Consider the following 72,089-nt stretch of genomic DNA (forward strand, 5'->3'; position numbering starts at 1 on the left):
GCAGACACATAGACAACAATATTAATTAGGAGTTCACCCACAACTCTTGGGCTACATCTTCATGAGCTCTTTTCAATTTGACTTGGCTCTTTGGGATTATGGTGTAAGTCTTTTACAAGTCTTTGACTCAACTCTTGTTGTTCTACACATAGATAGTGAGTTCAGACACCTTTTTATCCCTTGGCTCTTGAAGCTCTGGATCTTGGCCCTTGGCTCTTGGCTCTGGCTTCTTTATGCCTTTTGGCTATTTACAGCTCTCTTTGGGTCTTTCACTTGCACTCCAAGTGACTCCCTGGCCTTCCTACTCTGGCTTTGGCTCTTAGGCTCTCACACTGGCTTTTAGGCCCTCGGCTCTTTGTCTCTGGCTGCTCGTCTTTGTCTCAGTCTCTTTCGCTCCACCTCCCGCTTCTCTGTGGGATTGTGGCTCTATGTCCATCTTGGGATTAAGTATTTTTGGCTCTCAGCTCCCTGTCCCTCAATTCTTTTACTCCTCGGGCTCTTTGAGACTCACTACCATTTGTGAGCTCCCTGTCTCAGTGCTGCCCACTTATGCCTCCCAATCGGGCTCTTAGACTCAGCGTTGCCTGCTTGTGCTCCTTAATCATGCCCTCATACTCAGCCAACATCAACAACCACAACAACCTTCTATTCATGGCTTTTTAAGCCAAATCGGTGCTACCAGCCTATCTCCCCTCTCGGGCTCTCTGTCTTCAAGTCGCTGTCCCCTCATTTTCCTCCTATGAACATTAGCAATAATTGATAAATGCTTCCTGGGATGGATGCCTCCTATCTGGTAACGGACAGGGTAATCGACGCTTAAAATTACTCTGAGTAGTCGTTTTATGTTTACACAGAGAGATGCTGCCAAACACGAGAAAATCCACAGAACACTGTTCATGCCGGACTTGAAATATTCATAATTGTGTCCTAAAGTCCCATCGGGTCTGCCTTCTATTAGCCTCCTATACCAATAGGGTTTCATATTTCATGATTGACAGTGGAAGTGCTAAAAATGATCATCTTTGAAGATACAAAGGTTCCATTTTTTGTGGACAAAGCAAAAAGTTAAAAAATGTAAAGAGGGTATGCCTTAAAAGAATAATCAAAAGGTAAGAAAATGAACTGGTCAAAAGAAAAAATAATTGAAATGAACCCCAAAGAAAGACCAGGAAAGTGGCCAATCAAAATGCCACTGCTATCTTGATGTATGGCTCAACAGTTCAAGCTGGGCCATGCCATGTTTTAAATTGCTTGTTTTAGAGTAGGTAATGAGTACTTGTTCAAGCAGTTCAAGTTTGACAGATGACTAGCTGGATAGAGAAAGGAAGGAGCCCACTAGCTTAATCTGAGCCCTTGGAAGATATAAGGGTAGATTTAGATAGGAGGGCAGCAAAAAGAAAAGAGCATATGAGGGTTGCAAGTCTAAGTGCACCCTCTTTGAAGTAACAAAAAATGCTAGGTACTAGGTTGGGTAGGTAGCCAGAAGTTGCAGAATCCTGATCCTATTCAGTTTTGGCCTTGATCAAGAAGGCACATCTTAGTAATTGCAGAGGTATCTATGCAGCATTTTGAAGGCAAAGTATAGAAGCATGTCTAACTCCCCCTATTTTCCCCCAAAGACTCTCTTTCTAACATCCCCTGGAGAACTTTAGGACCTTCCTGAATAGTCCTCCTTGTATTTCTCCTTGGAAAAATTCATGACAGGTTTTCACTTTCTTTTCCAAAAAGAAGCCACATTTCTTGTGTAAAATCATTCCCAATCTACTTCTAAAAATCTAGGTTTACTCACTAAACTTAGTTCTCTATTCCTCACTTTCAATCTTTCATATCCCCAATTCACATTGACTTCTAACACTATTATCTAACTCCCTAAGTGCCCCTTTTCCCCTACTACTATAGCACTATTGTGGAAAAAAGCCCAAAAATATGTAAATAAACCCCCCCCCCCCCCCCCTTGGGCATTATAGCCATATTTTCAAAAGTTTGGAGAATGATACAGAATCCAAGGGTTCTTGTATTTGGGCCACTTTAAAGATTGGGGATTGGATTAACATTTAGTTAGTTCAATAACCCGTTCCTACCCTTATTCGCTTTGCAAACCCACAACATTGCATTATCCACGCCATTGTATAAATATTGTTAAAAAACCCACTTTTCTCCGCTTTTCCAAAGTCTGTGTTTTGGCGCGCCCCACCAAAAAACAAAAAAATATTAAAAAAATCCCCGCGAGGTCCCGCCGTATCGCCTTTGCACCTCCACAGCCCGTCGTCTGTCGGATCCGGGCCCTCCCATCCAATGGCCCACAATGATTTCAGACCACCCTTTACATCCGTCCTTTACCACCCAAAATTTGTCGGAGGGTGACGTAGGGCCGAGGACGCGTGCCCACCTGTTATTGGAGCGGGTGACCTCTAACCATTACCGGGCCCGTACTCTTAACAGTCCGATAAATACCACTAACCGCCTTTGATTACCGCTGTCCCACTCCCGCCCCACGTCATCGCCACATCAGCTCTACCTCACCCCACTCCCCGCCATTCCTCAGACCTGTACGCCACATCGCTCATCCACGTCACTCCCAACCAACAGCTGCCACATCACTCCTCCGTACCTTATCGGACCAATGACGTCATGATGACGTCATCCACAAAAGGCGCCAAATACCAATTTTTTTATATAAGTGCACAAATGTTGTTTTTTCCCCTTTTTTCGCCGAAATACTCACTGTACTCCTGCATGAGTGTTTACGTTGCTTGTCCGCCAACTTTGAAGCTTGTTCCCTCGCTGCTGGCACTGTGAATTCACATGTCTATCAACACCATCTTCATATTGTGCCCAGGTATTTATCAGATTCCCTTTGCATGCCTTGGTCTTTGCATAATTCACTAAAGCAAAATTATCACAGACAATGTTGTCGCTTTCAAGTCCAAAAAAATGATCAATTTATGTCACAAGTATCATATGACCCTAGGTCATTCCACTGCTTACTATCCTCAAGGTAATGGCCTAGCTGAGTCTTCCAATAAAAGCCTCATCAACATCATCAAGAAAGTTTTGGAGGAAAACAAAAAGAATTGGCATAAGAAGTTAGTGAATGCACTATGGGCAGATAGATTGACCTCCAAGAGATCCATTGGTTCAAGTCCATATGAACTAGTTTATGGAATGGAAGGAAGGTTCCCTTCATCTTTAGGTGTTCCTGTAATCAAGTTACTGCAAGAAATAGAAGCTGAGCCAAATGACATTCAAAGAAGGATCAATCAGACAATTCACCTACAGCAAACAAGAGAGGAAGTTTATGAAAGAACCCAAGTACTGCAAGAAAAACTCAAAAGAATATTTGACAAAAGAACCAAGGCTGAAGACTTCTTTATAGGAGACAAAGTGCTGAGATGGGATTCCAGGAGGGAAGACAAAGGAAAACATGGTAAATTTGATTTATTATGGAAGGGACCTTATGTAATTTATGTTGTACAAGGTAATAACACCTATTTTCTAAAGAGTTTGGATGGCTAAAACACTGAGGAAGGCCCAGTCAATGGGAGGATGCTTAAGCATTATTTTTACCCCCTCTGATCCAGCACTACACAATCATATATTGTACATAAATATTTGTATTTCCAGTATTTTCATTTACATCAGATAAATAAAGCACCAAAGGAAGCACATTTTGAGAAAGATCAGGGTACTGCATCATTTTTGGGATATGTTTTGATCCTATCATTGGAAAGCAAGAAGAAACACTTGCAAACTATCTAGGAGATGGAAAGCACTCAGACAAACAGGGTAAGAACAGTGCTGTAATTTCACAGCAGATCAACTTAAGGAGTTATTCATGCAAGTTTCATAGATTCAGATGTACATTCTTTAACAAATGGAAAGGTTAAACTGCAAAAAGGCTGAAAAAGAAGGCAATCTGACCTGCTGATCTTGACTTTTCATCTGGAAAAGTCATCCCCAAGTGGAGCCACTGTTAGCCTCCTATACCAATAGGGTTTCATATTTCATGATTGATAGTGGAAGTGCTAAAAATGATCATCTTTGAAGATACAAAGGTTCCATTTTTTGTGGACAAAGGAAAAAGTTAAAAAATGTAAAGAGGGTATGCCTTAAAAGAATAATCAAAAGGCAAGAAAATGAACTGGTCAAAAGAAAAAATAATTGAAATGAACCCAAAAGAAAGACCAGGAAAGTGGCCAATCAAAATTCCACTGCTATCTTGATGTATGGCTCAACAGTTCAAGCTGGGCCATGCCATGTTTTAAATTGCTTGTTTTAGAGTAGGTAATGAGTACTTGTTCAAGCAGTTCAAGTTTGACAGATGACTAGCTGGATAGAGAAAGGAAGGAGCCCACTAGCTTAATCTGGGCCCTTGGAAGATATAAGGGTAGATTTAGATAGGAGGGCAGCAAAAAGAAAAGAGCATATGAGGGTTGCAAGTCTAAGTGCACCCTCTCTGAAGTAACAAAAAATGCTAGGTACTAGTTTGGGTAGGTAGCCAGAAGTTGCAGAATCCTGATCCTATTCAGTTTTGGCCTTGATCAAGAAGGCACATCTTAGCAATTGCAGAGGTATCTATGCAGCGTTTTGAAGGCAAAGTATAGAAGCATGTCTAACTCCCCTTATTTTCCCCCAAAGACTCTCTTTCTAACATCCCCTGGAGAACTTTAGGACCTTCCTGAATAGTCCTCCTTGTATTTCTCCTTGGAAAAAATCATGACAGGTTTTCACTTTCTTTTCCAAAAAGAAGCCACATTTCTTGTGTAAACTCATTCCCCATCTACTTCTAAAAATCTAGGTTTACTCACTAAACTTAGTTCTCTATTCCTCACTTTCAATCTTTCATATCCCCAATTCACATTGACTTCTAACCCTATTATCTAACTCCCTAAGTGCCCCTTTTCCCCTACTACTATAGCACTATTGTGGAAAAAGGCCCAAAAATATGTAAATACCCCCCCCGCTTGGGCATTATAGCCATATTTTCAAAAGTTTGGAGAATGATACAGAATCCAAGGGTTCTTGTATTTGGGTCACTTTAAAGATTGGGGATTGGATTAACATATGGTTAGTTCAATAACCCGTTCCTACCCTTATCCGCTTTGCAAACCCACAACATTGCATTATCCACGCCATTGTATAAATATTGTTAAAAAACCCACTTTTCTCCGCTTTTCCAAAGTCTGTGTTTTGGCACGCCCAACCAAAAAACAAAAAAATATTAAAAAACTCCCCGCCGGGTCCTGCCGTATCGCCTTTGCACCTCTGCAGCCCATCGTTCGTCGGATCCGGGCCCTCCCATCCGACGGCCCACAATGATTTCGGACCACCCTTTACATCCGTCCTTTATAGCCCGAAATTTGTCAGAGGGTGACGTAGGGCCGAGGACGCGTGCCTGCTTGTTATTGGAGTGGGTGACCTATGACCATTACCGGACCCGTAATCTTAGCGGTCTGATAAATACCACTAACCGCCTTTGATTACCGCTGTCCCGCTCCCGCCCCACGTCATCGCCACATCAGCTGTACCTCACCCCACTCCTCGCCATTCGTCAAACCTGTATGCCACATCGCCCATCCACGTCACTCCCAACCACCAGCCGCCACGTCACTCCTCCATACCTTGTCGGACCAATGACGTCATCCACAAAAAGGCGCCAAATACCAAATTTTTTATATAAGTGCGCAAAAGTCATTTTTTCACCTTTTTTCGCCGAAATACTCACTGTACTCCTGCATGAGCGTTTATGTTGCTTGTCTGCCAACTTTGAAGCTTGTTCCCTCTCTGTTGGCGCTGTGAATTCACCTGTCTATCAACACCATCTTCATACTGTGCCCAGGTATTTATCAGATTCCCTTTGCATGCCTTGGTCTTTGCATAATTCACTAAAGCAAACAAGAAAAGAGGGAAAACACAGGAATTGCTAGGAATCCTCAATAACTGGAGCTTCATTTCCCACTGTAAGCCCAAATTCACCTACAGAGGTCCCCCATTGTGCCAAATTATCACAAATTCACAGCTTATTGCAAATTTTCAAATCTAAACCATTGCCAGACAAATCCAGCGAAAAGGCAATTCTCAGTCCCAACATTTTCCCTTTAAATCTCTCCCAGGAGCAGTTCATCTCAGTTTCACCCAAATTTGCCTTGTTCCCTCTGCAAATTGCCCTGCTCATTAAAAACCACTGCTCTGTATTGTTGTGCCCAGAAAATCAAGTTCAAACACAACTTCAAGTTTCAGTTAACCATGGAGACCCCTGTGGCATTAAACATTGCACCATTGAATGCCCCACATAAGGACTTGGAATGGCTATCCCTTGCAGACAAAGATTATCAGATGAGAGACACTGTAGAGCTGTGTAACAAATACCACATAGAAACAGTTTGTGAGTTAAGGAAGAAACACATAGATAGTACAGACCTCCTGGGAATCTGGAAATCCCATTTGCCAATCTACTATCTCCCTCAGGTCAATGAGTTCCTTGACTTGATCCACCAGTGCTGCACAAACTATGACCCCAATCAAAGGGTTGTTCTGAGTCCTTCAGGCTCTCTCTTATTCCATATCGCTCCTGAAGCCATCAACCAAATGCTACAGTTTCAACCAACCAAACCACTGGTTCCTCTTACTATGCAGCTTTTACTAGAGCAGGGTGCCAAGCTCTCCAAATCACAAATTACAAGAATTGGCCAATTGTTTATGCTTCCAGATTACCAGCCCCGACAGACTCCCCCTTATCTGCATGTCTGGTTCAATGACATAGGGAGACTGCTTGTAGACATGATATCCTCCATCCTGGGGTTCAAAACCAGTGAGTTTGTGGATGAGACAACATTGGTAGTGATATCCATTTTTTCCCCAGGACAGCCCCCTGCTGTCCAGTATGACTATGCTACATTTATAGCCAACAAAATTCATGAACAATTCATGAACTTGGAGAGAGAGAGGGTATTCAAATACACCTCCTATATATATCATCTGCTATTGTACAATCGGCCTGATAACTTTCCTCTTTTTCTCAAGAAACTAGATGCAAAGGGAAACAAAAGATTTGTAATGTTCTGGACATCAGTCTACCATCATATTCATTACTCACCATACAATTACTGTGAGTTTATTGACCTCTTCATTCATCCAGCCTTGTCACTGCTGCAGAGTTCCCCTCCTCCTAGACTCACTGATGATATGTAGAAAATCCTCCAGCTCTCTAAGAACTATAGCATTGGAGATTGGTACTTTTACCAAGACCACACAGTGATCAGAATATATGGCTGTGAGTTAGCACCATACAGGCTACCAAAGTATGTTCCCATGAGACTCTTTGCACTAGAATACTTCAGGCAGTTCGGCAATGTAGATATGATTCACTTCCATAGCAGAAACAAGAAGGCACAGTTGAAAATTAAGCATCAATTGGGTCCATTTATCTTTAATAAGAGGGAAGAAGCTTGGGAAGAGGCAGACAAAATGCTAAAGGGCCTCCTCCTCAAGACAAGCTTCTATTGGGCACCCTATGACCCTAACCATTTCATAAGCCTAAGAAGAATTAAGTATATGATTGCCACCTATGATCATTTTAGCATTCCAGAAATTGCAAAACATGCTAACCAACTAGAATGGAGGGAAGGCACCTTAGTGGAGGATTATTTTGAAGAAGAATTAGCAGAAAGAGCCATTAAAACTTTAGAAAAGGCAGTTGACTTGGAGTATTTTGGACAGGTTTGGTCTTCAGGCCCTCAGCATCTTGGAGAAGCTGCCTCTTCGTCCACCGTTCCCCAGCAGCCTGCCAAAACAACTTATCAAGTAGCAGACATGGCTAAAGGAAAAACAGTGCAGCAAGAAGAGTCACCTCCAAATGTGGAACATCAAGTAGAGCAGCAGGAAGAGCAGACATGGCTAAAGGCAAAACAGTGCAGCAAGAAGAGTCACCTCCAAATGTGGAACATCAAGTAGAGCAGCAGGAAGGTACAGCCAAGGAACCTGCCTCCACAGAACAACAAACACAAGAGCAAATCCCTCCGAGGCAGGAGGTAACAGTTGAATCCTCAATATTACAAACACCTGCTAATGAGGAAAGAACAAAGAAAAGGGATAGGCAAGAGGACACTCCTCTTACTACTTCAACGGACCAGCAAGGCGAAAAAAGACAGAGGCTAAATCCTTTTTCAGAGGAGGAATTACCAGAGAGACCAATTGATAATATGCCCCCTCCTAGCATTGAAACATCGGCCAACTCCTTACAGCAAGGGCAGGACATGCCACCTGGGGCAGAGATGAGCTCTTCAAGGTAGTGATCTAAGGTGGACTCTAACATCAAGCAGCAGTTCGTAGATATCAAGAAAAGGAATGAGCCCCTCAAACACCAAATCTACAACCAACTCTTGAAAATGGCACCAACTAATCAATAGAGATTAATGTCTGCTTATGACATTCAAGAACAAAAAATGACTCTTAGTCATTTCAGGCCTACTATGCAGCAACCTCAAACAGCTGCCGATTATATCAGAACTAATCTGGAAATTTTTTCCAAAGACATCCACCCCTTGGATCAGATTGAGCTACACAGGAAAACTGGGGAGATGCTCTATTCCACTTTAGCTGATAAGACCCTACTGGCACACCAATTACAAAATTCTTTACACAATACTGTTGCCCAGCTTGAATTAGAAAAAGCATCATCTCAAGCCAAGGACAAGAGAATCAAGTCCTTGGAAGAGATCATTATAGAGTTGGGTCATGATCCAAAGGACCCCAGGGGTGTGCAGGAACTGTTAAAGAAAACAGATGAAGACATAGCAGCTATGAGAAAGCATATCAAGCTGCTAGCTACCCTTCACCCTCAAACTGGAGAAGTGGCAGAGCAAAAGAAGGATCAGGATGTGGTGGCTTTACTCCTAAGTTTATACAAAAGATTGATGGAAACAGAGAGTGCATTGGAGGTAGCACTGAAAACAAGACAAGCTAAATTACCAATGCAGCCAGCACAGACATCTGCAGCAGGTCCTCCCACCGGACAAACATTAGAGGCAGGCCCTTCAACATCAACACCAGCTACAGGAATATCAGCGCCAGCAACAACACCAGAACAGGGACCCAGCCTAAGCATGCAGAACATGATGAAGTAGCTTGAGGCTTTAGAAGCACAGATGGCTGAACTACAAGAGACCAAGGATAAATTGGCTGCCCTTGAAGAAAAGTATGATAAATCAAAGCAGAGTGTAGCTGAAAAAACAAGAGAGGTAAGGGCTCTTGAGAAGAGAATAAAGGAACTGGAGAAAGAGCTCTCTCTTGATAAGGTTGTAGTTGAAATCAAGAAAATCCTGTGGGCCAACATTGGTCAATCTATTACAGACTAGTGGCAATATATTGAAACTATCCATGAACATATGGATCTCATAGGCAGAGCCCAAAAAGAAAGTCAAAGAGTAAGAGCATCTCTAGGAAATATGCCTGAAATAGCCAATAGGATGATCAATGTCCTTAACAATCGCACTGGACCCTAGCTGGCAGCAATGGGTATTACTAACAAAACTGATACCATATTACTAGTAAAGAGAGTGCTTACCTTGAGAAATCATGTACAGACATTGGATAGAAGGTGTCAAGAAATGCAGACAGAGGTGAACAAATTCATTGATAAAATTACAGCATTACATAACAGAGGTCTTCCCAGCTTGGTAACCAGTGCAGGAAGGTTACTGTCTCATGAAAACTATGCTAAAAGAGTCAATACATATGCCACAAACCAGATCACTGCATCAGCAAGTGCCCCAGAGGAAACAGGGCCTCCATCTGGGCAGAGTCTCTATGACAAACTAGAGAATTTATTTTTTATTATGAATGAGATTAGACATCTTTTTGAAGTGCCTCCAAACTATTACAAATATACTGAGGCAGATGAGACTTTTGGCATAATCCTAAGACACCAATTGCGTACAGAGGAATGGTGGACGGGCATGATACAAACACTGCTGTGAAGAAATAGGACTTTCACCAAATTTTTGTATATCGATCAACAGTCAGCATTTTCAGAAAATTAATATATTTGCTATGACTGGGAAAGGAGTAGAAAAGGCCAACTCAGCAATCAAGTTTGACCACCAAAGCAGGACCGACAGATGCAGATAACGGGGCTGAGATAGTTGCACCACGACAAAGCAGTAAAGGGCATATTACTCAGAATCAATATGAAGCACCCGACCGACCCAGTTGCCCCCAAAAGTCAAAAGATTTCTGACAGAAGTGAAGAGTCATTCATTGTTCATTTAAAGTAGCAATAACTGTTGCATCTACTATTTTTGAAAGTTGGTAAAGACAGTTATTGAGCAAATGACTCATCGTTAAGATATTTTGTAAGACGATTGTATATATATCCCCATGCATAAACTTATTGGGGTTGTTGATTTTTCTTCTGAAGGGCTATACTGTAATTTCAGACTTTTAATACAAGAAGCTAATGGAATTTCTGAAGTTCTGAGTTGTTTGGAGTGTTGTGATGGGCTTGCTTGCTGCTACAGGATTCCTGCGATATTTCATGTCACAATAAGTTTTCTGAACCATGTTATTTTGTATTCCGCTCTTTCATAATCCACTTATGCTGTATGTTTCATAGGCTTAGCATTAGAGAAAAAGAATAGTCCAGGATTTGTTCATTGAACACCCTTGACTCAATCTCTGCTGTTATGAATGTCTTCTTCAGAATTAGTTATGAATGTGAAATTCTTAATTGCTCACATTTACACTAAATCTTTCATAGTAAATACTGTTCAGGAATTCTGATCTGCTCCTGAGTAATATTTCATTTCTCCATATCACCAGCGTAGTGAAAGATTCTTAGTTGCCTCTCACTGGCTGGAAATAGTCCATACTCCACAATTTGAAGATTGTTTCATGAGTACCCATATGGCCCTATAGTTTCATCACTCTCACTCAACACCTCAAAAAACACATAATCACAGACTCCATTGCCCAATGGACTGAAACTCCTGAAGATTACATTTTAGCTGTTAGAAGACATCATTCAACCAAAACTTTAAACAAAATTCAGTGCATCATAACTAGCCTAAAAACATTACTAAAACAAAGCTAAATTCCAAAGAGAGAGCCCTCTCTGATTGCAGGTAGGCTAGGACCTGTGATCCAAAGATTGGTCTGTGGTTACCTCAGCCGTATTCCCTTAGGAGTCAAAGCGAACAACCTGAGTGATAACATTACTGGCGACTCCACTGGGGACAGAACGAATGTTTCAACTGCTATCTGCTTTAGATAGTGGTTCCAAAATTTAAGCAATCCCTTGATCATTCTAAAAATATTCTCACAAATACCAAAAACAAGTTTAGAAGCTGCATGGAAAATTTTAGGGGCTAATGTTCGCCCAGTGGGCTAATTTTCCATGATTTGTCCACAAAAAAGATTCGCCAATTTCCAATTTTATAAAAGACGATTCGCCCAAATTTTAGAATATAAAATTATTTTACCTTAAAAATCGCCAACATTATATAGAGACTATATATAAAATAATTATAAATTTGATTAATTTTACAAATATATCAATAAACATTTATAATTTGCATATTAGGGATTAGTGAGATTCGCCAATGTTTTAAAGTTCAAGAAAATTTTCCATCCTTAAAATTTTCCTTGAGAAGCTGGCTCCTAAAAAGAGAACTAGGCATACCAGGTCAAATCCTGACCCAAATCCTCCACCTGTTTTCGATAATCCTAATTTGATTCCCAGGACTCTCAGGAACCAGAAGAATCTGCTGAGTCTAGCCCTGAGGCAGTTCAGCAAAGTTTTATCCCAACCCCTGCCAAACCATCAGTTCATCTTCATATAACCCATTCTTCCCCCTCTTCCTCATCCACTTCCCAAAACACACTATCCACACCCCCACCCAATATACAAACTGCTATTGTTATCCCCATTGTTCCAGCTGTTCCTTTTCTTCCTGTTGTCCCATTTATCCTTGCAAATATGGCTAATCGTTATGCTCCTCTTCAGCTACCTGGTAATCCTGGGGCTATGCCTCAGGACTACCAAAGTAAGATTACTTATTTTGATGGAACCAATACATACACTGCCTTGCAGCATACCAAGAAAATGCAAGATTACTTTGAAAATTATGAGATAGATGATGATGATGTGAGAATGAAAATTTTTGTACAAAGTTTAACAGGTGAAGTAAGAACTTGGTTCAGAGCACTTGCTCCAAATTCTATACCTAAGTCAGGCACTCTTTATCAGTCCTTCCTGAACATATGGGAAAAGAAAAAGGATCCTCTACACATTTTATCTGAATATGACACCATAAGGAGAGGCCCACAAGAAACTGTCTTGGACTATTGCACTAGATTCAACACCGTCTATAATGCCATTCCTCAAAATCTTAGACCTCCACCTGATCTAGCTTTAATCAAATTTCCAGATGGGTTTGATGTTGATATGGCATATCAATTAATGGAAAGAGCCCCTGCAACCCTGGCAGTCATGCAAAACATAGCTGTAAGTGTAGAGGCAAATCTAATTGCTAAAAGAAACCGGGCAAGAGCTGAAAGAAGAACCACTTTTAAGGAAGAACCCTCATCATTCGAGCAAAAGCTAGATGCAATCATCAAAGGTATGGACAGACTTGGGGACAGGGTGGAAACCATAGAAAGAAAATCATCATGGGAAGGTCAACAAGGCAATGTTAGAAACCCAAATTTTAGAAAGAATCAAAATCCTAATGTTGGAAGAACTGATCCAGACCAGCATATCATACCTCCTTTCCAAGAAAATTATGCTGAGGCTTCAACATCTAATGAACCAACTGAGGAACCTCACATCAATCTAATGGGTTTGGACAGTGAGCATCAGGTCTTTTTAACACAAGAAGATCAAGAGGTTTATAATGACAATCAATTTCACACTAAGTCAGGAGAATCATTTGATTTTAGAGAAGGTTATGATGCAGTAGTCTATGAGGTACATAAACAGTATAAACTAAGGACTAGAACTACAGATGTACCTAAATCTCTTAAACCAAGGGACAGTAAGCAGCCAAAAAAGACCAATGACAAGACTGCTCTTCCACAATCAGCTGGCAATTCAAACCCACACACCACAGAAGTCACTGTGGAGGATGTTTCGGAACAACAGACCCATGAAAATCAAACAGCCCCACTCCATCCCGCAAATACAAGGGCAGATACCACCCTGGGAAACAAACATGGTACCAGTTTCATTCAGAATCATGCCAACTATGAACAAAAGATCACTGACCACTTAGCTGAAAAAGAAAAACCTGTTGCACTTAATGCCAAGATTCAAATAGAAAAGCCTTTTAACTTGGAAATAGAAATAAGTAAGCTGAAAATATCAGTCCCTCTTTCCGAATTAGCCAAGCACCAAGTATACAGACATCAGATTAACAAGTCACTCCAAGTATCAGACAATAAAGATGCTGTGAATGTCCTAGATGATCAACCAGAGTTACTATTTGGCCCTAAGGTTAATGGAAAGACAGAAAATGGAGGGGTTCCACCCTTCTATGTCAGTTTAAACATTCATGATAAGGTTCTACACAATGCAATGTTTGATTCTGGGGCCTCACACAACTTAATGCCCAAATCTGTATTGGAAAAACTCGACTTAGTCATCACAAGACCTTATAAAGATCTATTCTCATTTGATTTAAGCCAAGTCAGGTGCTTAGGATTGATTAAAGACTTATGTGTCTCTCTGGTCCAATACCCAACCAAGACAAGATCCTGGGGGGCCAAACTCCAAGGATCCTTGCAGTTAGACATGTCCTATGCTACCATTTCAATCTTTGGGCAGCCAAAGAGATTATACCGCGAAACATTGATGAAATATGTGGTAAGCAGTCAAGAGAAGCCCCAAAACTTCCCAATCTACTCAATACACTCTGACATGGATTCATTTATTCTCTATAATGCTGACATCTGCATCAAAGTTTATTCTGAACTAGTAATGGCAGCAGAGACAGAGGAATTAAATGAACAATCTGCCCCCCAACACCAAAACACTTTAGGCATAACTGATATAAAGAAGGAGTATGATGTATCAAGCAACTTGCAAGAAAACAATCTGCCCATGATACAATTTTCTAAAGACCTTAATCCAAATCTTGATCATGAAACCTTATGGTACTTAGAATTTGATGGTTCTGTAAACAAGTTAGGAGCTGGAGCAGGAGTCTGGATCCATAATATGCACAATGACCAGGCTGAGGGTCATGCATATAGGTTAAACTTTCGATGCACAAACAATATGGCTGAGTATGAGGCCCTGTTGTTAGGTCTGAAACTCATAAAAAAAATTGGTGCAACCAAAGTCTCAATCTTAGGAGATTCAGATCTGATCATACAACAAATGAAAGGAAACTTTACCACAAATGATCTAAGGTTGAGAGCATATAAGGGAGCAGCTATTCAGGTACTTGATACCTTTTCACAATCACAATTGACTAAAATTTCTAGAGAACTCAATCTACATGCTCACAGCTTGGCAACCTTTGCCAGCACTTGTAAGCTGCCCTTCAAACCCAATCATACTTTTACTGCTAAAATCAAACATAGACCTGCAGTTCCAGACAACATCAAAAACTGGCAAGTCTTTGAGAGTGACACTCAGATAAATAACTTCCTCACTCTAAAAGAGGAATTCTCTGGCATTAACATTGACTCAATCACTGGAGATGATCAACAACAGACACACACTATTACACAGAAAATATCAGCTGAAACAGCTAATCTAGTTTTGCATCCTACCACCTTTAACAGCGAAACCATACAAAAGTTGAAGCAGATAGATGGAGATGAATTGGCTGAAACAAAAGCAGAGGTAATTGAGCTAAAAGATAATTTTCTACCCACAGGTTTAACCCCTTTGGAGGATCTGTTTGATTCAAATGATATCTCAAGAAAACCAAAAATGCAACCACTGAATGCTGAAATTGAAGATTGTAACATTGGGACTACAGAGAATCCCAAAATGATAAAATTAGCTAAAACATTACCACCTGAGCAGAAATTGAAATACATTGAGTTGTTTAAAGAGTTCCAAGATGTCTTTGCCTGGAGCTATGAGGACCTCAAATCTTATGATACCTCAGTCATCCAGCACACTATACCTTTAAAAGAAAACCAAAAGCCTTTCAAACAAAAAATTAGAAGAGTGAACCCGGTGCTCCTTCCCCTCATTGAAAAAGAGGTGGAACGTATGTATCAAGCAGGAAGCATTGCTCCAATCAGGTTCTCAGAATGGATTTCAAACCTAGTGCCTACTAGGAAAAAGACAGGAGAAATCAGATTGTGTGTTGACCTAAGAAATTTGAACAAAGTCTCTCTCAAAGACCATTACCCCTTACCAAAAATGGATCATATCCTGCAAAGGGTAGTGGGAGCCTCTAGGATCTCATTATTAGATGGTTTCTCAAGATTCAATCAGATTCTAGTACACCCAGATGATCAAGACAAAACTGCCTTCACAACACCCTGGGGAACTTTCAAATATGTCAAAATTCCTTTTGGGCTTAAGAATGCAAGGGCCACCTTCCAAAGAGCAATGGATATAGCATTTTCTAAGGAAATTCATGATTTTCTAGTGGTCTACCTGGATGATCTTACTGCCTTCTCAAAATCAGACCAAGAACACTTAGAACACTTTGGGCAGGTTTTCACAATTTGTAGAAGATATGGCATATCTTTAAACCCAAAGAAATCACTGTTTGGGCTAGAAGAAGGTAAACTCCTAGGGCATATAATCTCAAAAGATGGTATTAGGATCGATCCAGATAGAATTCAAGCTATCCTACAAGTACCACATCCAAGAAACATCAAAGAACTACAAAGCTTTCTAGGAAAAATCTACTTCTTGAGAAGGTTCATTCCCAATTTGGCTGAGCTCACAAGACTGTTAAACAACATGCTGAAAAAATACTCCAAGGTCAAATGGACCATGGAAGCTAGACAAGCCTTTGAGGATATTAAAAGAGCATTGACAAACACACCAGTCCTAACAAGCCCTAGATTTGATAAAGATTTCATCATTTTTTCTTTTGCATCTGAGCATACAATTGTTGTTGTTCTGTTACAAAAAGATGACCAAGGTTGTGAAAAACCTATTGCATTCTTTAGCAGAGCTCTTAGAGATGCCCCTTTGAAATATCAGATTATGGAAAAACAAGCCTATGCATTGGTAAAAGCAATCAAAGACTTTAGAATCTATATCCTGTACTCCCACATCATTTCCTATGTCCCAAATGCAGTGGTGAAGGATATTTTGACCCAAGAAGGAATTGAAGGTAGGAGGGGCAAATGGATTTCCAAAATATTAGAATATGACATGGAAATCAAACCAACCAAACTGATAAAAGGACAAGGTCTAGCCAAGCTGATGGCTGAAACCAATTTCCAATCCCTTGCCATTAATGAACTAGACAATGAACAGGAGATGGCGACTCCACAGATCAACCAGGCCTTTATGCAATCCCCTTGGTATACTGATATATGTTTTGTATTGTTAAACCTGCAAGCTCCTCCAGGGTTGTCCAAAACTAAGAAAAGGTTCTTGAAAATGAAAGCATCAAAATTTTGTATTATTGACAGTGTTTTGTTTTGGAGAAATCATGAAGGAATCTTACTTAATTGCTTAACATTAGATGAAACTGACAATGTCCTCAAAGAATTTCATGCAGGTGACTGTGGAGGACACTTATACTGGAAATCCACAGCTGATAAAATCCTAAGGGCTGGATTTTATTGGCCTTCCTTGTTTACTGATGTAAAGAAATTTGTAATGTCTTGTCACAAATGTCAAATTTTTGAAGGTAAGAGAAAGCTTCTGCCTTTACCACTCAAACCTGTTTCAACTGAGAGACCATTCCAGCAATGGGGTTTAGACTTTATTGGTGAAATTCACCCTCCATCCTCTGGCCAGCATAGGTGGATTCTGACTGCTACAAACTATTTCACCAAATGGATAGAGGCTGTCCCTTGTAGGTAGGCCAATGACTCCATTATCATACAATTTCTAGAAACCAACATCATGTCCAGGTTTGGCTGTCCAGATAAAATTATCACAGACAATGCTGCCGCTTTCAAGTCAAAAAAAATGATCAATTTCTGTCACAAGTATCATATGACCCTAGGTCATTCCACTGCTTACTATCCTCAAGGTAATGGCCTAGCTGAGTCTTCCAAAAAAAGCCTCATCAACATCATCAAGAAAGTTTTGGAGGAAAACAAAAATAATTGGCATAAGAAGTTAGTGAATGCACTGTGGGCAGATAGATTGACCACCAAGAGATTCATTGGTTCAAGTCCATATGAACTAGTTTGTGGAATGGAAGCAAGGTTCCCTTCATCTTTAGGTGTTCCTGTAATCAAGTTACTGCAAGAAATATAAGCTGAGCCAAATGACATTCAAAGAAGGATCAATCATACAATTCACCTACAGCAAACAAGAGAGGAAGTTTATGAAATAACCCAAGTACTGCAAGAAAAACTCAAAAGAATATTTGACAAAAGAACCAAGGCTGAAGACTTCTTTATAGGAGACAAAGTGCTGAGATGGGATTCCAGGAGGGAAGACAAAGGAAAACATGGTAAATTTGATTTCTTATGGAAGGGACCTTATGTAATTTATGTTGTACAAGGTAATAACACCTATTTTCTAAAGATCTTGGATGGCTCAAACATTGAGGAAGGCCCAGTAAATGGGAGGATGCTTAAGCATTATTTTGACCGCCTCTGATCCAGCACTGCACAGTCATATATTGTACATAAATATTTGTATTTCCAGTATTTTCATTTACAGCAGATAAATAAAGCACCAAAGGAAGCAAATTTTGAGAAAGATCAGGGTACTGCATCATTTTTGGGATATGTTTTGATCCTATCATTGGAAAGCAAGAAGAAACACTTGCAAACTATCTAGGAGATGGAAAGCACTCAGACAAACAGGGTAAGAACAATGTTGTAATTTCACAGCAGATCAACTTAAGGAGTTCTTCATGCAAGTTTCATAGATTCAGATGTACATTCTTTAACAAATGGAAAGGTTAAAATGCAAAAAGGCTGAAAAAGAAGGCAATCTGACCTGTTGATCTTGACTTTTCATCTGGAAAATTCATCCCCAAGTGGAGCCACTGTTAGCCTCCTATACCAATAGGGTTTCATATTTCATGATTGACAGTGGAAGTGCTAAAAATGATCATCTTTGAAGATACAAAGGTTCCATTTTTTGTGGACAAAGCAAAAAGTTAAAAAATGTAAAGAGGGTATGCCTTAAAAGAATAATTAAAAGGCAAGAAAATGAACTGGTCAAAAGAAAAAATAATTGAAATGAACCCCAAAGAAAGACCAGGAAAGTGGCCAATCAAAATGCCACTGCTATCTTGATGTATGGCTCAACAGTTCAAGCTGGGCCATGCCATGTTTTAAATTTCTTGTTTTAGAGTAGGTAATGAGTACCTGTTCAAACAGTTCAAGTTTGACAAATGACTAGCTGGATAGAGAAAGGAAGGAGCCCACTAGCTTAATCTGGGCCCTTGGAAGATATAAGGGTAGATTTAGATAGGAGGGCAGCAAAAAGAAAAGAGAATATGCGGGTTGCAAGTCTAAGTGCACCCTCTCTGAAGTAACAAAAAATGCTAGGTACTAGGTTGGGTAGGTAGCCAGAAGTTGCAGAATCCTGATCCTATTCAGTTTTGGCCTTGATCAAGAAGGCACATCTTAGCAATTGCAGAGGTATCTATGCAGCATTTTGAAGGCAAAGTATAGAAGCATGTCTAACTCCCCCTGTTTTCCCCCAAAGACTCTCTTTCTAACATCCCCTGGAGAACTTTAGGATCTTCCTGAATAGTCCTCCTTGTATTTCTCCTTGGAAAAATTCATGACAGGTTTTCACTTTCTTTTCCAAAAAGAAGCCACATTTCTTGTATAAAATCATTCCCCGTCTACTTCTAAAAATCTAGGTTTACTCACTAAACTTAGTTCTCTATTCCTCACTTTCAATCTTTCATATCCCCAATTCACATTGACTTCTAACCCTATTATCTAACTCCCTAAGTGCCCCTTTTCCCCTACTACTATAGCACTATTGTGAAAAAAGGCCCAAAAATATGTAAATACCCCCCCCTTGGGCATTATAGCCATATTTTCAAAAGTTTGGAGAATGATACAGAATCCAAGGGTTCTTGTATTTAGGTCACTTTAAAGATTGGGGATTGGATTAACATTTGGTTAGTTCAATAACCCATTCCTACCCTTATCTGCTTTGCAAACCCACAACATTGCATTATCCACGCCAGTGTATAAATATTGTTAAAAAACCCACTTTTCTCCGCTTTTCCAAGGTCTGTGTTTTGGTGCGCCCCACCAAAAAACAAAAAAATATTAAAAAAATCCCTGCCGGGTCCCGCCGTATCGCCTTTGCACCTCCGCAGCCCGTCGTCTGTCGGATCTGGGCCCTCCCATCCGACGACCCACAATGATTTCGGACCACCCTTTAGATCCGTCCTTTACCGCCCGAAATTTGTGAAAGGGTGATGTAGGGCCGAGGACGCGTGCCCGCCTGTTATTGGAGCGGGTGACCTCTGACCATTACCGGGCCCGTACTCTTAGCGGTCCGATAAATACCACTAACCGCCTTTGATTACCGCTGTCCCGCTCCCGCCCCACGTCATCGCCACATCAGCTCTACCTCACCCCACTCCCCGCCATTCCTCAGACCTGTACGCCACATCGCCCATCCACGTCACTCCCAACTACCAGCCACCACGTCACTCCTCCGTACCTTGTCGGACCAATGACGTCATGATGACGTCATCCACAAAAAGGCGCCAAATACCAAAATTTTTATATAAGTGCGCAAAAGTCATTTTTTCCCCTTTTTTCGCCGAAATACTCACTGTACTCCTGCATGAGCGTTTACATTGCTTGTCCACCAACTTTGAAGCTTGTTCCCTCGCTACTGGCATCATGAATTCACGTATCTATCAACACCATCTTCATACTGTGCCCAGGTATTTATCAGATTCCCTTTGCATGCCTTGGTCTTTGCATAATTCACTAAAGCAAACAAGAAAAGAGGGAAAACACAGGAATTGTTAGGAATCCTCAATAACTGGAGCTTCATTTCCCATTGTAAGCCCAAATTCACCTACAGAGGTCCCCCATTGTGCAATATTATCACAAATTCATAGCTTATTGTGCATTTTCAAATCTAAACCATTGCCAGACAAATCCAGCGAAAAGGCAATTCTCAGTCCCAGCATTTTCCCTTTAAATCTCTCCCAGGAGCAGTTCATCTCAGTTTCACCCCAATTTGCCTTGTTCCCTCTGCAAATTGCCCTACTCATTGAAAACCACTGCTCTGTATTGCTGTGCCCAGAAAATCAAGTTCAAACACAACTTCAAGTTTCAGTTAACCATGGAGACCCCTGTGGCATTAAACATTGCACCATTGAATGCCCCACATAAGGACCTGGAATGGCTAGCCCTTGCAGATAGAGATTATCAGATGAGAGACACTGTAGAGCTGTGCAACAAATACCACATAGAAACAGTTTGTGAGTTAAGGAAGAAACACAGAGATGGTACAGACCTCCTGGGAATCTGGAAATCCCATTTGCCAATCTACTATCTCCCTCAGGTCAATGAGCTCCCTGACTTGATCCACCAGTGCTGCACAAACTATGACCCCACTCAAATGGTTGTTCTGAGTCCTTCAGGCTATTTCTTATTCCATATCACTCCTGAAGCCATCAACCAAATGCTACAGCTTCAACCAACCAAGCCACTGGTTCCTCTTACTATGCAGCTTTTACTAGCGCAAGGTGCCAAGCTCTCCAACTCATAAATTACAAGAATTGGCCAATTGTTTATGCTTTCAGATTACCAGCCCCGACAACCTCCCCCTTATCTGCATGTCTGGTTCAATGACATAGGGAGACTGCTTGTAGACATGATATCCTCCATCCTGGGGTTCAAAACCAGTGAGTTTGTGGATGAGACAACATTGGTAGTGCAATCCATTTTTTCCCCAAGACAGCCCCCTGCTGTCCAGTATCACTATGCTACATTTATAGCCAACAAAATTCATGAACAATTCATGAACTTGGAGAGAGAGAGGGTATTCAAATACACCTCCTATATATATCATCTGCTATTGTACAATCAACCTGATAGCTTTCCTCTTTTTCTCAAGAAACTAGATGCAAAGGGAAACAGAAGATCTGTAATGTTCTGGACATCAGTCTGCCATCATATTCATTACTCACCATACAATTACTGTGAGTTTATTGACCTCTTCATTCATCCAGCCTTGTCACTGCTACAGAGTTCCCCTCCTCCTAGACTCACTGATGATATGCAGAAAATCCTCCAGCTTTCTAAGAACTATAGCATTGGAGATTGGTACTTTTACCAAGATCACACAGTGATCAGAATATATGGATGTGCGTTAGCACCATACAGGCTACCAAAGTATGTTCCCATGAGACTCTTTGCACTAGAATACTTCAGGCAGTTCGGCAATGCAGATATGATTCACTTCCATAGCAGAAACAAGAAGGCACAGTTGAAAATTAAGCATCAATTGGGTCCATTTATCTTTAATAAGAGGGAAGAAGCTTGGGAAGAGGCAGAAAAAATGCTAAAGGGCCTCCTCCTCAAGGCAAGCTTCTATTGGGAACCCTATGACCCTAACCATTTCATAAGCCTCAGAAGTGTTATCATTGAAAATTCTGTTTCCAAAAATTTGCTCAGATTAGCTTAAAGACCAAGTGTTTTCGCAGCGCATGAATCCTTTAGCAGTTTCGCAGCGCAGCCTGTTTTAGTGATTTCGTAGCGTGCTACGAAATGGGGAATTTGTCTGAATCCACAGCCAATCTTACACAGCTGTCATATTCATCAAAATTCATTATCAGTGACTGGCTTATATTTGAGAGAGATGTTGCAAGTTTCCAGGTGTGTTACATTGGTGAAGAATGAGAACATGTTGCAAGATTATGTGCGGAAGCAGGGGATATTTAATGTGTGTTCAAATGGCTACAATCCACTTAAACCTTGTATGCCGGTGGAGTCCTGGTGAGTTTGAGATTTACAGAGATTCATGGTGTGGCAAATCCTTCAGATGGTTCGTAGTGCATGCATTAAGCATCAAATTCTTTTACAAGTTCTTTTGGTTCACGGTATTATTTTAATGAAATACCTCAAGTTACTTACCATGTTATCATGATTCAACCTGAGGAGATGTTTACTGTGAGCAACAGTTCTTTGTCAGAATTTGGTGTTCTGGGTTTTGAATTGGGTTATTCAATGGAGAATCCCAATTCATTAGTCCTGTGGGAAGTTCAGTTTGGTAATTTTGCAAATGGCACCCAAGTCATTTTTGATCAGCTCATAAGCAGTGGGGAATCAAAATGGCTTCGCCAATCTGGACTTTTTGTTTTTCTTCCTCATGGATATGATGGCCAGGGTCCAGAGCATTCTAGTGCAAGATTAGAGCGGTTTCTCCAGATGAGTGATGACAATCCTTTTGTGGTTTCTGAGATGGATCCTACATTACGCACCCAAATTCAGCAGTGTAACTGGCAAATTGTAAAGGTGACAACTCCTGCCAACTATTTTCATGCTCTTTGTTGCCAGATAAATCGGAATTTCCGTAAACCTTTGATTGTCATGTCTCCAAAGAATCTTCTTCGGCACAAGGACTGCAAATCAAATCTGTCTGAATTTGATGACATGCAAGGTCATCCCGAATTCGACAAGCAGGGAACCCGATTTATATGTCTCATTAAGGATCAGAATGATCACTCTGGAAAGATTTATTACGAGCTGGATGAGGAAAGACAGAGACTTCAAAGGGAAGATGTCGCTATTTGTCGGGTTGAGCAACTATGCCCATTCCCATATGATCTGGTCCAACGGGAGTTGAATCGATATTCAAATGCGGAGATTGTTTGGTGCCAGGAAGAGCCTATGAACATTTTGGCACAATCGTAAAATTCTGGGGCAAGTAAATCCACGAAATCAAGGAGATAGCATCCGGGCAGTTGGCGGTGTTGCTGCAATTCTTGCACTTGCGCATCCAGCAAAATAAAAGGCTCATTCTCCGCATCTTTTCTGTCGGTGTTGTGGGTGAAATGGACAAACTCCAAGAAAAAGTTTTTAGAAAGCAGAGAGACACGTAGCCCAAACAGAGAAGGATTTGACACCTAGCTGTATCATTGGACCGCCTGGAGGCTCGAGCATGTGTTTTCGAGATTTGCAAGATGTGATCAATAGATGAATCAGCTTAGATCTTTTCGACTCCATCTTCATTCAACATAAGCTCGAGCTCATCATGTCGGCCCGCAGAAGAACTCTGTTAAAGGTTGTCATCCTTGGCAATAGCAGGGTTGGTAAAAACTCGCTGATGAATCAATATGTAAATAAGAGTTTCAGTATGAGGATAGATTGTTCACGTTGCAGATATGGGATACCGCTGGCCAGGAAGGTTTTCAGAGCTTTGGTGCTGCCTTCTACCGTGGTGCCGATTGCTAAATTCTTGGTTTACGATGCTAATGTGCTAAAATCATTTGATAACCAACCATTTGCAGTTGTCAAGGAGCTGGTGCGAGAAATAGAAATTTCACATTGGGGAAATGTTCAGATAACTGAAAATTATCATCTTTTTCATGGTGGTGCTCGAATCAAAGGTGGCTTTTCAAGGATTGAATACCAAGCAAGACCCAATGCTAGAGGTGCATCATCTTTTAAGAGTCTAGTGGCAAGACTGCCACCTCGAGCACATTCGGTTTATTACCGAGATGAAATTGGGAATATTTCTACCTCACATTTGAACGCCGACTTTAGAAAAACAGAACTGGAAATTGAACCTCGATATCCTATGTTTGGAGGCTGGCAAGCCACTTTTACAATAGGCTACAACTTACCTCTACAAGATTTTCTCTTCCAAGCAGCTGATGGCAGGCGTTATCTTAATATTGCTTTTGCATCTTCATTCAGTGATGTGGTCATTGATAAACTTATTGTGAAGGTTGCACTGCCAGAAGGATCTAAAGATTCTTATGCTTCTGTTCCCTTTTCTGCAGACCAACATCCGGAGATAAAGTACTCCTATCTTGACACTATTGGAAGGAATGTTGTGGTACTATCAAAGAAGAATGTGATGCCTGAACATAATGTGTTCTTTCAGGTTTATTATAAATTTAGTACCATTTCAATGCTAGCAGAGCCACTGATGTTGGTCACCGGTTTCTTGATGCTACATTGAAAGATACTGCGAAGGAGCTGAAGTCTATACTTGATATCTTGCAGTCTTCCTCCCAAGCGTTGCATATTTTGCCCAAGGTAGAAGAGTTAATTCATAAAGAGAAAGAAAAGCAGGACAAGTTAATTCAGAAACATACTGTAGTAGTTGATAGCTACGATAAGAAGCTACCAAGTAAGGAGATTGACAGTCGCATATCTTCTCATGAGCAGAAGCTTATTGTTTTGAAACAAGAGGTAGATGAGTTGTTGCAGGCAGTTGATGAGATATAACTGATGTCCAGTTAGTCTGATAGGTATAAAGTTCACTGAGAGGAAGGTTTTCTTTTTTGTTATAATTGAGAATGAGCAGCTGTGCCGTTCTGAAAGTTTTTATTATGAGAGGATGACTTTTCTTCCTAGCTTTTAATGTTGCAGAATTTAAATAGTTCGTATGTGAGGAGTTTAGAGGAAGACTGTGTTTTTTTTAAATCACACAGCAGTTTCGTAGCGCGCTACGAAACTGCTGTAGGTGGCGTTTTCAAAGCAGACAAACAGTTTGGTGAGATGATCGGGAAATTTGAAAGGGAAACACCTGTCCATCAATACATCCTACAGCACATCCAAGATGTGGCAGTCCGCTCTATTTTGGTTAATTAAAGGTTAAAAGCATACTCCTTTGGATTCGAATATGTTGAGGCAAACCAAGGACCGACAAGCAGGAACAGTTTCCTATATTTCAGGGTGTTGGAAAACATGTTATATTAAAGGCCAGCAAGCAACTGCAGACACCTGTCACAGCCAAACTAAAAGAAGCCATTTGTCAGAGGATGAGCCTATTCTTTCCTTTTTCTCGTAGGAGCACCATCTTGGTTGTAATAAATGCCATTTCCAGCATGATGTAGAATTAGAGTTTTAATTGTTTTAGGACTCTTTGTTACAGCTCAATACTTTATGTATTTAATGAGTTTGTTTAAAAATAGATAAGAGTAGTTAATGATAGGTCATCGAGCTCCCCTCATGATTGAGGAGGAGACTCGAAGTAGTTAAGTATGTTTTCCTATATATAGTGAAAGCTCTGATGTAATTGGGGTTGGAGATTTATGAAAAAAACAGAGTTTTTATATCAGCTTATGTAAAAGACTTTTGACAGTAATACAAAGATTACTTTTTCTTCCCAAGATTCATCTTGTGTTCAATGCTCAGAATATATGTGGTTTTGTCTTTATCCTTTATGTTTTACAGCTCACTAAATACGCAATCACTCTGAATTCACCTAGTGCTCAGACTTCCTGTGTATATTTATGAGTTGAGGTTCCTTTTGAGAAATGTTCTGAGTGTTTAAACATTATATGCCTTGGCTTCCATGATTGAGTAGTTAATAGTTTACTGCAGAGGTGTTTGACTCCATGAGCCCAATGGAAGAGGTGTTATTTTGTTGTTCCAACCAGCTTATTTTCATGTACTGTTTGAAGAGTTAGCCATCTTTTCTTGTTAATGATTCATATCAAAAATCTGTGAGAGAGCCCTCTCTGACTAAGGAGGCTAAGCCTTAGTCTAAATCCTGGTTTGAAATAGTTGCATGAGATCTTACTAAGTAGCATCCCTTAGTACACGATTTTGTGATAACAAGAAGAATCAAGTATAGGCTTGCCACCTATGATCATTTTAGCATTCCAGAAATTGAAAAACATGCTAACCAACTAGAATGGAGGGAAGGCACCTTAGTGGAGGATTATTCTGAAGAAGAATTAGCAGAAAGAGCCATTAAAACTTTAGAAAAGGCAGTTGACTTGGAATATTTTGGACAGGTTTGGTCTTCAGGCCCTCAGCATCTTGGAGAAGCTGCCTCTTCATCCACCGTTCCCCAGCAGCCTGCCAAAACAACTGATCAAGCAGCAGACATGGCTAAAGGCAAAACAGTGCAGCAAGAAGAGTCACCTCCAAATGTGGAACAACAAGTAGAGCAGCAGGAATGTACAACCAAGGAACCTGCCTCCACAGAACAGCAAACACAAGAGAAAATCCCTCCAAGGCAGGAGGTAATAGTTGAATCCTCAATATTACAAACACCTGCTAATGAGGAAAGAACAAGGAAAAGGGATAGGCAAGAGGACACTCCTCTTACTACTTCAACGGACCAGCAAGGCGAAAAAAGACAGAGGCTAAATCCTTTTTTAGAGGAGGAATTACCAGAGAGACCAATTGATAATATGCCCCCTCCTAGCATTGAAACATCGGCCAGCTCCTTACAGCAAGGACAGGACATGCCACCTGGGGCAGAGGTGAGCTCTTCAAGGCAGCGATCTAAGGCAGACTCTAGCATCAAGCAGCAGTTCATAGATATCAAGAAAAGGAATGAGCCCCTCAAACACCAAATCTACAACCAACTCTTGAAAATGGCACCAACTAATCAGCAGAGATTAATGTCTGCTTATGACCTTCAAGAATAAAAAATGACTCTTAGTCATTTTAGGCCTACTATGCAGCAACCTCAAACAGCTGCCGATTATATCAGAACTAATCTGGAAATTTTTGCCAAAGACATCCACCCCTTGGATCAGATTGAGCTACACAGGAAAACCGGGGAGATGCTCTATTCCACTTTAGCTGATAAGACCCTACTGGCACACCAATTACAAAATTCTTTACACAATACTGCTGCCCAGCTTGAATTAGAAAAAGCATCATCTCAAGCCAAGGACAACAGAATCAAGTCCTTGGAAGAGATCATTATAGAGTTGGGTCATGATCCAAAGGACCCCAGGGGTGTGCAGGCACTGTTAAAGAAAAGAGATGAAGACATAGCAGCTATGAGAAAGCATATCAAGCTGCCAGCTACCCTTCACCCTCAAACTAGAGAAGTGGCAGAGCAAAAGAAGGATCAGGATGCGGTGGCTTTACTCCTAAGTTTATACAAAAGATTGATGGAAACAGAGAGTGCATTGGAGGTATCATTGAAAACAAGACAAGCTGAATTACCAATGCAGCCAGCATAGACATCTGCAGCAGGTCCTCCCACCGGACAAACATCAGAGGCAGGCCCTTCAACATCAACACCATCTATAGGAATATCAATGCCAGCAACAACACCAGAACAGGGACCCAGCCTAAGCATGCAGAACATGATGAAGGAGCTTGAGGCTTTAGAAGCACAGATGGCTGAACTACAAGAGACCCAGGATAAATTGGCTGCCATTGAAGAAAAGTATGATAAATCAAAGCAGAGTGTAGCTGAAAAAACAAGAGAGGTAAGGGCTCTTGAGAAGAGAATAAAGGAACTGGAGAAAGAGCTCTCTCTTGATAAGGTTGTAGTTGAAATCAAGAAAATCCTGTGGGCCAACATTGGTCAATCTATTACAGACCAGTGGCAATATATTGAAACTATCCATGAACATATGGATCTCATAGGCAGAGCCCAAAAAGAAAGTCAAAGAGCAAGAGCATCTCTAGGCAATATGCCTGAAATAGCCAATAGGATGATCAATGTCCTTAACAATCGCACTGGACCCCAGCTGGCAGCAATGGGTATCACTAACAGAACTGATACCATATTACTAGTAAAGAGATTGCTTACCTTGAGAAATCATGTACAGACATTGGATAGAAGGTGTCAAGAAATGCAGACAGAGGTGAACAAATTCATTGATAAAATTACAGCATTACATAACAGAGGTCTTCCCAGCTTGGTAACCAGTGCAGGAAGGTTACTGTCTCATGAAAACTATGCTAAAAGAGTCAATACATATGCCACAAACCAGATCACTGCATCAGCAAGTGCCCCAGAGGAAACAGGGCCTCCATCTGGGCAGAGTCTCTATGACAAACTAGAGAATTTGTTTTTTATTATGAATGAGATTAGACATCTTTTTGAAGTGCCTCCAAACTATTACAAATATACTGAGGCAGATGAGACTTTTGGCATAATCCTAAGACACCAATTGCCTACACAGGAATGGTGGACGGGCATGATACAAACACTGCTGTGAAGAAACAGGTTTTTCACCAAATTTTTGTATATCGATCACAAGTCAGCATTTTCAGAAAATTAATATATTTGCTCTGACTGGGAAAGGAGTAGAAAAGGCCAACTCAGCAATCAAGTTTGACCACCAAAGCAGGACCGACAGATGCAGATAACGGGGCTGAGATAGCCGCACCACGACAAAGCAGTAAAGGGCATATTACTCAGAATCAATACGAAGCACCCGACCGACCCAGTTGCCCCCAAAAGTCAAAAGATTTCTGACAGAAGTGAACAGTCATTCATTGTTCATTTAAAGTAGCAATAACTGTTGCATCTGCTATTTTTGAAAGTTGGTAAAGACAGTTATTGAGCAAATGACTCATCGTTAAGATATTTTGTAAAACGATTGTATATATATCCCCATGCATAAACTTATTGGGGTTGTTGATTTTTCTTCTGAAGGGCTATACTGTAATTTCAGACTTTTAATACAAGAAGCTAATGGAATTTCTGAAGTTCTGAGTTGTTTGGAGTGTTGTGATGGGCTTGCTTACTGCTACAGGATTCCTACGATATTTCATGTCACAATAAGTTTTCTGAACCATGTTATTTTGTATTCCGCTCTTTCATAATCCACTTATGCTGTATGTTTCATAGGGCTAGCATTAGAGAAAAATAATAGTCCAGGATTTGTTCATTGAACACCCTTGACTCAATCTCTACTGTTATGAATGTCTTCTTCAGAATTAGTTATGAATGTGAAATTCTTAATTGCTCACATTTACACTGAATCTTTCATAGTAAATACTGTTCAGGAATTCTGATATGCTCCTGAGGAATATTTCATTTCTCCATATCACCAGCGTAGTGAAAGATTCTTAGTTACCTCTCACTGGCTGGAAATAGTCCATACTCCACAATTTGAAGATTGTTTCATGAGTACCCATATGGCCCTGTAGTTTCATCACTCTCACTCAACACCTCAAACAACACATAATCACAGACTCCATTGCCCAATGGACTGAAACTCCTGAAGATTACATTTTAGCTGTTAGAAGACATCATTCAACCAAAACATTAAACAAAATTCAGTGCATCATAACTAGCCTAAAAACATTACTAAAACAAAGCTAAATTCCAAAGAGAGAGCCCTCTCTGATTGCAAGTAGGCTAGGACCTGTGATCCAAAGATTGGTCTGTGGTTACCTCGGCCGTATTCCCTTAGGAGTCAAAGGGAACAACCTGAGTGATAACACCTTCCATTGCATATCGCAATGGCCCTTGCATTGGGGGTTCGCTGATCGCCAATCGCTGATCGGCGATATCGACGTATCGCTGTCGTCCCCTGTTCATCAGTGCTATCGCTGATCACATATCGCAAGGACTTCATCCTTCACATTTCATTTAATAAATGAAATTGTGAAAATACATTGAAAATCCCGTGAAATTGGCTTTGGGCGGATTTCAAATATTATGTATTTTCATTCCAGAACTCTATCGGGTCCGGCCATATCACATCACTAGTCATAACGGCCCTTTGGCTTCCCCTTTGGTATTTCCAACGTCGGTCCGCCGATATCAGCGATCGCAGTCGGGCTATCGCGCATATATGTATATATATATATATATACATATATATATATATATATATATATATATATATATATATATATATATATATATATATATAGATATATATATATATATATATATATATATATATATATATATATATATAAATTGGCTTTGGGCGGATTTCAAATATTATGTATTTTCATTCCAGAACTCTATCGGGTCCAGCCATATCACATCACTAGTCATAACGGCCCTTTGGCTTCCCCTTTGGTATTTCCAACGTCGGTCCGCCGATATCAGCGATCGCAGTCGGGCTATCGCGCATATATATATATATATATATATATATATATATATATATATATATATATATATATATATATATATATATATATATATATATATATATATATATATATATATATATATATATATATATATATATGTATATAGCCGCTCCATTGTTTGCTGATGGCGATCTGCCGATTTCGGAAATCGCTCCATCGCGCCATGCCTCCACTCTGACCCGCTGATCACCGCCGATGCAATATTCTGATTGGATCTGGACCATTGATCGGCCAGATCCGACGGTCCCTGTGTCTTCATTGTTAAAGCCTTCGTTAGCTTGATTTTTCATGGTTTTCTTCATGTTTTTAAAGCTCGATAGTGTAATCCGCCAATGCGATATTTCCTCTTTGATCAATTAAACAAGGCCACGTGGCCCAATCCTGGCTTGCCATGTGTCAGCTGTGGATTGGCACGTGAGCCTACACTAAAATCAAAATTTTCAATATAGTTCAAAATTTAATGCAATTGCCTCCTTTTCTAAGGACATTGGGCAATTTTCATGTTACAATAACTCCTTCATTCGGGGTCCGTTTTCTCCCATTCAAGTTGCAATGGATTCAGAATGAGGAGATATCTGCAATGAGACTATTTCGAGGAGCAACCTACGATTTTCATTTTCCTTTGATTTACAAAGGATTTGTGCCATTTGGCATCTTTTACCTCTTATATGAAGTCTTTTAAACTTAGAGGTTTATCCTAGATCCATTTTCGGATCATTTAGTTTTTTCAAGGCATCTTAACAAAATTGAATCATAATTTCTTCTAAATAACACGTCATCAATGATTTCGAAGCATTTTTCTTTTAATCTTAAAGCACATTTGTTTTTGTAACTGAAATCAGGGAGAGCATATCCATTTTTCAAGTAAAAGATTAGATCAACATACTGAGATTCAGAATTTATGATACTTATCTCGTTCACTTGAAGAGTATTATCTGAATCTTCATGTTCTAGAATATTAGAACCTCCTGCTAATAACCTGCAAAAACCTTGCCCTCTCACAATTTTCGTTGGTTTAATATCAATATCATACTCTTGTAAGGTTGTTACCCAGTTATCTCTTTTCTCTCCTACTTCCATTTGAACTAGCAATTGCTTCACTGCAGAGAATGGGACTATTATTTTTGTGTGTGTTTTCAAGAGAAATGGTCTAAAGTGTTTGATAGATTCAAACACAGCAACAACTTGTTTTTCTACTTCCAAATAGTTGAGTTCAACACCCTACAAATTGGAGCTAAAGAAGGATATAGGTGCTTCTACTTGCTGATCATTGATTTGTGTTAAAATAGCAACATAAGATGTTTCAGTGGCCAAAGTATACAAAATAAACTGATTAGAAAAATTGGGAGTATTCAATGCAGGAGCATTAATGATTGCCTATTTGATTGAGTCAAAGGCTTCTTTTTTGTTATGTCCCAATTTGAAAACTGAATTTTTCTTAATCATAGTTGTAAAGGTAAGACTATAGGAGAAAAATTAGGAACAAATCTTTTTACAAAATTTATTGTTGGTCACTTTAATTGTTAATGATAAAACAGTCGAGTGCCACATTAATTATCAACCTAGGAAAGGCTAATTATTCCAAAGTTGACTACGTACTGTATGTACTCAATCTTAATGGTATTAAAAGCTGTAGTATAAACAATCTACTATCTTATGAAATCCATACTCTGTGGTACAACAGTTACAGTAGTTACAGTCTATTGCAGAAAATGAAGTAAGAACAAATAACTTAAAAGAAACAAGTCTGCAAAAGGAAGTGATGGCTGTCCTGCAACAAAGGATCAGGACCCTATCCTCAGAGTAAGGACTTTTAGCACCTACCTCTGTTGTCCAGTTCACACATACACTCTGTGAATCCTAATCACCGGTGAGGTACTCATATGCAACATCAATCAACTAAAAGGAAAACAAAGTTTCAGCAAAAGTAAATATCATTAGAAGCAGTAACTGTAATATAAATAGAAATCACACACACACACCACACAATAGAAAGAAGATGGGTGAATCTTGTGATGAAGGTGGGCCCTGTCCTTCTCACAAGATTCCCCAAAACACAGGAATTAAAATAAAATACTCAGAACAGAATTGTATTCATCTGCCAATAAACCATATTACAGAAAGAGATTCAGTCTCATCACTTCACTACAAGTTCTATGTTACAAGTTGTTACCCCCCTCTCTAATGTAGATGGCTCCTCTATATGAGGATCATGATCATTACGACCAATATAGTAATCGGTCAGACTCTTTTGCCGATGCATATTTGTTACGCAAATCCCAACTATTCCTCAAAGTGTGCATGCTGTTCGTGGTGTTTCAACATCGAGGTTCATGCTGTTCTTGCTGTTTCAACTTCACAGTTTGCGCTGTTTCAGCAACGGCAAAATGTGATCCTGCCAGTTAGGCAATTTCAGCAATTAGTCAACACTTTAATCAACTTCAAGGAATAATTATAAATATAGCATGATTACGTGTTAAATAATTAAACATGTAGTAATGAGGAAAGTTATTCTGTACCTTTTGGAGTGATTAAGCCAAAACACTTAGCAAAGGCTTTCACTTAAGGGTTGAAGAGGGTAATACAATGGCAAAATATACAGTCAAAAATAGACAAAATGGGAACCTAACATCCCCCCCAACTGAAAATGTTGCATGTCCACATGCAACGCCTAATCTAAATCGGAATCAGAATACTGGGCTGAATAATGTAGATTGCTTATACAGTAAGTGTAGAAAGTGCTGTCAGCCATGTCTCTAAACCCTTGAGCATTCTGAATGCTTTTCCATGCTGCCAATTCTTCCTTTTTAGTCAATGAAAATTGAGCCTTGTATTGTTCTCCAGGCAGCCATAAGAGAGAGAAATGAAAACAGTACCCAATCCATCGTTCAACACATTGTCTCATGCATTTTACATAAGCAGGTATCCTTGAGATTGCTGCCTGCAGATTGAGGGGATTGTAGGGATGGTATTCCCTTCTTTCTTTGGGACACTGTTCCCAGAAAAATTCATTTGCTTTTATGGCCAAAGGTCCTTTAGCTTTGACATAATGTTGGCAGTCTTCCAAGATCGCTGCTTGCAGATTCCTAATGTGATCGGTCATGCTTGTCTCTCGTAGATTCCGTTGATGTTCCATGAGGAAGATGGCTGCATTCTGTGGTTCCGGGCGAATCCAGAGAAGACAGTTCTCCTCATTGTGTTGTGCAGACATGAAAGCATTCTACCAAGTGAATTGGTTGGCCAAAAAGGAAATAAAAGCTCTTATTTGAATATCACCACAAATAGGAAGTAAATTAATCTTTCTATCTTCAGGCATAGCCTCGTTATGAAGATAGAGTTCACACAGCAAATTCTAATCATTGTTTGGTGCTTCTGCAAAAGTTTCAATGAATTTATGTGGTGTAGAGACCTAGTGTGGTCTGCCATCCTTTATTTCTTTCAATTGGAGGAACGCCAAGCGTTCTCTCAAGAATACAGAGTAATTAAAAGAAGGCTTTCTTGAAGCCAGTAAGCGCTGGACCAAATCAAGGATAAGGGACAGTCTGGCTTTTAATTGCTTATTTTCTTTGTGCTGTGCATGAGACTGTTCCATTGCTTCCCAATTCCTATAGGCATAGTTAAACCATAATGATTTCTGCTGTTGAAATTCCTTTCCTTGGGAAAGCTCATATTCTGCTTTCCATGTGTAGCTTAATTCTTGAAAAGTAGAAGTCTGTGCATGAGCATCACTAACACAGGGAGGTTCAGTTTGTATATGCACAGTTGTAAAAGATTTTGATTCTGGTTCCTGCTCATCAAAAACTTGGGTAGGCCGGAGTGGTTCTGCGTCCTCTTCAGATTTCTACTCACCAATAATTTGGGTAGGCCGGAGTGGTTCTGTTTCTTCTTCAGATTTCTGCTCATCACTAACTTGGGTAGGCCAGAGTGGTTCTGCTTCCTCTTCAGATTTCTGCTCATCAATAATTTGGGTAGGCCGGAGTGGTTCTGCTTCCTCTTCAGATTTCTTCTCATCAATAATTTGGGTAGGCCAGAGTGGTTCTGCTTCCTCTTCAGATTTCTGCTCATCAATAATTTGGGTAGGCCGGAGTGGTTCTGCTTCTTCCTCTGAAATCCTTGAAGACCCTGCTGGTTCTTGTGGAACAGCAGGGTGTTCCTTTTTAAATATAACAGGGCTGGCTCCAGTCAATGGGACTGCAATTATTTTATATCCTGCCTGAGTATAGATATCCCCACATTCACTGCACATGTATTCACTGTATTGTTCTTTCTCTACACTCTTTTCAGCTTGAGATGCTACTTGAGCTAACATGTACAGGTTGAGTTCTTCTTTATAGGCTTCCCTAGCCATTGCTAATTCTTTCTGATAGGCCTTAATTTCTGATTTTAAGAACTCATTTTCTTCTTGTAGGGAGGCTAGAGTGACTGGGGCTTCTACAGTTACAGATTCCAAAGGAAAAGAAAATTGTTGTTCAGCATTATCTTCCTCATGTGCGTCCCCAACAGGTGGTTCTTGTGTTTCACCTATTGGGTCTGTTTGTGTATCAGTTTCACCTAGGGCATCTTCTTCTTGCTCCCCAACAGGTGGTTCTTGTGTTTCACCTATTGGGTCTGTGGCTGGTTCTTGTGTAACAGCCACATGCAGGTCATCTTCTTTTTGCTCCCCAATAGGTGGTTCTTGTGTTTCACCTATTGGGTCTGTGGCTAGTTCTTGTGTAACAGCCACATGCAAGTCGTCTTCTTTTTGCTCCCCGATAAGTGGTTCTTGTGTTTCACCTATTGGGTCTGTGGCTGGTTCTTGTGTAACAGCCACATGTCCTATATCAGCTTGGATGTCTCGTTTGAATTTGTCGGCAGCTGGTTCTTGTGGAGCAGCTTCCTCTGTTGAGAAAAATGATGTTACAAAATCATGAACACTTTGAATTTTGGCATCTGAGGGTGAAGGAGGTGAAGGTTCAGGGCTATGGGAAATACGGGGTTTTAAAATAATAAGAGGAACGGCCTCGGTTGCTGCAAACAACCTTATTCGTTGCCAAGGTAGGGAGCCAGGAGAGACAGTAGTTTTTCTCTTGCGAGGACTTTTACTCAGGGAATCATCAGGAATAGTGGCTGCCTTTACTGAGGCCCTGGTTCTTCTTTTTAACGGGGTTGCAGTTTTCTGTTTCTTTTTCCTTTTTAGGAAAGTGATGAGGGTATCCTCATCTGAATCATCGGTAGGGATGTGAACTATGGGAGTGGACGGTTCGGCTTCATCATGGGGTGAGGAGTGCAACAGATTTTCAGTGCTTAATTGGGGTGTTCCTGCTGCTGGTTGCTGAGTTTCAGCTTCTTGCTGGGAATTTTCTTCATTTTGCTGAGGATTTTCCTCAGCTTGCTGGGGAGGGTTAATGGGGGGAGGCGGGTTATGCAGAGTGAAGCCTCTATTTATCAGGAGTTGGACCAAACGATGGTGTGTGAGATAGAGGAGTTGATGCCTAGCGTTCGCAGTGTAATGTGCCATATTTTTCAGACATCCAAGGAGATAATAAGGCATATTTACTAGACGACCATGCCGCAAATGATTTAATAAGACAAAGTCATGTTGGTAGACTACCTGGTAGCGGCCCTCACAAGTGAAGTAGTGCTTGAAGAATTCTGCAACTTTTGGCCAAGGCGGTGGTAATGACCGAAGCGCAACACCCCTGCCTTTTGCTTCCACTTGCTCCCCAAGTAGCAGGAAATCTTGCTGCGCATTGAGGATAAGATGCTTCCTGCTGAACCAGCGAATGCCGTTGGTTGGAAGCCCCGAAACTTGTGCTATGTCTTCTTCTGTTACTGGGATTCTGACCCCTTGGACAGTAGAATACCCCTCCCTCAAGTTGCATGCAAATTCGAGAACTTGCTGCAAATCAAATTCTGGAAGTCTTCTAAAATAGTCCACCCATCCTGCCTGAAGGAAGATTTGGTATGTGTCTGGGTAAAGTTCCAGTAATGCCGTCGAGCCCAGTTCATGTCTAACAACATCTCCACCCATGGTTACTGTTTTATGCAAAATACAGAGTGCAGAGCCGAGTTGCCGAAATCGAAACAGAGCAGAACATTGCGAAATGAAATTATGACATGGTTAGGCATAAGCGAGGTGGATTAGACACAACTGGGAGGAATAGGGATGGCGATGATAGGCATGTCCTATAATGATTACAATATTTCGGTAATCCCCCCCAACTGCGGCTGAATGATATGGTTGGCAGTACGACACTTTTAGCGGTCATGTCAACTATCTCCTCATTATCTACAATTTAATATTCACACATAACATGCATACCTTTACAATTACCTTTGGTTGCTGCACCGAAAAGTGTTACCTCGTCCTTAATAGGTTAATGATCAAAAGGATTTGTAAGGTGTGAGGGTTTTTATCCACGAGGTTTTTATTATTCACGAGAAGCAGTAGTGAAGGGGTATTATTAACAGGATAAATGACTGATTCCTTTGAATAAAGAATGAGATATTTCTTTTTGAAATAATAGTTCATTCTCGGGAGTAAGAATGGGGATATTTAGGAAAAATAGAAAAGATTGGTTTTTAAGCAGTGGGATTTGGTGTATCAACAACGGAAAATGATGTATCAGTAACAGGAAAATGGTGTATCAGCAACGGGAAATGGTGTATCAGCAACAGGAAATGGTATATCAGCAACGGGAAATGGTATATCAGAAATGGGAAATGATGTATCAGTAACAAGAAAATGGTGTATCAGCAACGGGAAATGGATTATGATCTAGAATGACAATGCTTTTCCAATCTGCATATCAATTCCTCCTATACTGGAATATCTCTTTTTCAGCCACCATCCAAAGCTAAGATCTGCAAAATAATTTATTGTAACATGGCAACCCTTGACAGGGATTATTAATTAAGAAATCTAATCTAAAAATAAATACATAATCAGGAAATTAAGTGCATTGAGGGATAGCAGATTCCCCCAAAAAGGTATATTGTATGTCTGTCATGCAAGTAGCTTTGAAATCCTCTTTAGAAATAGGCCATTGATACAAACGGAGTCGATACCCATTCACTGATAATGGTGTTCTGCTGTCATCAATCGTTAGGAGTCTGACTGTTCCATTTGGAAAAACAACATCTACTTCATAAGGTCCTAGCCACCTTGTTCTTAATTTCCCCTGAAATTTTTCAAAAAGGGAGTCATACAGTAAGGCCCAATTACCTTTTTGGAACTGTTTGTGCTTAATAGTTTTGTCATGCCACCTGGTTCTTTGTTGTTGTATCATGGTTGTTTGATGGATGGCATCCAACCTTTTTTCATCCAATTCCTGAATCTGCTGCAACCTAGCTGTCTGTGCATCAGTCAAATCAAGGTTAACAGCTAAAGCAGTCCTTAAGGTTTTGATCTCAAATTCCATAGGAAAAATAGCATTTTTACCATAGACTAATTCATAAGGTGAAAAACCCGTAGTGTTCCTCCAAGTAGTTCTGTAAGCCCATAATGCTTCAGGCAACCTTTGAAACCAGTCCCTTCTATTCTCCTTGACTGTCTTTGTTAAAATGGCTTCTATGACTTTATTTGTACTTTCCACTTGCCCATTTTCTTGGAGGTGATAAGGTGTAGTCATCTTATGCTTAATGTGATATTTCTGGAGTATACCTTTGAAGCCATGAGAATTAAAAGGAGGTCCTCCATCTGTGACTAGTTCTCTAGGCAAACCAAACCTAACAAAGATTTCTTCAAATAGAAAAGTTAACACTAATTCTTCATTAGCTTTGATGAATGTCTTAGCTTCTACCCACTTAGTCATATAATCTGTGCAAATCAGTATATAAACTCTTTGATTGGATGGAGGATTGATGGGACCTATAAAATCTAGTGCCCATCTTTCAAAAGGTTCAAGTATTACCTGGGGGTTAAGTGCAGGGAAAATTTTAAGAACCCCCCCTAAATTTACATGTATAATAAATGGGCGAATCTCCATGGTATATAGGAAAAATGGAAGGCGATTTTATCAATAATATGATATGTATATATAATTTTTTGGCGAATCTCTCACCAGGCATGGCGAATATTTTACTCAATTATAAAATCTTGTGTTTATTGAATACACAAATGAAATCATTGCATTTCTTTAAAATATCTTTTGAAATCAAAATTACCGAAATTACATATCGATAACCTAGTGGGTGTAGGATAAAATTCACCCGTGCCATTCACATAAAGCATGAGAAAAAACCTAATACTATATATAAAACCAAGAAAAAATCAAATTCATCACTTCTAGGGACCTCGTAACCACCTTGCCAATACACAAGTATGTCCCTGTTTGCAATTAGAAAAATTACCCAAATTACAATCTGTTTACTGCACTTCTAGGGACCTCGTAACCACCCTGCCAATATGCAAGGTATGTCCCCGTTTGCAATTAGAAAACTTACACAAATTACAATATGTTTACTCCAGCATATGTTGGAAAGTTATAGAAGGATGACTAGTGCAATCAATCCATTCCTTTTAGCCCTGGATTTGTTTCAGTTTAAAACAGAAGTATACAAATATACTTGTCCAATGTCTATGCTTTAACCATTCACCTTAAGATGTTTTTACAATATAATTTCCTAAGTCTATTTAATATCTTCATTATCATAAAAACCAACCTATATCCATCTTAATTCCACATCTACCACTCTTAGGGGGATGAAATCTATTTATCCCTCTGAGCATTTGGTAGACCCAGAATTAAGATGGATCTAAGATACAATTTCCCCTTTAAATAGTCCATGCTCACATGAATACCATGGGTCAATACCATGGGTTATCATAAACCTAGAGCTTAAAAATTACTATTAGTAATTTATAAAAATTAATAAAATTAATAGTTTATTTTTATTTTAACCAAGCTAAAATGTTTAACATACATTAAATTACAACATCCATTTTTACTCTTGATCGGATCAAATGTTTTTTCACTCTATGCTAGTTTGCATATCACGATATTTGATACCTCTCGGGGGTTAGTAGATCCAGAGTAAAAATGGATCTATGCTGGTTTAATTCCCCCATTTAAATAGGCTACATTCCAATTGAATACCATGGGTCAATACCATGTGCCATTTTGGTGAATACCATAGGTCAATACCATGTGCAATTTTTATTTTTATTAATACTAATATTAGTGTTAATAATGTTTTTTTGCATGGTATTAATAACAATCTAGTCCATGGTATTTGTCCCATAGTATAAATATAAGGTGACTTATGGAGTAAATATAAAAAAAAAAAATTATTTGTTTACCATACCTCTCATTTATTTATATTTTTATTAATTTACCATACCATTCATAAATACAAGGTGACTTATGGAGTAAATATAAAAAATGTTTTATTTGTTTACCATGCCTCTAGCTTATTTATATTTTTATTAATTTACCATACCTCTTTTACAAATATGGTATTTGGCCCATAGGATTCACTTAAATAAAACCTCTTTCTTGAGCCTTCATAAATAGAACGAGGGTTATGGACTAAATATAAAAAGAGGCTTTATTTATTTACCATGCGTCTAGTTTATTTATATTTTTATTTATTTACCATACCTCCGCTTTACTTATATTTTTATTTGTTTACACCCTTGCATGTATATAAGGTGACTTATGGAGTAAATATAAAAAATGCTTTATTTATTTACCATACCTCTCATTTATTTATATTTTTATTAATTTACCATACCTCTTTTATAAATATGGTATTTGGGCCTTTGGCCCATAGGATTCACTTAAATAAAACCTATTCTTGAAAATGGGTGAATGGAAGGTTGTAACTCCTAATTTCAAGGGCTAAATTTACCTTTTTTACCCTCTCCCTTAAAATAAGGTGGGCTATTTGAGGTGATTTGTAAAAATGTACTATGATACAAAATATTCGCCCACTAAAAATTTAAAACCCCTTAATTTCACCAAAGGGCAAACATTCGCCCCTAAAATCACCCCTAGTTAAGTGGCATTTCATCCCTGTGATTAGGCTGGCCCATTCTCTGACAGCTATCACAGGCCCTAACATATTTCTTTGCATCCTTAAAAAGTGAGGGCCAATAGTAACCCATTCTGAGAACTTTGTGTGCTATTCTTTTATCTGCAAAATGCCCTCCACAAGGGCCATCGTGGCAAGCCTTCAACATATCATAAACTTCATCTTCTTTGATGCATCTTCCAATTCCTAATCAAGTCCTGTGTGAAAGAGACAACCACTTATCTAGTTGTACCTAGCACTTTGCTGAACGATCTTTCTTTTCTCTCTGTGCGATAGGTGTGATGGTAGTTTCCCTGCAAATAAGTAATTGGCAATGTTTGCATACCAAGGTGAGTGAGCCGATATTGCAAATAAATATTCATCAGGAAAAGAATCATCTACTGGAATATTTTCATCAGTCTTTAACCGAGAAAGAAAATCAGCAACTACATTTTCTTTACCTGGTCGATCTACAATTGTGATATCAAATTCTTATAATAATAATAACCATCTGGTAGCTCGAGCATTTGTAACTGATTTGTTCATTAAATATTTAATGGCCGAGTGATCAATATGCACAAAAGTAGTGTAACCAGTAATATAATGTCGAAACTTGTTAATAGCATAAATAACTGCTAAGAATTCTTTCTCGGTGACTGTATAATTAAGTTCAGTAGGGGTCATATTTTTACTAATAAAATAGATAGCATAGGGAAGATTGTTTTCTTCTTGATCCAAGGCAGCTCCTATTGCAGTGTCTGAAGCATCAGAGGATATATGAAAGGGGAGTGCCCAATCAGGTCCTCTTAAAATGGGAGTTGTAGACAATTGATGTTTAAGTTCATTAAATGCTTTTTGACAACCATCAGTCCGCTTAAATTTAGCATTTTTCATAAGTAACACAAACAAAGGAGAAGCTATTTTAGAAAAATCCTTGATAAATCTTTATAATATCTAGCATGTCCTAAAAAACTTCTTACATCAGTTTGTGTTTTCGGGATAGGCAGAGTCTGAATTACTTGTACCTTAGTTGGATCAACTTGAATTCCTAGGAATGAAATGAAGTGTCCCAAAACAATACCTTGATTCATCATCATATGAAATTTTTCAGTACTTAAGGCAAGATGTGCTTCTATACACCGTTTAAGTACTTTTTCAAGATTTTGTAAAGCATCTTCAAAAGTCACACCATAAGGAGTAAAGTCATCCATAAATATTTCTAAGGAATCACTAAGCATATCAGAAAAAATTCCTATCACCGCCCTTTGAAATGTTGCTGGCGCATTACATAGTCCAAATGGAAGCACTTTATAGGCAAAAGTCCCCCATGGACTAGTAAAAGTGGTCTTGTCTTGATCTTGGGGTGCAATCTTGATCTGATTATAACCACTAAATCCATCCAAAAAGGAAAAGAATTTCTTACCTGCCAAATTATCTAGCACTTGATCAATAAATGGTAAGGGAAAATGATCTTTCTGAGTAGCCTTATTCAGAGCTCTATAATCCACACACACTCTCCATTTTCCATTTTTCTTAGGTACTATTACTAATGGTGAAACCCATTCACTATCAGATATAGGATATATGAATCCTGAATTCAACATTTTTTGAAGTTCTTCTTTCACAATTTCCCTTAAATTGGGATTCATTCATCGTTGGGGTTGGCAGACTGGGCGAGATCCTTCTTTAATATAAATTCGGTGAGTACATAATTCAGAAGAAATTCCCTTCATATCTGTGTAATCCCATGCGAATGCTTGTTTATTCTCGTGGAGTAACTTCATTAACTGTTGTGTTTCAGCATCTGTTAAGTTAGGGTTTATATTTAATGTTTTTCCAGGCTCGATTTCGACTGCTATACTTTTGGAGGGGGTGTCAGCTGATGTCTGAGATAAGTCTTCAGTTTTAAGATTCTGCTGTGATTCAGATTCCAAGATTGAAGTCAAGTGATCATGTATTTCAGAGTTAACCGAAGAAGGTTCAGAAATAAAGCTACTAATTAATTCATCTTCGGTTGAATCTTTAAAAGTTAGGGCTTGTCCGACAGTCAAAATGGGTTGAGTCTCATCATCCTCATAATCTAACCACACTGAATTATCATTGTTAATCATAGGTGTGGCATGAGGGTACAGAGTAAGCTGTTTGGTTTCACATCCATTAGAAATTGTCATTGAACCTGACCTACAGCTAATGAAGGCATCTGCTGTAGCCAGCCAAGGTCTCCCTAAAATCAATGGATGACCCCCCAACTTATTTTTGGTCTGTAACACCACAAAATCAGCTGGGTAGTTCCAAGATTCGACTGAAATTATCAGGTCTTCAATGACTCCTTCAGGTTTGATTTTGGAGTGGTCAGCCAGCTCTAGAATGGTTGGGGTTTCCCTAATAAAATTTTTTAACTGCAGTAACTGTGCTGTTTCAAGTGTCATGATGTTTATTGTAGCACCCAGATCTACCAGAACTCTAGGAACAAAGGTTTTACCAACCTGAACTGTGACTGTAGGGTGACCAGGGTCACCATATTTCACAGGGGGAATTTTTTTTCTGACATTAGAGCAGCTAGATCTTCCATCACATGAACTGTGAGGGGGTCTTTAGCTTTTCTCCCAGGTTTCTTAATAAAAATATCTCTAACAGTTCTAGCATAAATCGGTACATCTCTTAGTGCTTGTAAGAGTGGAATTTTAACATATAAATTCTGCAGCTCTCCTAACAGATTACAAGCAGGTGGCTCAAGTGTTTTGGTAAGAGCCAAACGTTCAGGGAATGGTGGCTCTGCTGCTTCAGCAGTCTTTTTAGAGGATGTTTCAACTATTTCAGCATTGTTATTAGAAGATGATCCAACTGTTTCAACATTAGATGACTTTTTTTTTTCCGATTTCTTCTTTATCAGAATCGAAAGTGATGTCATCAATAATGGGTTCAAGTATTCTTCCAGAGCGTAAATGAATGTCATTGCATTGCATAGGCGAAACTAGTTAGTTTTGAACATCAATTACTTGCAGAGCTTTATTATTATTTGGGTTGGGGTTAGGTTGTACAGGTAGCTGAGGTCTTATTGTCTGATTATTAGGTGGGGCATTTGATGGTAAGGAGAGAGATTACTGATACTGATGTAATTGGTTTGGAAATGGGATCTGTGGAGCTGTCCAATTCGGGTTCCATTGATTAAAATAGGTTTGATGTAAAGCCCAGGGATTCCACATCGTAGGATCAACAAAAGGAGGGCTTGGTTGCTGCATGGGTGGAAAATTCATTTGATTAAGGTGTGGGTACTGCATTTGGTTGAAGGGTGGGAAATTTGTTTGAAAAGGAGGATGATTATTCCAACGATTAAACGACATGTTAGAATTCGTACCTGGTCCTCATGGTTGCCATTGTCTTCTCTGTGTGAGGAGGTACACTGCTTCAGCTTCTTCTTCAGTTGGCTTCAGTGCTGCCTTTATTCCTGGCAAAGAAGGGAATTGTTGAGTCTCATGGTCCTTTTCACGGATAGTGCAGATTGATACCTTGTCCACGGGGCATTCCCTTAGTGGGTGTTTTTCCTTGCATTCAGAGCAGAAAATAGCCAAAGCAGCTTCTGCTTCTGCCTGCTTCTTTTTAACCTGCAAGGTATCAATTTGTGAAGCAAAAGAGCATAACATTTTAGTTTTAAATTCTTCAAGTAAGTTACCTATTTCGGCCCATGTTGCTCCTCCACTTGCTGATTTCTGGACTCTTGAGTATGTACTGTCTTTGCTCTTTGGTCTGCTTACTTCTCCTCTCGAACATCTTTTACAGAGATTGATAATCTCATCATAGGATTCCTTAGATATGTCTCCTTTTCCAAGCATATTCAACATATCTAAACAATCATCCCATACCCCTCTTAGCAGTATTGACTTGAGAATATCCTTACTCATATCAGGATGATCAGATTGCTGTAAGTTATATTGTAGCCTTTCCACGAAGTCTTCCAGACTTTCGTCCTCCTTCTAAGTCATCTTGAATAATTCCTCCTTCCTTTATCTTGTTCGACAATAATCTTGGTATTTAACCGAAAATTTCTCCTTCATCTAGTCCCATGTTGTAACCACATGAGCTCCCAAGCTCATGAACCATATTAATGCGTTCCCTTTTAATGTGGCTGGAAACAATTTTAATTTCTGAGAAGAATTAACATAGTCATATCTTCTACACAGTATATCAAATTCAAAAAGAAATTCATCAGGATCTTCTGTGGATAACCCATGGAAATTGGGTAATGCCGAAAGTGGGATATTCTTCATAGGAGTTGCTCCTCTGGGGAGATCTCCAATGGGGAATTCCAGGGTGGAGAGAGAATTTTCTCCCCTTCCCTCTATTCTGTGACCTCCACCGAAAAGTCCTTCATTGTTATCCTCCATTGGTTTTTTTCCTGATGCGCTTGCCCGGTCTTCAGAATTTTCTGTTGGAATTTCAATGTCCTGCATTGGTTCCTCCACCTTAACTTCCTCTATTGGTTCTTCCACTGATCGTTCGTCTTCTTCCACCGGTTCCTCAGTATATCTTGATGATTCTATAACCCTCTCTGGCCCCACTACTTCCTCTGTCTGAAAATATGTCGGGGAAGAGTGTTGGGTCTGTGGCCTCTGAGAGATTAACCTCTGGGATGTCTCAGCTTTTGAAATAATATCGTCAATAAAAGTTTTTCTTCCTCCTCCCTTGCCTTTGCCACCTGAATGGTTAACCTTATTGCGTCCTCTCATGCATCCTGCATTTCTAAAGAAAAATGTTAATACCCTTAAAATCTTCAGTTGCCTTCCCCGGCAACGGTGCCAAAATGTTGGTCACTTTAATTGTTAATGATAAAATAGTCGAGTGCCACATTAATTATCACCCTGGGAAAGTCTGATTATTCCAAAGGTGACTACGTACTGTATGTACTCAATCTTAATGGTATTAAAAGCTGTAGTATAAACAGTCTACTATCTTATGAAATCCCTACTCTGTGTTACAGCAGTTACAGTAGTTACAGTCTATTGCAGAAAATGAAGTAAGAACAAATAACTTAAAAGAAACAAGTCTGCAAAAGGAAGTGATGGCTGTCCTGCAACAAAGGATCAGGACCCTATCCTTAGAGTAAGGACTTTTAGCACCTGCCTCTGTTGCCCAGTTCACACATACACTCTGTAAATCCTAATCACCGGTGAGTTACTCATATGCAACATCAATCAGCTAAAAGGAAAACAGAGTTTCAGCAAAAGTAAATATCATTAGAAGCAGTAACTGTAATATAAATAGAAATCACACACACATCACACAACATAAAGAAGATGGGTGAATCTTGTGATGAAGGTGGACCCTGTCCTTCTCACAAGATTCCCTAGAACACAGGAATTAAAATAAAATACTTAGAACAGAATTGTATTCATCTGCCAATAAACCATATTACAGAAAGAGATTTAGTCTCATCACTTCACTACAAGTTCTGTGTTACAAGTTGTTACCCCCCCTCTCTAATATAGATGTCTCCTCTTTATAGAGGAGACATCTATTACAATAGATTTTCATACATTCGGTTTCAACCCTTTTGTACCAAAAATAAGAAAGTCAGTTCTTGATAACAAAATATTGTTACAGCCATGAGGATCATGATCATTACGACCAATATAGTAATTGGTCAGACTCTTTTGCCGATGCAGAATTTTTACGCAAATCCCAACTGTTCCTCAAAGTGCGCATGCTATTCGTGGTGTTTCAGCATCGAGGTTCATGCTGTTCTTGCTGTTTCAGCTTCACAGTTTGTGCTGTTTCCGCTATTTCAGCAACGAAAAAATGCGATCCTGCCAGTTAGGCAGTTTCAGCAATTAGTCAACACTTTAATCAACTTCAGGGAATAATTATAAAGATAGCATGATTACGTGTTAAATAATTAAACATGTAGTAATGAGGAAAGTTATTCTGTACCTTTTGGAGTGATTAAGCCTAAACTCTTAGCAAAGGCTTTCACTTAAGGGTTGAAGAGGGTAATACAATGGCAAAATATACAATAAAAAATAGACAAAATGGGAACCTAACATTTATCTGTCCCAAAAATGATTGCATTGATTTCTTGTTATGTTGCAAAGGAATATCAGAAATCTCTTTTATCCTGTCAGGATCAATATATATGCCTTCTTTGGATACAATAAACCCTAAGATTTTTCCTTCATTAAGAGCAAAGAATGATTTCTTGGGATTTAGAGAAATCCCATACCTTCTACATCGTTCAAAGATTTGTTTTAAATCATGTAGATGATTGGCCCTTTTCTTGGAAAACATAGTTATGTCATCTAAGTAAACAACCACTGACCTATTAATCAAACCTTTGAAGGCAATATCCATGGCTCGTTGGAAAGTAGCTCCAACATTTATCAAACCAAAAGGCATTTTTTGATAAGCATATGTTCCCCATTTAGTTCTGAATGTAGTTTTTAGTCTATCATCTGGATGCACCAGTATTTGATTGTATCCTAAAAAACCATCAAGAAAGGAAAATAACTCTAAACCAGCTACTGATTGAAGTATTTGTTCCATTGTTGGTAATGGGAAATTATATTTTTGACATGCTTTATTGAGATTTCTAAAATCTATGCAAATCCTAATATCACCATTCTTTTTTCTTACAAGTACCAAGTTTGAAACCCATTTAGAATGTCTGATTGGGAAAATTATTTTGGCTTTTAGAAGTTTATTCAACTCTTCTTTGATTTGACTTTCAATATTTGGGTGAATTTTCCTTAACTTTTGTTGTATAGGTTTCTCATCAGAAATCATTCGAATTGTGTGTTGAATGATAGAAGTATCATAAGTTCTCAGATCTTCGTAATTCCAAGAAAAAACATTTTTGTATTTGTTTAATAATATGATGAAAGCAAATCTTTCTTCTGATGTGAGTTCAAGTCCTAGATTGACATTTTGTGGTTTGGCCTTAGTGCCAAAATTTACTAATTCAAACCTTAAAGTAGAACTTTGAAGTTTTACATTAGTGACCTTTTTGAATCTATCTTTGATATCATAGAGATCTTCTATCTTGACCACAGATTTAGGAATAGAATTCTCATTTAGTCTTTGTTTTAGTTGAAGATCATGATCGCTTTCATCGATAATCTAATCATCATAAGATTTTTCAGAAGTCAAGAAATTTAAGATGTCTTCATCATGATTAAATACCCGCCAATTGGTGACATTGTCTGGGACATATGGCCGAAAAATTAATTCAATTGAAAACCTATCTGGACTATAATCCTCGGATGGAACGAGCTTAGAAGAAACATTATCCAATAAATCAGATGCAACATTCTAAGATCTAGGAATAGGAGAAATGTTGAATGCTATAAAATGAGTTATGAGATCTTGAACAAGGGATTGATAATGTTTGAGATGTCCTGAAAGACAATGGATAGTGTTCCTTACTTGTTTGATGATAATTTCAGAATCACCAAAAACTTTCAGATATTGAATATTCAGGCCTATTACTTTATAGAGCCCTTGAATCAATGCCTCATATTCCACAGTGTTATTGGTACACTCAAATTCTAGTCTACATGATAGCATAGTTTTTTCCCCTTCTGGACTAACTAAAATACACCCTGCTCCTGCATCGTCATTGGATTTTGATCCATCAAAATATAAAGACCAAAATAAAGGCTTATCTACAGATTTATTTACAAGTTCATTAGCAATACTAACACATCTTGAGGTATCATTATGACAGAAATTTTCAATTTGTGATGCGATATTATTAACAGGAAAAGGTGATTATTGAGCATTAAAATTTCCAAAGAATGACTCAGCTGAGTAATTTTCGAGAATGTTGTTATTGAAAGCTATAGGTTGGTTTTCTTGTTCAAACTCCATTACTGTATGAGTCATGTGTTTTTCCCAATCTATTTTGATTTGATTTGGTTTCCCTTTATAGGGAAGCCACATGTGAGACCAATAAGTGGAAATGTAACCATGGAGTTTCTTAGACCAATCCTTGCTTAGAATTAAACCATAAAACTCAGGGATGTCAACAATCAATATATCAATTCTTTGAACTACTTTGGGATCAACCAAGAACCTAATAGTAATTGAATTAATGTCTGGGGCTCAATGTTTAATTTGGAGAAAACTGAGGCTGGCATTATGTTTGACGAAGCCCTTGAATCTATCAGGCAGTTATGCAGATTTCTATTATAGATCGCATAAGTCAAGAGAAAAGGAGGAGTATGAAAATTAGACCTATCTCCGATCAAAATAGCATTAGTAGCATCTACCTTATCCGATGGTGGTTTACCTGATCCTTTAGCCGCCTTGGATAATACATCGGTTGGAAGAGAGAAGAAGGTAATGAATTTAACTCTTTAAGTAACAACTTTTTTTTATGTTTGAGCTTTCTAAGTTCATGTAAAGAAATATTTTCTCAAGTATTCTTCATGTCTTCCATGATGTTATAATCCATAGAGTCGGAAACTACCAACATTTTAGATGATGATGGAGGATTAGAGGATGATGGTTGATTTTGGGTAGGCACAACTGGAGTTTTCTTCATGGTAGCTTTGTTTTTAGTAATAGGGCCTAAATGTTTCTTCTTTGGATTTGATTGAATAGGCTCTGCTACATTTTTACTTCTAGTATTTACTAGGAGAGCTTCTTGTTCACTTTCATTATCAGAGTTGGGCAAAATAAAGTCCCACATTCCATGACATTCAACTGTTTCATCTTCTTCCATTTCCTTCGATGATAAAACTATGTCTTCATCTTCATCGTCATCTAGATCTGATTCCACATTAGATATAGCATTAGGTGGTTTAGAGTCAGTTGACTGATTTCTTCTAAAGTTTCTAAATGGTTTTTTAGTAGAAGTTTCAACTACCTTCTTTTTCATTTCCACCATTTCATTGGACATAGTTTTCAAAATCTTTTGTAAACCTTCCATGTCATATGGGTATTTAACTACTTTATTTTTTGAATCATCTTTGAAAGTAACCTTTTTGGATTTTCTTTCTTCAAGAGCGTTTTTATTTTACAAAGCAATGATACGTTTTTCAATAGTGATCGCTTCCTTCATATTTTCTACTAATGTGGGTTTGGCAACCCTATCAATGAAGATGGCTATGTTTGAAGGCAAGGCAAAAATATACCATTCGCTTCAGACTTCTTCACTAGGCTTGGATGTTGTTGGAATTTTATTCAACAGTTTATTAAATTGGGAGTTGAAGTCTTTGATGGGTTCCTTTGATTCATATTTCAGATTGGAGAGATCATTAATCAAAGTCGTTGTGGACCTATCGTCTCCAAACTTGGTTAAAAATTGCTCCTGAAAAGCATCCCAGCTATTGATGGATCCTGGTGGTAATGAAAAATACCATGATCCAGCTACTCCTTGTAAAGTGTATGGAAATATCCTAACAACAGTGTCTTATTTTGTTACCCCATTCAAGTTTATTGATAACATAAAATTATTTATATGTTCTTCTGCTAGTATGCCAATGTCCGGATTAAACTTTGGTAACCATTTTTTAGGATGAGTTGGTAATTGACTCAAGGGTGCAGGCATTACGACAGCTCCTGGATTGGTCCATGGCCTTGGTTGAGGTTGTGCCATTGTTGCGATAACGATAGAAGAAGGTGAGGAGGCAGTTTAAAGTGATTGGGTAGAGGATGTTGGAGTACCTGTACCCTTTTGGACTATGATTTGGAGTTTTGAAACAAATGGATGAAGTTGCAATTGTTTAGAAGGAATGGATGATGATGAGGAAAGAGTCTCATTTTTAGACTCTAAAGGTATCTTCCTAGCTCTTTTTCGACTTGGCAAAGGAAATTCAATTGGTGGAATACCAAGTTTTTCACTCTATGCTCTAGTAAGCGGCTGGGATGGAATATATTGCGAAGTCACACTGCCTTTGGATAACTTAGACTGTTCTTAGGATATCAAAAACCCTTGTAGTTTATGAATCAAGGACTATACCTCAGGGGGTTCAAGAGAGGAATTGTCAGGCGTGTTTAAGGTTTTAGCAGTGAGTGTTGTATTTTCCTTTTCAACTTCTCGCTTAAAAATAGGAGATTCAGAATGCGAAGGAGAAGTTAGAGGAGATGGTGAGGGAGTTTTACTCTTAGAATGGCCTATGGATTTGGATTCGCTCTCCATTCGCAGTTCATGACCTCCTTCTAGTGAAAAAAATGTTGATTCCTCTAAAATACTAGCACCAACATTGGGGATAACCACCCAGTTTGTACCTTAGTACAACTCCTTTTCCATTTGGTATGGTGGCTCCGAATGGATATTATGGGATTAGTTTCCCATATAATGAATGGTTTGATGGATGATTGTTTTATAGTGTATAATAAAGATGATAAGTGCTTTAACCTATAACTCAAAAATATACAAATATACTTATTTAACCTGGGTGATGTATTAACAATGTGATTTTTGATTATTCCTAACAGATAAATAATGATATAGTTGGCTTACTTATCAATAGAAAGATGCATTCATATATAATGATTACTTTGTTTAAGAAGTTAAAAAAAGTAATTATAAAAACATATCACATTCATAACAATGTATATCGCTGACATATATATTTGAAGTATAACAATTCTAAATCTTTATAAATGACACGATAAATAATTGTTTGAAGAGCATACATATATCAATAATAGCAACTTTTAAAAGGAATGCTTCATCACATAAGGAAATAAGACAAGAGAACAATGATAGAAATATTTCATGAATTTGATTCTTTCCAATGTAAATAACACTCCGATTCCACTTTCTTATTTGAGAAAACTTCCAGGAGATACAAAAGTGCAGGTCTTGAAAACGTTTCTTCACAAAAATGTAGAACCTTGATCCACTACTGATAAAAATATATTCAGAAGTACAAAAGTGTAACTTCTCAAGTCAAGCTTTATACTGAGGACCCTTTCTTAAAATACATGAAAAGTTTTAAATAAAAATAAAAACTAACTGTCAATAAAAATCACTATGAGTTGTTGAAACTGTAAACATGAAAATATGGGATTTGATTTATGAAAATAACAGTGCGATAGCCTTTGAACTGATTCATTGTATCTACTTCTTCTCTTGCACTTGCAGCTGACAAATTGAGAGCATTTCCTAAATTTTTGAAGGATGACTCAGCCTGGAATGTAGTTGACCTGTGTATGTGGCATTTGAAAGCTCAGGAACCATGCGATTGACAACGTCGGCAAGGAATTTGGTGGCCATCTGCTGGTTGTGCGGCTTGACTAGGAAGAACAAAAATGCATCCCAAGTCAAGTTTTTCACTTTGCCGATTTGTTCTTCTCTGCTGGCCAGATCTTGTCTCCATTGATTTTCTAGTGTTTTTGCCTTCGGGATATTTCTTGGGGAGAAATCAGAGATCAATTCAGCTCCATATAAGCTGTCATTTACCAACTTGATCACATTGTTCATTGTAGCCTTGGCTCTAGAAGTAGCTCTTTTGACCTTTATTAACTGTGATTCCCACTCTAAAAACAAGACTTCTTTGTGTGATTCTTGGATTTTCGGTAGATTAGCAGCCATGCCTTCTTCTGTACTTTGCCAAGAGAGAAATATTGTGACCTTATCATCTGCGTTTTCAAATTCTAACCTGGTGTCAACTACCTATTCAATGAGTGATGCAGTGATGATGCACAATGGGTCAACCAATGATATTTTATGGCAAAGGATATTCAGTTGCCGAGATAAGGCTTTAGTCACTTCTAGGGCTTCTTTCTTGAATTCATCAATCTTCAGATAACCTTTGAATTTCTCTACCTATAATTGCAGCTGTGCGATTTGTTCTTCTTTGGCCTTCTTTTCCTGCTGAAGTGCCACTTGAAGCTTGCTGAGTTCTTGAGACAACTTTTGTTGTTTCTGGAGAGCCTGTTGATCGATCTTTTGTTTCTCCAGATTTAACTGTTCTTTTAATTGCTCATTCTGTTGTTTTTGCTCTGCTAGCAGTTGCTTAAGCTGACTAATCTTCTGCTATTCCACTGTCATTTGCTCTTTAAGTTGGGTGATCCTTAGATCCTTTTGTTTGATTAGTTGGTTAACTTCAGAGGCCTTGTCCATTGTAGTGGCTGTATAGGCACCTGCATATTGATATAACTTAGTTAAATCCTCAAAAGGATTGACTTCTGAGTCTTTTCATACCACATTCATAAGTTTAGCTTGAGGAGTTGAGAATGGTCACTGGTCAATTTTCCTCTTTTTCCTTTGTCTTTTGACCACATCCATATGCTTTGGACTGTAAAATACATCTAGGGGTGGTATTTACTCAACCTTCAATACAATCTCTTCAGAAGGATTCTCTAGAATTATTTCAATATCATGTTGAGTGTTAACTGTGTCGACTGCCCCTTCAATTGTAATACTAGTAACAATAGGCTCCTGTGTTGTGGGCGATTCTGGTATAATGATGTTTTGGGAGTGATTCTGGTTCTTGATTTGCTGATCAAATTGCTCCCATTCCTTGATTAAGTTGGAATCAATATGCAGATCAGTATCTAGGAGCTCGCTGGTCTTTTCATTTTCTGTTCCTTTTCGGGAATCTTCTCAGTAGTGTGTTATTCAATGTGGCCTTCTTGCTGCACCATAGGGGTAGTGCTCAATAAATCCAGAGGTAGTGTTTGTAACCTTTGTGTCCTGAACTGCATAAACTTATCTATCTCCCTTGCTCCCAATTTGATCCTTACTAGATGTTTTACCTATGAAAATGACTCAGCCAAAGCGAACAAGTCATCATAGTCATCTTTCTCATGTTCAAATTTGGAAATTTTCACCTGAGTGGTAAAGTTGTAAGCCACTTCATTTCGTTCATATTGTCTCTTAGGGATGACTGCTAACTTTAGAATTTTTATCTTCTTTGCTTCTTTCTCGGCATGTTTGAAATCATGCAGTGAGTAAGTACCATAGCGGAGGGGAAATGTAGGCCACATTTGTTTCTTGGACTCTTTGAGGTTCTTGGACATTCCTTTCTCCATTATCTGGTAAGCTATTTCTTTGGCCAATAACTTATCAGGAATGTACAATGGGAGAACATGTGGATCTGTGATGCTGCCAAAAAGTTTGACATAGGTGAACTTTTCTTCACCGAACCAACTGCCGATTGATGTTAGGTCAATGTTGGCCTCATCGGATAACCAAGGAGTAGGTCTGTTGAATATGGCCTGATGGACAGATAAAACAAAACCATGGAAAATTCTATATATATGATCTTTATAATGGGCCTTCCACAAATACTTATGATAAATGTGAATAGGAGTTGGGTCTTGAGGAGTCCATTTCCAACCTAGAATGGGGAAGTCGGAATTGAAATAGATGGTATCCATAATGTAGGTGCTCATATAGAATGGGGGTATTATTCGGGTAGTTACATACCTATTTCTTCTATAATCAAGGATTTTGTTGGCCATTTTATTTGATAAAATGGTTGCCCAATCCATGATAAAAGAGTTAATTGTTGCTTCCATTAAAGACACCATTTCTATGGAAAATCTAGTTGAATCAGAGGCTCCAAAGAGTCTACATATCATAGCACCAGCATAGCAATAGGGAGATGCTAAGGAGTCCATAGAGTACATACTAGAGGATTCATGCTTATTCTTGTTTGGGAAATGTCTCCATTGCTTGATAGGATCCGACACTACCTCGTTCTCCTTAGCGAAAGCTTATAAAAATGCCTTGTTGTAATGTTTCTAAGGGTTCGAAAAATGATACATCTTCTTGACATATTCTACCTTGAATGTCCTGAACATCCTTCCATCGGCTGTAAAGAATGCTCTATAGGTTATGTTGATACTCTCTATTACCCATCTCACCAGGTCATTGTATGGTAACGCTTTTGCACGGGATGCTATTTTGTGGAGGAAGGACTTGGCTAAATCCTTAAGAGTATTTTCTGATTTATCACTTGAATCAACCGCTCCTCCTTCTTCTTCAATTTCGGTTGGATCCTCGGCTTTGAGTAGATTATATATGCCCTCCCATGAAGTCTTGCCAAGGCCTAGATAAGTAGTATCAGCTATTAGCACCAACTTTCCTAGTTCATCTTTCGCTATGATGGGGACCTTTACTTTCCAAGATTTCTTAGACATTTTTTTGTTGGACTAATGATTTCAGATCAGCTCTGCAAAATGAAACAAAAGGACGTAATAGTAGAAAGAACTTGTTAAATGCTAATACATAGTGCATAAGACTAACAACAATTAAGCGTAATAGATGCTATGGATCTATGATATATTAAGTCACCATGGATGAAATCCTTTATGGATTCAACCATAACTGCTTCTTAATGATTTCCTCATAACTTCGAACATGAAACTTTAATGCCGTGATGGTATGTCACATCGCAAATTTATAATGGTCATGTTTAGAATAGGTATCGTGACTTCCCGATTGGCGATTAGCGATAATCACATATCGCAGATTGGGAGTTACAAGTGCCATGCTTAAATGGTTCCTCTACATGGTTGCAATAGCGATTAGTGGTGAGCTAGCATGGGGAGGTGGCATGCTATTAATTTTTTTTTATAATGGACTTATAACTTTAAACCGCACATGTTCACAATACTTCATGTTTTACCTTTATCGAAAGCGTGATATACGATAATGAAATCGCATTGGAAGATTTCAAAGGAGCTTTTGGGATGTGTCTTATGATTTTAGCGATGTGTGATTGCGATCGGCTTATCCCATCAGAGGTTTTCCATGGAACACTTGGGACATTTTCTTAACAAGTAGCGATATGCAATTTCTGATAGAGTTATCGCATCGGCGGATCTCAATGGAACACTTTAAGTCCACCATTGAGATAAAGGATGTGCGCGATGCGACAATTCGCTTTTATAATTATTTCCTTTGATAAATCTTTTTATGATAAGGTTTTATTATGACTCAAATTGGATCAAATTTTCTTAAAAGGACTTCCATGGGTTCAAAAGTTTTGCAAATTGCGATTGCGATCTAACCTACCCTAAAATAAATTTTTTATATGACCTATTATAAAAATTTATTTTCAAACGTTTTATTGATTTTATTTATATTCTAAAGGGGAACCATTTCTTATTAAAGTCTTATATGAAAAATTTTGAAATGGGGAGGGTTGTTGTATAGCACAACATGTCCATGTGTAGTTCATGCCAGGGGACTATTGTTGTGCGTAGATTGCATCCAGTAAGTACGCGGATAGATAGAACCTTGCTTGCTCATCATTTGTTAGATTCTGAGATTGTGCTACATGGGACATCAATTTTTGAGCTAACAAATCCGACCAGTTGAATGGCCTCTCATCACTCACCAACTAGTCCAATAAGATTGCCCACCCTTCAAGAAAGGTTTCAATGCTCTCTTGACCTTATATTATGTAGGCAAAGATAATCAAGAGTTGGTAAGCCTTTCTAAGGGACTTTGTCTTGTACACATGGGTGGGTTTTAGTGAAAACTTTGATGGCTCTTTCATAAAGAACTTGAAAATTTCTCTTGTGTTCACATAGATGTGGGTGGCATAAAAGAGTGAGTCCACGCACTTCACTGGATCGGAAAAGTGATACATCTTCTGAAATTTTTCTGCCCTGAAGGTGGCAAGCTTCTACCCATTAGCATTGGTCAATGTCAAAGTTTGTTCATTTGTATGTGAGACAATACAACCGATGATGTTTGCACATGGGAAGGTGGGATACCTACGTACAACCTTGTATAACCATGAATGTCAAATTATAATATAAACCTGTTGGTCCTCTAAATATATCTGAAAGTCCTTTGCAAAAGCGTCTTTGATCTGTTGCCATGTCAGTGTTTTTCCTCCCTCTATAAATAGTTGAGTATCAACATACACTGATAAATCAACTCATGCCTGCTCAAATGGTTCCCTGATACTTCTCTTGGTGGTTTATTTTGATGAAAATATCCTAGGCTCCATGGTAATTGTGACTACTCGAGAGATGCTCAACAACTGTTATACATGTGGGATAGAGAGGACACTCATGGCAAGAAAATGTTAGTTTAAAGCAAAACAACTTACAAGGCAAGTTCACGAAGCAAACCAAGCACTAGAAGCGAAGGATTGTGAAATTTCTCTTGATAGGTGGGACTGTATGACTATGAGAATTGTGCACTATGGATTCCCAACAACCAAGGTGGAAGTTTAATGATCGAAACTATGCAATACACAGTTCAGCCTGGGCAAAGTCCTGGGAGAGGCTGCAGATTGTGTAGTCTCAGTGGCCAAGATGAGAGGCTAGATCCTAGAACTACGTAGTGCGGAGTTGGAGCCAGCTTAGACTGCACACTGTGCCAAGCTTGTGGCTTGAGCCTCCAGATTTTGTAGTGCCAGCTGTACAAAGTGAGATTCAGCCAAGGGAAACCCATATCTGCCCAAGGGAAGTGTGAAAAAAAGAAGATATGAGAGATAGTGTCAAGTTGAGTGTATATCTAACTAAGTGTAGATGAATGAATGTGAGTCAAGTGCAGCAACTGATTAAACAAAAGGAAAAAGAAGTATGTGAGGAGAGTCACCGCAATGGTGAACGTTGGTGCAAAAATAGGAAAACTTATGTGACACTTGGGAAAGGCAATCTATAACTTGAAACAACGCTTCTACAAGTTAAAAAAAGCTAAAACTCCAGCAAGCATGCATATAAACAAGTGAAACAACACTCTGTTTTGGAGAATTTGGTATCTACGGATAAATACTAATTCCCTAGATAAGTAGCCATATCTAGAACAACAGTTTAAAGCACTTTAGCCTTTTCTTATAAACAATAGATAAGACAACGAAGATGAGAAGACGTACTTGTAGTTCCGCTTTCCTCTTGTCTCCTTTGTATCAATCTTTTTGCTCCTTCCCGTACTTAACATGCTTGATAAATCCCTGTAAACATCAAACAGAAGACAAAGAACTGCTCAAAGAAAAATGTCTATTGAATACAAGTAAATGGAATCAGATACATTGACACATATAAGCATCATATAACAAGATAATCATATGGGAAAAAGATTCAAATACTTTATTGAATAGAAGAAGGAATTACAACCATCAAGTTTAATTCAAAGTCACTCCTCAAGCTTTGGTTCCATCCACATCACATCATAAGCATGAAATTCTGGTAGCATATTAACACTTACAATAGTATCAATTCTCAAACTAACATTATATCCTTACAATTCATCAAATTCCAGCCCCTGATAACTTAGATGAGTGGTCAATTTATAGGGAGATGAAGGAGGTTTTGTCATAAATGGTGGTATTGAATGGCCTTCCATACTTAGAATTAGTTCCATGGAGGAAGGGATGAGAGGATAGGATGCATCTTAACTCATTCCACATCCATTTTCGAGCTCATAGGAGTTGATATGTGGGGGAACCTTCTAGATGACTCCAAAAGATAAGAATATTCCCCAAACCCTATGTGAATTTTGCTCAAACTCACCTAGCATAGGTGAAAGGAGGCCTAAGTGTTCTGTAGAGCACCCTGGCATGGACTCAACTACTCTATAGTGCAACCTTACATGGGCCTACCTACGTTGGTCCCTCTAGAGGTCATTTCAAGATATCTTAATGTCATGAAACTGTCTAGGAAGGAGGCATTCAAAAGGCTGACTTGTTTAGGGCATGTAGCAACTGAAATTAGGGTTTGATGAGCCCTAAAACATTGATCTGGATTATGGGGGTGATGTGCCCAAATGGATCTGTAACACACTCACACAAACCAAACAATAAAAAGTGACAGAAAAAAAGTGACAAAAGATGACAAAAGAAAAACTCGCTCGGAAAAGTGACGACGATCACACCGAAGGTTCCTTAATCTCTTCAGGAATTCTAGAGCTCCAAGATTGAATGTCAAAATGTGCTCTAGAAGTGTCAATTAAATATATTTATACAAATTAGGGTTTATGACATGCATGCCTAAAATCAAGGAAAAATCCACACAACGAAAGTTTCTAAAAATAGCATAAGTGCCTCCTTCGGGATACTAAAAATAGATCCCTATTTTTTAGGGATACTTTTTTTCTTTTTTCTTTTTCTTTCTTTTTCCAGGGAAACTTTCCATGCACATTGTTGTGAAAGACAACACAGTTTTGGGAACTAGGCATCTTTCCGACTCAAATTACTACACAGTTCCTTAGCTCAGTGAGGGTTGCGCAATTTATGGGCTCATGTTGGGTTGCCTCCTCATGATTTCACATTTTCTAAGCTCAAGGATCATTGGAAGTCAGGACTACATAATTGCCATCATCAAGGTTGGTTTCCCTCAAGGATTACATTATTTCTGGGGGCAAAACGAGAACTGCTGTGGGACCAAGTTAGGAGATCATCTTATGAGTTAGAAAATTAACTAATTAAGAAAACACAAGCCAAAATGAAAAAGATAATTCTTAGTCGAAGAAAAAATACCTATATCGGTGTGAGATGAGTTGTTGTGGTTAAGAAGGAAGGCTTCAAAATCAAAGAATAGGAAAAAGTTTGGAGGGTGATTGTAATCGCTACAATAGAATTAAAAAAAAAGATAATTATCTTGTCCTTGCTATGGAGTAGATCCTTCAGTCTGTTGTCGGCTAAAATTCTCTCTCTATTTGATACTTTCTTAGGATATAATCAAATCTTAGTGTCTCACCACGGTCAACTCAAAACCACTTTTAGAATGAAGTGGGGAACATATGCATACAAAAATATTCCTTTTGGCCTTATTAATATAAGGGCCACTTTGCAAAGAGAAATGGATATAGAATTCATAGGGCTTATCAACCAAAAAGTAGTCTTATATCTTGACAATGTGACAGTCTATTCTAAAAAAAGGGATGATCATTTACAGAACCTAAGGAAAAAATTTGATAAATGAAAGAAATATGAGATTTCTTTGAACCTTAAAAAATTGATTTTCATGGTCATTGAAGGTTGACTCTTAAAATTTATCATTTCTAAGTTAGGAGTAGTGATTGAGACTAAGAGGATTGAAGAAATCACCAAGTTATATATCCTTTGTAATCAGAAGGAAATGCAATCTTTTATGTGAAAAATCATTTATGTTCAAAGATTCATCTCTAACTTTGCTGAAATAGTAAATCCCTTGCAATAAATGATCAAGAAGAATGTGAATTTAAGGGGAAATCCTAAACAAAAAGAATTATTTTCAAAAATAAAGAAGGAAATTGTTGAGGCACTAGTCCTCCTAAGCCCGGACTATACCCAATATGTTATTTTCTATACTTTTGCTTTAGAAGATTCATATTTTGTGGTTTTTAATCAAAGGGATTAAGAACACAATGAATTCACAATCTCTTTTATGAGTTCAAGACTTCAAGGAGCATAAATTTGGTATCATAAATAGATAAACAAGCCTTTGCAATCTTTAAATCTGTAAATCATTTCAGATCTTATCTCCTCAAATCAACAACCAAAGTAATTGTTCCCCGCCATATAGTGAGGAACTTGTTTACTCAAAAGGATCTACAAGAGAAAAGGGCACATTGGATGACTTTGTTACAGGAATATGGTTTAGAGATAAACATTCCAAGATTGTTAGAGGACAAGTTTTATGCAAGTTGTTGGTAGAAAATAACAATAAACAAACTAATGATGAAGGATGGGGTAATGAAGCATCGTTAATTGAAAAATATTATCGTTATGCTCCTACTTTAAACAATTTTGGGTATAATGAACTCAAGCATTACTCGAATCTCAGTTTAAATTCAAATTATGTCATGCTTACACAATTAAGTATCCTTAGGATTAAATTGACCTCGTACCAATTAATCAACGAAATTCTTTTTTCTTTAAAATTATGATGGTTTATTATTCACATGCTCAGAGAAATCCAATGCAGAAAATGTCTTCAAGGGTTTATGTGAAGGCCTTAATGGGGGACACATTTGTGGATATATTGTAGCCTATAAAGTCCATTGAGCTAGTTACTACTATTCATCCTTATTGAAGGACCACATGGATACGCTCATAAATTCAAACCACACAAAAAACTACAGGGTCAGAGAGGAAAGCCACACTCACTCTCCAACTGATAGAAGTAGAAAGACCCTTCTAGCAATGGGGAATATACATAATTGGGGAGATAATGCCTAATTATTCACGAAAACATAAATAAATTTTTATTGCTACCGATTATTTTACAAGATGGACTCACGCCATGCCTCTAAGAAAAATAGCCAAAAATTAGGTGATATATTTTCTTACTCAAAACGTTATCACTAGGTTTGGGTTTCCATACACATTAGTATTTGACAATGCTTCTTAGTCTCTTGAGCTTACTAAATTCGCACTAGAAAATGGAATAAGAATTAAATACTCGGCCAGCTACTACCCTCAAGAGAATTTTCTAGCTGAGTCATCAAACAAGAATATGGTGAATATCCTTAAGAAAAATGTCACAAGATCATAAAAATTTTCACAACATGCTCCCATATGCCCTCTGGGAATATAGAGTCACCCGCAAAATCTCCATTGGTAATTCCTTTTTCTTCCTTATTTATGGTCAAGAAGTCATCCTTCCTTCAAACATTTTCCCTCCATCCCTACAATTGGGCCAATATTCTTAGGAAGTCCCATCCCTTTCTGTTTTCGGGAAAAGTGTCTATTCAGAACGACCCTATCCCATAGGGTTGTGACAGTGACCTCATAAACAAACAAGGAAAACTACTCTTTGTTATAGACATTTTTGTGCCTAACAGCATGGAGCATGAAATGTCAATAATCTGAGGGATCCAAAGTCCCTAAACATGTTGTTCTTACCCTTAGAGGAACAAGGTCTGCAAACCACAGCACTGAAAATCAGTTCTCCACCTGAAAACACTCAGAAACAGGTTATTTCTGGATCATGTCAGCTGCTCCACTGAGCATCTACGCTGAATGTCAACTGCTCCTCTCTGTACCTGCGCTGAAGGTCAAAATCAATGAAGGCTACCTGCGCTGGGCGAGATTGGCCAAGTGGCACAGTCATTCTGCAATGTGTCAACTGCCCAGGAAGCTTCCAAACTGACACTTGGGTCAAGGAATTCGCCTAGTGATGAGTAAGAGGGTCTTGATCTCCAAGTGGAAGCAAGAATCTTCAAGTGGACTCAAGAACTGAAGATTAACTAAAGTGGGAGAGGACACTAGTCAGCTTTATGCCAGTCTCAAGATGACTCATCCTTTCTCCAAAACCCTATATATAGATCTCTCTCATGAGGTCTAGGGAGGCTGGAATTTTGTGCAAGTAAGGAAGTGTTGTTGGTTTGAGTATAGAGCTATTGGGTGTTTTGCTTGAAGGAGGTGAAGAGTAGATTTCTTTCAGCTGGGAGGTGTTGCTGGATTGGGCCTACTGTGGTTGTAACTCTCTCAGAACTTTACTTCTATTATCAATAAAGTATTTGAGGTTCTTCTATATGCATGTATCTTGATGATGAATTGATGCTTGTATATTTGGTTTACGCTAATCCTTAGATCGATTATGGATGCATGCTTCTTGTAGTTTCCTTTTCTTGTGCTTTTACAAGATCTGTGTGTAGCGGGGCCGGTGAAAGAGCAAGGAGCTAGGAGCAAGCAGCAAGGAGTGAAGACTGGATCGACTATTAGCGCAAGATAACGGTTAGTAGATCATCCTTTTCTTCCCTCTCTCATCTCATAAAGAAGAATTCTTGAATAGCTTTGCATTCAGTTGTTGCTGAGGTACTATCACCCTTAGAGTGGGATAGAGGCATTCTACATTAGATACTTTTCCCCCCAACAAATTGGCGACTCCGCTGGGGACGTATCTTGTTGGTTGTTTGTGGTTTTTTGCTATTCATTTCATAAACAAAGGGAGTACCGAATCGAACTGTGTTTGAATCCATCAAATACAAAGTAGAGGGCAGCTACTCTAGCTCAGTTTCTGGGCAAGTTTATGATTTGAAGAGCTGATCCACAAGGACTCTAATAAGCTCTTAGTGATAGCTTTTCATCCTCCTTTACATCCCTTAGTGTGTCCTTGACTGATAGCTTCTGATTTGAGCAAAAACTGTGAATTTTTGAGCAATCTGTGACCCGGAAACCAAGACGGATGAAAGTCTCGTTCTTCAGTGCAGGCTGTACAAAGGCTGTCTGCATTTCAGCGCAGTTCCCGAAGGGGCTACCTGCGCTGAAGGTCAAACAGGCAGTGTTACACCTGCGCTGGACCAGTCTTGGCTTGAGCTACTGGGGTTTCCTGCTGTGTCTTGCCTTGTTTTCACTCTTGTTTTTGTTGTTTGTTTCCAGTCAGTGGGCCTATCTGAAACCATCTTCCTTTGTCATTATTCCGCCTCAGTTGTATAAAGAAACTGTGTTTGTTCTTTTGTATTTCTTGTGTCATTTACAGTTTCCCATAACGAAAGTGAACCAGTCTTGCATTGACCTCTTAGATCTAGACCTGTGATTAAGTGTCGTTTTGATCTTAAGAGTTAGTTTATTTGCTGTTCATAGCTGATTAAGTTTGTCGCTTTCGTTATATGGTTTGGATTTATATATTTCTAACTGTCGAAACAAGCGAATCGTAAGGTGTCTTTCGATTTTGGACAAACTTGTTTGCTTTCGCTTGAAATTGAATTCAAAGTTATACAACAGCTTTCTTTTTGCATTTCATCAACATTAAGAAAGAGAAAAGAAATACTTGCATTGTGCATGTGCATTATGACAGTTTGCATGTTGATTTAGGGAAGTGCACTAGTGTGTGCTCTATGATCTGTGTGAAAAGGTGTTATCTTCCTTCTCCCTCAGTAGTTAAGGTTTTCAAAGTTGAAAGATTGAAAAGCTTGCTTATCATCTTAGATTGCATTCAGGAGTGTTTCTATACATCTCGTGGTGATCCATAAAGGCAAACTGCTAAACAAGATCAACCTTAAAATAAATTGAATTTACATAACAACGCATTGAAACATAACGCAAACATCTAGAGGTCTAAGCTAGAGACGTGTTCCGGCATCGTTAAACGTGATATCTTAGCGTTGAGTGGTTGGGTGATTCCTCCACGGTGAAGCGATAAGTATCAATACGGACTTGTGCTCCCACGTACCGTCGCGTATATATTGGGAGACCCCTATAGGATCAAAGCCTTTATCCATAGGAAACCGTGTCAGCCACCCTACTGATCGCAATGCAGTGAACACAGCATTCACGAAGATCGACCACTCGTACCGTAAAACGTATTCTGTGGTTTTGCGAAAGGCTTGGCACACCCTCTGCCTAGAACTCCAGAGCAATTTCTTCTGGCCTTTTTCAAAATCTATAACTGAAAAAGTCCATCTGAGCATTTGTCACTTCGGGCTCGTTAAAACATCGAAGGAGACTAGAGTCATCTTTAGCTTTTTCTCGACTCTTAAAAAGTGAAAAAGCAAGTTGTGTCTAAGCGTCGTTATAAAATTTATTTTAAACGGAACATAATCACCTCCTATTCCCGCGTTGATCTTTAAGTTGAGAACATGGAACGCCCCAACCAAGGAACTCCACATTATGGAAACCCTAGTCCTTTCTCCTCTTGGGGAGAAGTTGGTGCGCCCCACATGGCCACATTGTCGCTTCTAGGACTGACAATTGGCCTGCCTATTTGGCTTTTCTCAACTAGTGTAGTTCAGAACACCATGGTTCCTGAGCAGTCGAATCAACAGTTAGATGAGTCTAGAGCCTCCCACCAGCCTTCTACTTCCTCTAACCCTTCCTCCAATCCTTCATCTTCAAAAGGTGGAGCCGGAAAAAGCCAAGCTCCCACGGAGAAGAAGGAAAAGAAGAAGAAAGAGAAGAAGAAGAAGGAGCCTAAGGCGACTGGGGGCAAGCAAAAGACATCTGACAAAAACCCACACACAGCACAGACCAGGCCTAAATCGCCATGTGTCATATGTAGAGGAGACCACTTCCATAGAGATTGTCCCTGTATTCCTCGGATACTAAGGGACTGGTCACCTCGTTTGCACAATTCGGGAGCATCAACCTCTGATAGCCATGTTGATTGGTTACCGTCAACCAGCGAAAGTGAAGGTTCAAGACGAAGAGGGGGAGCAAGATCCCCCTGCAGACTGTGTGAAGGCGGTCACGCCATCCACCATTGTCCCTTCTTAGACGAAGCGAAGAGAGTTTTAGAAGATCGCCCGGTTTCACCTGTAGTGCTTCCTCCTGGATACAAAAAACTCGTGCTAAGTCCTTCGTTGGTTGAAAATACAGATGGCCCACTCAAGTGGTCAGCTGAAGCGTCAGTCATTGAAAATGAACCTATTGAATCCAAACCAGACGAAAGTCTAAAGGTCGATATGGCAGTTGACCCGGTTCTTACTTCAGAGGTTTCATCCTCAAATGACACCGTCACTGAAGATTCATCTTCAAATGACACCCTCACGGAAGAGAATAAGGATGACACCATCCAGATTATTTTCATCAACACAGATTCTGATGAGCATCAGGGCAATGCGCCCATTCCTTTGTCGCAGGAAGGAACATCGTCAGGATCGTATCCGGCCGTGTATTCGGTCCCACCACCAAGCAACCTGGTTGTGTCCTTTGATTGGAACCAATTGGGCAGACCCCGGTTACCAGCCAGTATACCATTCAGAATCATAGTCCAAATTTATAGAATGGTGATGGCTGGAACTATCATTGATGAAGGGGCATCTGTGAGTATTCTTTCCTCTGTTGCTTGGAAAGCACTGGGTTCCCCGGCGCTTTTGCCTGAGATAAGAAATCTCTCGGGCTTTGATAAAGGAACCAGTCGACCGTTAGGGATCCTCCCCAATGTGCCTGTTACATTGAAAGGGAAGACCGTTAATTTGAACGTGATGGTCGTTCAGGGACCCTTGGATTATAACCTATTCCTTGGACGTGACTATATATATTGCATGGGAGCTATAGTCTCCTCACTCTTTAGAGTAATGTGTTTTCCACACGAAGGAAGGGTGGTCAAGCTCGTAGACCAACTTTCATTTCTGGGATCATGCATGGCAAATAGTCAAATACCAATCCTCAATGGTATTTTTACTCAAGAAATGTCTCCACCCCCAGTCCTCCTTCCCGATGAATGCGAGTGATTCGGAAAGATAGAACTGGAACCCAGGGGGCATGCATCCTGGTCTGCTTCGGGCAGAGGAAACCTTGGGTGTAAGGTAGAATTTCCACGAAAGAATATGACTAGTCCGTACCCCGTCCGTATGTGGAAGAGGGGTTGTTCTGGAACAGGATTCTTTTGATAAGGTTACTTTTCTGACAAAGGTCATTCAACTTTGTCTAAACAGGTAGGCTACCAAAGAAAGGGATTCTTTTGCGGCAGCAAATTGTAACCATCTTTGGATAAAGGGCAAGCCTCACCCATTAAAACTAATGTTTTAGAGGATAAGTAGGGGCAGCCTCCAAAGAAAGAAATTCTTTTGCTGCAGCAAATAGTAACCATCTTTGAGTAACCTAATGATAGACATCGCCGAAGAAAGAGTTTCATTTGCGGAAGCAAATAAAACCATTCTTTGGGTAACCAGAAAGAGGCAAGCCTCACCCTTTAAAACAAATGTTTTATCGGATAAGTAGGGGCAGCTTTGAAATTGTACCTTATACCTGGGGGCATGCAAACCTTTTGGAGTGTAAGTAAAGAACGGTCATTGATCGTTTCCTAACTTACATAAATAAAGGATGAGAGGGAGCATAGCTTTGGTAAGGCGCAAGCTCTATAAAAAATGGGATCTTTCAGGAGACATTCTTATCTTATGACTGGTATAATCGAGCAGTTTTAGCATAAAGTTCATGCTCGTTAAAAAATAAATGCAAGATCCGAGCAGTTTTAACGCGGTCTTCATGCTCGTTAAAAAATAAATAAAAGCAGTGAGCAATGTTTCCTCCAGAGTTTAAGCTCATTTTTATCTAAAAAAAGAACCTATTCCGGTAAATAACCATTGTGATCGTAAATTTATTAGCCATAAAAGCCTTGGTTGTGTTTGCACCCGCCACCTCCATTCCATTTGGCCGATCGTTCACCCCCATATGATTGTTTACCCATTTTGAGGAACAGCTGCGAAGAGTGATTTCACTTAGCCATCCTTGTGACACTGCCGTGATTGGAAAATTCCAACCTGTACCTGGAATCTGCTGCTATCCCTGTTTATCACTCGTTCCTCAAAAGACGAGTCTTCTTTGAGCTCTTTTCAATTGACTCGTAAAACATGAAAAGTTTGCCGAGTTTTGGCCTTCCAGCTCGTTAAAAGGACCGGAAGAGCTATCCCTCCTCTAGATTTTAATCTTTTTGGACCTGAGGATTATTGCACAAAAAGGTCGAGCGCTTGTTTTATTCGGCTCGTTAAAGTTATCGAAAATTCATCCCTTTTGTATTGCTTTATACTTTTTCGGACTTAAGGGATTAGATGACGAAAAAGGAATTTTGGAGTTAACTTTCTGTACCTTTTCAGACTCTCTAAAAATGAAAAGGACCGAGTTGTCTTTGTCTCTAGACTCGTTAAAATGATTAAATAGCGACAAACTTGTCTTTAGACGAGAACGCGTTTCCCTATCGCTAGGCTCGTTAAAACATAGCGATGGGCTTGCCCAAAGGGCAGGTTATAGAACAAGCATATGTTATCCTCCTCAAGCTTGACAAAAATAAAGAGGTACTGGTCAGAAATGACTGGGGAAAAATTGGGAGAACCTCAAAGCTTTTATGGTAGCAAGTCGCTCTTGAACATGACACTTTGTCCTCCGTACCACATCGGGTTGGGTTGTTTCATTCACCGGTCTCATCACCATGGTCCTCGCCAAACCATCCGTATTTGAGGTAATGCTACCGATCCATCACATTAGTGTCGTTATATGTTCAAGAGATGTGTTCAGAAAGAGTCAACCGTGTCCCATCCACTGCCATACATTATCCTTCATCCACCCATGATCGCCACCCTGAATCATATCTCACAGGTTGTTTTCACCTCCACTAAAGTCATTAGCTCCATTCCGTGTCACTGATGTGGGATTCATTAAGGCCCTCCTTTGACGGATCGCTTCTTGTCGACTTCAGCTCATTATCCAAGAAGTTGATCTAGGAACACCCCCCCAGTACTTTGAAGCTTGCATGCCTCAATGGCAAGTTTCTCACTTCCGGCGACAGGTATACATCAATGACCTTCGACCAGAAGATTTTGCGTGGTGTTCAACGCCAAGTCCTTTATTCACACCACGTGAATTGTACTGCAGTACCTTGAGGGTCATTGTCATTATTGGTGATTCCTCTCGCGCTTGTTAACGGTTTACATTATTGACCGGTAATCAAGCGATGTCTTTCCATGTTCGACTTCAACACAATTCTCACATAGATCGACTTGTACTTAGAGTGAAGATTGAACGAGATTGAAGACCCCGGATCTAGTTTCATCCATCCGGGCTGCGATATATATTCAGGAAATATAAAGACATTTGATATGTACAATATTGCAGCAGATGATCATCCTACTCAAAGGATGATAATTTCAGCAGAGAATTATTAGTCTATCATCAGACGGTCGTCTGTTATATGTACCAAAATGAATTTATAAAGCTGAGCATGGGAATGCCCGCCTTAGCTAGATCATGAAAGCAGAATGAAAAATAATGTATTGTATTGTATTTTATTGCAGGGCACCTCTCAGCGATTGAATGAACTTCGGATCCTCCTAATAAAGCATTTCACCCGATAAACGACCTCATACTTTAGGGGGCAACTATTATAGACATTTTTGTGCCTAACAGCATGGAGCATGAAATGTCAATAATCTGAGGGATCCAAAGTCCCTAAACATGTTGTTCTTACCCTTAGAGGAACAAGGTCTGCAAACCACAGCACTGAAAATCAGTTCTCCACCTGAAAACACTCAGAAACAGGCTATTTCTGGATCATGTCAGCTGCTCCACTGAGCATCTGCACTGAATGTCAACTTCTCCTCTCTGTACCTGCGCTGAAGGTCAAAATCAATGAAGGCTACCTGCGCTGGGCGAGATTGGCCAAGTGGCACAGTCATTCTGCAAGGTGTCAACTGCCCAGGAAGCTTCCAAACTGACACTTGGGTCAAGGAATTCGCCTAGTGATGAGTAAGAGGGTCTTGATCTCCAAGTGGAAGCAAGAATCTCCAAGTGGACTCAAGAACTGAAGATTAACTAAAGTGGGAGAGGACACTAGTCAGCTTTATGCCAGTCTCAAGATGACTCATCCTTTCTCCAAAACCCTATATATAGATCTCTCTCATGAGGTCTAGGGAGGCTGGAATTTTGTGCAAGTAAGGAAGTGTTGTTGGTTTGAGTATAGAGCTATTGGGTGTTTTGCTTGAAGGAGGTGAAGAGGAGATTTATTTCAGCTGGGAGGTGTTGTTGGATTGGGCCTACTGTGGTTGTAACTCTCTCAGAACTTTACTTCTATTATCAATAAAGTATTTGAGGTTCTTCTATATGCATGTATCTTGATGATGAATTGATGCTTGTATATTTGGTTTACGCTAATCCTTAGATTGATTATGGATGCATGCTTCTTGTAGTTTCCTTTTCTTGTGCTTTTACAGGATCTGTGTGTAGCGGGGCCGGTGAAAGGGCAAGGAGCTAGGAGCAAGCAGCAAGGAGTGAAGACTGGATCGACTATTAGCGCAAGATAACGGTTAGTAGATCATCCTTTTCTTCCCTCTCTCATCTCATAAAGAAGAATTCTTGAATAGCTTTGCATTCAGTTGTTGCTGAGGTACTATCACCCTTAGAGTGGGATAGAGGCATTTTGCATTAGATACTTTTCCCCCCAACACTCTTGTATTCTTCTTTATGAACTATAAACAAAGATGATTGAGATGAACCGACTTGTGTCTTGCGCTAGTTGTTCGATCCAATCTATCCTCTCTTTGCCAGCTTCCACCTATCTGCTCCCTCACTTGCCCAGCGTCACCAAGTTCCTGCAAGTTCACAGAAGAGAGAAACTACACAAAGACATAGATTTATGTTCATAAAAAGCTTAGGATCATATTTAAGCTAAACATACAAATATAACACACATCAGATATACAAGCATGTAGGAGAAACTCAAGTAGTTTTATTGATAAAACAAGAAGATCCAGGAGGAGTTACAACCGATGAGTCCTGATCCAGCATCAGCCTCCCAGCATAGAATCCCTTCTTCACCTCCAACAAAGCATAAATCACCCAATACTCTGATATCAATCACCAAACCAACATCAATTCTCTGCAATGTACAAAATTCCAGCCTCTGGATCTCTTGGTGAGGGATCCATATATAGATGTATGCAAAGAGGATGAGTCATCCCATGAGTTGATTAGTGGCTTCTCTCTGTCAATTCTTGCTTCCACTTGGAGACTGAGAGCCTCTTACTCATCACTGGTCGAATTCAGTGAGGCAAGTGTCATTGGAGAAGATTCTGGAAGCTTCCATTGTCTCTCCACCTCGTTGAATGACTCTGCCACTTGTCATTTCCCGCTCAACGCACCTGGGTAGTGCATTCAAGTGCGTTGCAATGCACCTAGCCAGTGTATTTGAGTGCTTTGCAACGCATCCAGCTAATGGAGCATCTGAATTGATCCCGATTTGACTAGTTTTGAGCAGTTTCTGGTGGAGAACTTCTGGGAGAAGCTGTAATTTGTTGACCTTGTTTCTTTAGGAGCAGGAAAAACATCTTTAGGGACTTAGGATCCCTTGGTTTATGGACATTTCATGCTTATAGCTGTAATGCACAAAAATGTCTATAACAGTTGCCCCCTAAATTATGAGGCCGTTTATCGGATGAAATGCTTTATTAGGAGGATCCGAAGTTCTTCTAATGCTGGAGAGGAGACCTGTAATGAGATACAATACAATACATTATTTTCATACTGTTTTCATGATCTAGCTGAGGCGGGCATTCCCATGCTCAGCTTTATAAATTCATTTTCATGTACATAGGACAGATAATCGTCTGATTGTAGACTGATGATTCTGGTGAAGTCATCATCCTTTTGGTAGGATGATTATCTGTGTTGCAATGCTGTACATTTCAATGTCTTTATTTTTCCTGAATATATATCGCAACCCGGATGGATGAAACTAGATCCGAGGTCTTCAATCTCGTCCGATCTTCACTCTAAGTACAAGTCGATCCATGTGAGAAATGTTTTGAGGTCAAACATGGAAAGACATCGCTTGATTACCAGTCAATGATGTAAACTGTTAACAAGCGCGAGAGGAATCACCGATAATGATAATGACCCTCAAGGTACTGTAGTACAATTCACATGGTGTGAATAAAGGACTTGGCATCGAACACCATGCAAAATATTTCGGTCGAAGGTCATTGATGTATACCTATCGCCGGAAGTGAGAAACTTGCCATTGAGGCATGCAAGCTTCAAAGTACTGAAGGGGTGTTCCTAGATCAACTTCTTGGATAATGAGCTGATGTCGACAAGAAGCGATCCATCAAAGGAGGGCCTTAATGAATCCCACATCAATGACACTGAACGGAGCAAATGATTTTGATGGAGGTGAAAACAATCTGCTGATATATGGTTCAGGGTGGCGGTCATGAAAGAATGAAGTATAATGTATGGTAGTGGATGGGACACGGTTGACTTCTATGGATGACTTCTCTTGAACATGTCGGCGACACTTATGTGATGGATCGGTAGCATTTACCCCAAATGTGGATGGTATGGTGTGACCATGGTGATGTGACCGGTGAATGAAACAACCCAACTCAACTCTGGCGCGGAGTGGAAGTGTCATGTTCAAGAGAGACTTGCTACCAATAAAGTTTCTTTGATTTTTCTTCCCAATTTTTCCCCAGTCATTTCTAACCAGTACCTCTTTATTTTTTTCAAGCTTGAGGAGGATAACATATTCTTGTTCTATAATTTTCCCTTCGGGCAAACCCATCGCTATGTTTTAACGAGCCTAGCGATAGTGAAACTCGTTCTCGTCTAAAGACAAGTTTGTCACTATTAATCTTTTTAACGAGTCTAACAACAAAGATAACTCGGTCCTTTTCCTTTTTAGGGAGTCTGAAAAGGTACGTAAAGATAACTCCGGAATTCCTTTTTCGTCATCTAATCCCTTAAGTCCGAAAAAGTATAAAATAATACAGAAGGGATGAATTTTCAATAATTTTAAGGAGCCGAACAAAACAAGCGCTCGATCTTTTTGTGCAATAATCCCTCAGGTCCAAAAAGATTAAAATCTAGAGGAGGGATAGCACTTCCTGTCGATTTAACGAGCTGGAAGGCCAAAACTCGGCAATCTTTTCATATTTTACGAGTCAGATGAAAAGAGCTTAAAGAAGACTCGTCTTTTGAGGAACGAGTGATAAGACGGGTAGCAGCTGATTCCAGGTAAGGTTTGGAATTTTCCAATCACGGTAGTGTCACAAGGATGGCTAGTGAAATCACTCTTCGCAGTTGTTCCTCAAAATGGGTAAACAATCAAATGGAGGTGAACGATCGGCCAATGAAAAGTAGAGGTGATGGTGCAAACACGACCAAGGCTTTAATGGCTGAAAAATGCTTCATTCACGGTGGTTATTTACCGGAGGATATTTCATTTTTTAACGAGCTTAAACACGGGTTGAAACATTTGCTCGATCTTATGTTTATTTTTTAACGAGCTTGAACTATGCGCTAAAACTGCTCAATTAGATGGTCTTGTTTTGATTTTTTACCATAAACAACTTTGTCTTTTCAAAGATAGTACTGTATTTTCAACTGCTTCATCAAACTAGTTAGAAATGAACAACATTTACTTGAAAATGAGATTAAAACGCTAATATTTTACTTTGAACTACGTAAAAAGCAATTAAAAAGTGTTTTTACCTCTTATTTTACCATTTCATTTGAACTTGGTTTGTTGGAGCTTTGGAGGTGCCTTTTCCCCCTTGATTTTCATCAGCTAATTTCGGGAGATTCTGTGGATGATTCTCGGCGCCGTTTGGACCAGGTAGGAGCTAAACTCGAGCTCTTTCATTTCATGGTTTCCTTTTTGCATTCTGTGCTTCATTCTTT

General features: G+C 39.2%; 2 pseudogenes; both read left to right on the top strand.

Annotated features, from left to right (window-relative positions):
- The first annotated feature begins 22,242 nt into the window (after window positions 1–22,242).
- Window positions 22,243–23,013, top strand: LOC149162762 (uncharacterized; annotated as a pseudogene).
- A 340-nt stretch (window positions 23,014–23,353) lies between these two features.
- LOC149162763 (dolichyl-diphosphooligosaccharide--protein glycosyltransferase subunit 1A pseudogene) lies at window positions 23,354–24,286 on the top strand (annotated as a pseudogene).
- The last annotated feature ends 47,803 nt before the right edge of the window (window positions 24,287–72,089 follow it).

The sequence above is a fragment of the Pinus tabuliformis genome, chromosome 5_2 (genome assembly GCF_031772625.1).
Source record: "Pinus tabuliformis cultivar Carrire ecotype Pingquan chromosome 5_2, CPIR1, whole genome shotgun sequence".
Taxonomy (NCBI): Eukaryota; Viridiplantae; Streptophyta; class Pinopsida; order Pinales; family Pinaceae; genus Pinus; species Pinus tabuliformis.